Here is a 62,478-nt window from a genome sequence, read left to right on the forward strand (position 1 = left end):
GCATAAATAAGTGGAGGTCCTGAAACATACTAAAACAATTAGAATATCTGCCTAATATAAAACATATGAAGTATAAGCAGAGATTGTTAAAGGTAATATACTACCTATGCAAACTAACAGATAGAGTATTAACTTTACATAACAGCAGGTAAGTTGCAGGTGAATAGCACCTAGTGCTATTTCCCCAGAGAGAGTTCGCCACACCTCTCTGGTCATGGGGCCTTTGGGAGTCATGTTCTTTTGTTATTGTATATTAGTTCTGAAGGAGATGTTTACTGTTTGCCTTTTTTACTGTGTGATATTTTGCACAGTTGTTTGGTCTTTGTTTTTTGTTTTGGTTTATAAGAGGTGCAGAGGAATTTCAACTTAAACTAATATGAATAGGTTAAATTTTGTATCTTATAATGTCCATGGTTTAAATCATCCCATCAAGAGGAAGAAGATACTGAGCCAACTGAAGAAACTACAATGTTCAATTGCTTTATTACAAGAAACACATTTGGTTGAGGGGGAATACAAAAAAATGAAAAGGGAACCAAGTATTTCATACTTCATCTGGCAAGAGAATGGGAGGGGCCATATTAGTTCATGAATAAATAAATCACTGCCATTCTCTGCAGTGAAAGTGATAAAAGATCATATGGGAAGATACGTTATGGTAATTGGCTCCATAGGAGACATGATTATCTCTATACTAAATATCTAGAATGGCAAATAAGACAGGTTACCACTAGAACAGGGACCAATCACAAAAAAATCTAAAGTATTAAATAATGTTATTAAAGTGTTAGGTCTTATGGATTCATGAAGAAACAATAATCGGAGAGGGGAGGACTTTACTTTTTATTCTAACCCACAGGGTAGTTATTCAAGGTTTGACAACATTATTCAAGTATCACAACAACATATACATAAAGTTTCGAAATGTGGCATCGAGTCCATAACTATAAGCGACCACACCCCTATTACATTATATTATTATTATTATTACACTAACTGTGGATTTGGACAAAGAATTTCTTTTCAAATATTGGAGACTTAATGTATCAATCCTATCAGACGAGAAGGTAGTAAAGGAACTAAAACAAAATTTAAGGGAATACATTGAAATAAATGACAATGGCAAGTTATCACCATTGATTTTGTGGGAGGGGTAAAGCAGTTATAAGAGGGAAAATAATAGAAATAACTTCTAGGTTGAGAAAAGCGCATCTAGAACAGCAGAGAGTGCTAGAGAGTACAATTAGAGAATTGGAGTTAGAACATAAGAGGACATCAGACAACTCTATACTCCTTGAACTGAAAACAGTTAGGCAAAGATTAGAAGAACTTCTAACATACAAAGCAGAAGGAGCTCTACGTTTTACAAACCAAAGATATTATGAGATAATAATAGAGCAAGTCGTTTATTAGCATTCCAGCTTCGAAAGGCCCAAACAAATAGGATAATTAAAAAAATAAGACACCCTACCTCCAAACAAATTATGGTAAAGCCATCAGAGAGAGATAGCTTTTGCAGATTATTATAAAAATCTATATAACGACTTGGAGTCCAATTTCACAGAAATCAAAACACAGGCATTCCTTAAAAGATTACATTTGCCATGACTATCAGCAGAGGGTGCATCTAAACAGATACACACAACTTCATTACAAGAAATAGCTGATACTATAAAAACTCTTTAAAATAATTCTACTTTTAAAATATTAGACAGAATCTTATTAAAATTCTTATGGCAAAATAAAAAGGCTAGAATTAAATATAAGACACTTCTTTGCCCGAAAGAGAAGGGAGGGTTGAATCTACCTAATTAAAAAAAATACTATTTGGCAGCACAAATTAGAGCTATAATTATGTGGATAACTAATGAGACGGATGCGGTGTGGGTGGGAATGGAATAAAATGTACCGTTGGAATCACTCCCATTCTTGACTGAAATGGCACAGATGAGGCTCAGGGTGGGTAATGACTGGATCAAGGGGAACGTTGAAACATGGTCAGAAGTACGAAAGAAATTAAAACTGTTGAATTCCATTTGGAGGGCCACTAAAATAGCGATAAACCCAGATTTTTTACCATCTATTATGGATTCAGGGTATAACAATTGGACAAACAAGGGGTTAATATATATCGCACAAGTGTTTAAAGGACAGACCATGAAGTCATTCGAACAACTGCACAGGAATTTAATCTACCAGCTCATGACTTTTATAAATTCCTACAACTACGTCATTACCTTCAGAAACATAAGGAATGGGAGAATATTTGTAAAAAAACATCCAAACTAGAGGAACTGTTAATGTCATCTTCAGAGGAAGAGACAGAAAAAGGAGTCATATCGAAAATTTATAAAATAACACAACATTAATCTAATGATAACAATATGGATGTCAAAGAAAAATGGGAGTTGGAAACAAATATTATAATAACAGATGAAAAATGGGAGGAATCATTCAAAGCAAGACATAAATTAACCAACAAACAGTCCAACATGGAGGGAATTTGATTGGAAGGTGAAAATGTGGTATTTTAACACCCCATCTATCACATCATAATATAGTAACACATCTCAGCTATGTTGGAGGGATGGTGGAATGGGGGGGGGGGGGTAGTTGGGGGATGGTGGGGGATAGTTGGGGGAATGGGGGGGGATAGTTGGGGGGGATGGTGGAATGGTGGGGGATAGTTGGGGGGGATGGTGGAATGGGGGGGGGATGGTGGGGGATAGTTGGGGGGATGGTGGAATGGGGGGGATAGTTGGGGGGATGGTGGAATGGGGGGGATAGTTGGGGGGATGGTGGGGGATAGTTGGGGGGATGGTGGAATGGGGGGATAGTGGGGGATAGTTGGGGGGATGGTGGAATGGGGGGGATAGTTGGGGGATGGTGGAATGGGGGGATAGTGGATAGTTGGGGGGATGGTGGAATGGGGGGGATAGTTGAGGGGACTGTGGAATGGGGGGATAGTTGGGGGGATGGTGGGGGATAGTGGATAGTTGGGGGGATGGTGGGGGATGGATGGTGGAATGGGGGGGATAGTGGATAGTTGGGGGGATGGTGGAATGGGGGGGGATAGTTGGGGGGATGGTGGAATGGGGGGGATAGTTGGGGGGATGGTGGGGGATAGTGGATAGTTGGGGGGATGGTGGAATGGGGGGGATAGTGGATAGTTGGGGGGATGGTGGAATGGGGGGGATAGTGGATAGTTGGGGGGATGGTGGGGGATAGTTGGGGGGATAGTGGAATGGGGGGGGGATAGTAGTGGATAGTTGGGGGGATGGTGGAATGGGGGGGATAGTTGGGGGGATGGTGGAATGGGGGGGGATAGTGGATAGTTGGGGGGATGGTGGAATGGGGGGGATAGTGGATAGTTGGGGGGATGGTGGGGGATAGTTGGGGGGATGGTGGAATGGGGGGGGATAGTAGTGGATAGTTGGGGGGACGGTAGAATGGTGGGGTCTTCACACATATATTATGCGATTGCCCAAAGCTCCTGGATTTCTGGAAGAGTGGTCACAAGGAAATTAAACAGGTGTTGGGCATTAACATTACGTTAGATCCAGCACTCTGTATACTGGATATACTCCCTGGATAACTAATGAGATGGATGCGGTGTGGGTGGGAATGGAATAATATGACAGATGGACAGTTCATTTATCTACTGAGAATTCTACTTTTTGATAGCAAAGAAAAATGATACCAGTTTCCTGGTTGAAGCTACAACCCCCCCCCCCCAGCATAACGCAATGGAGAGGCAGGGTAAAAAATATCTTTATCATGGAGAAAATCACAGCAAAAATATAGTTGAAAACAGCCGGGTTTATTAAAAGATGGTTCCCATTAATACAGAGTTTGCCAGAACTCCAGTCACCTTTTTTTTGGCTTTGTTTATTTATTTACTTTTTCGTATTTATTTTTATTACACCTGTTGATCGTTTGGTTAATATCACAGTTACATAGGTGGTACGAGAAGTATATGATGAGTGATACCCTTGTTTAGGTAATATGTGAATTATTATCACCAATGAGGAAGTAGTTATTAAAACCATGTTCATAACAGACATGAAAAGAAGAGAATATACAGGTGTAACTGAATATGTACCTCCACCATCTTGTATGTATGTGTGTTGAAGACATTTAAAAAAATATTAAAAACAAGGAAAGGTTTCTCCTCATCTTAGTCCTAAATGGTCTCCCCTTTATTCTTAAACTGTGTGGGGCCCCTGGTTCTGGACTCCCCCAACATCGGGAACATTTTTCCTGCATCTAGCTTGTCCAGTCCTTTTATAATTGTATACGTCTCCATAAGATCCCCTCTCATCCTTCTAAACTTCAGTGAATACAAGCCCAGGCTTTCCAATCTTTCAACGTGTGACAGTCCCGACATCCCTGGGATTAACCTTGTGAACCTATGCTGCACTGCCTCAATAGCAAGGACCTCCTTCCTCAAATTAGGAGACCAAAACTGTACACAATACTCCAGATGTGGTCTCACCAGGGCCCAATACAAGTGCAGAAGGACTTCTTTACTCCTATACTCAAATCCTCTCGTTATGAAGGCCAACATGCCATTCGCTTTCTTCTCTGCCTGCTGTACTTACTTTCAGTGACTGGTGTACAAGGACACCCAGGTCTCACTGCATTTTCCCCCGTCCTAATCTGACACCATTGAGATAATAATCTGCCTCCTTGTTTTTGCCACCAAAGTGGATAACCTCACATTTAGAAGGATGAGAGGGGATCTTATAGAGACGTATAGAAGGAAAAATGTTCCCAATGTTGGGGGAGTCCAGAACCAGGGGCCACAGTCCAAGAATAAAGGGGAGGCCATTTAAAATTGATGTGAGATAAAACCTTTTCACCCAGAGAGTTGTGAATCTGTGGAATTCTCTGCCACAGACGGCAGTGGAGACCAAATCACTGGTTGAATTTAAGAGAGTAAGAGAGTAGGGGCTAGTGGAATCAAGGGATATGGGGAGAAGGCAGGCACGGGTTACTGATTGTGGATGATCAGCCGTGATCACAATGAATGGCGGTGCTGGCTCGAAGGGCCAAATTGCCTCCTCCTGCACCTATTTTCTATGTTTCTATGTATATTGTTGTCTAGAAGTTCATTTGTAATATTGTTGTACAGAAGTTCAATGTGATGGTCTGGGCTATGCCAATACAGATGCTATCTATGTATGATGCATCTGCAGAAGCTGCTGAGAGTTGTAGATGGCTCAGCGGTAGAGTTGCTGCCTTACAGCGCCAGACCTGGGTTCGATCCTGACTACGGGTGCTGTCTGAATGGAGTTTGCATGTTCACCCCGTGATCTGCGTGAGTTTTCTCCGGATGTTCCAGGTCCTTCCGCACTCCAAAGACACGCAGATTTGCAGGTTAATTGGCTTTCATAAAATGAGTAAATTGTCCCTAGTGTGTGTAGGATAGTGTTAGTGTGCGGGGATCGCTGGTCGACACAAACTCAGTGGGCTGAAGGGTCTGTTCCGTTCTGTATCTCTAAACTGGGAGCGGATTCTTGATTAGTGTGGGTGTCAGTGGTTATTGGGCGAAGGCAGGAGAATGGTGTTGAGTGGGAAAGACAGATCAGCCATGGTTTAAATGGCAAGTACACCCGATGGGCTGAATGGCCTAATTTTGCTCCTATCTCTTGTGAATATGAATGAAAGTGTTGTGGATAAAATACAGGGGACTTGTCATGCTGCGGATCACCACAGGGTGGGAGGTATCACAAAATGCTGGAGTAACTCAGCGGGTCAGGCAGCATTTTGTGATACCTTAGATTTGTACCAGCATCTGCAGTTATTTTCCGACATCACAGGGTGGGAGTGTTGACCACAAAAATGAACGGTTGTGTAATTGCGGCGGGACGCCACTGGGTGGGAGTGTTGACCACAAAAATGAACGGTTGTGTAATTGCGGCGGGACGCCACTGGGTGGGAGTGTTGACCACAAAAATGAACGGTTGTGTAATTGCGGCGGGACGCCACTGGGTGGGAGTGTTGAGCAGGGAATAACAGGACGTGTAATTGCGGCGTTTAGTTTAGAGATACAGCACGGAAACAGGCCCTTCGGCCCACCGAGTCCATGCCTAACCAGTGATCACCGCACACTAACACTACCCTGTACACACGAGCTGACCTGTCCCTCCCTCCTCCCCTCCTTCCACCCCATCCCTTCCTTTCCTTCCCTTTCTCCCTCTTCCTCATTCCTCCCCTCATTCACTACCCCTGCTCTATCCTTCACTTCCTCCACTCATTCACTCCATCCCTACCCTCTCCCAGTTTCCCTCCCTCCCACTATCCCCCCTCTCCACCCCCTCTCTCCATCCCCACAGTCACTCCACCCCTCCACTAAAGACCAACCATTCCAGAGAAGATCAACGTTGCTGAGCTCGGTGTTGTTCGTTGTTCAAGAACCTGCTTGGTGTTGGGAAGAGGCAGAGAAGTCAAGAGCAGATACCAGAACGGAGCACCTGACAGCGTGACGTCATGGGAATCCCGCGGGCCACCTGACGGCATGACGTGGCACGGACTCGTGGTCTCCCTCACGGCGTGACATAGGACGGGGCTCACGGTCTCCCTGACGGCGTGACGTGGGACGGGGCTCACGGTCTCCCTGACGGCGTGACGTAGAGGGGGGCTCACGGTCTCCCGGGCGTACACCGGCCCCATCCCCGAACTCTACCTCCGCTACATCGACGACTGCATTGGTGCTACCTCTTGTACCCATGCAGAACTCACTGACTTCATACACTTCACTTCCAATTTCCATCCTGCCCTTAAATATACCTGGACTATCTCCGACATCTCCCTCCCGTTTCTGGACCTCACCATCTCCATCACAGGAGACAGACTAGTGACTGACATCTACTATAAACCCACTGACTCGCACAGCTATCTGGACTACACTTCTTCCCACCCGGTCTCCTGCTAAAAGTCTATCCCCTACTCCCAATTCCTCCGTCTACGCCGCATCTGCGCCAGGGATGAGGTGTTTCACACTAGGGCTTCCGAGATGTCCTCATTGGAATCAATGGATATGGGGAGAAGGCAGGCACGGGTTATTGATTGTGGACAATCAGCCGTGATCACAATGAATGGTGGTGCTGGCTCGAAGGGCCGAATGGTCTCCTCCTGCACCTATTTTCTATGTTTCTATGTTTCTAAGATCCTCTCTCATCCTTCTAAACTCCAGTGCATACAAGGCCAGTCTTTCCAATCTTTCCTCATAAGACAGTCCCTCCATCCCTGGGATTAACCTCGTGAACCTACGCTGCACTGCCTCAATAGCAAGAACATAGACATAGGCCTAGAAAATAGGTGCAGGAGGAGGCCATTCGGCCCTTCGAGAGATTTATCAGCCTTCAGTCCCATCAGTCTACCCAATGTCACCCCTCACAAGGGACTGAATTCCATGCCTCACCAACATAGCTGCCCCACCTCCTCTGCCCACCTGCCTATCTATGGGACGTATACCCTGAATATTCAGTTCCCAGTCCTGATCCATCTGCAGCCACGTCTCTGTAATCCCCACAATGTCATATCTACCAATCTTCAACTGAGCCTCAAGCTCATCTACTTTACTTCTTATACTTCGCGCATTCAAAGATAATACTTTTAATCCATAACTCACCTCACCTTTCACATTGTTTCCTATTACACTTGGCCACAATCTCCTATCCCTTTGTGAGCTTCCTTATTAAATCTGGTTCATCCCCTGTGTGGGATCTTAACAAAGGTAATAATAATAATAATAATAATAATACATTTATTTTATATAGCGCTTTTCAAGATACTCAAAGACGCTTTACAAAGCAAACAAGACATAAAAACAAACAAACAAACGAAAGATTTGTCCTGATGCAGAAGCGGCGAACAAACAGCGCCAGCGTCCTCTCACGTCAGGGTCCGGCAGTAAACAAACAGCGCCAGCGTCCTCTCACGTCAGGGTCCAGCAGTAGACAAATATCGCCAGCGTCCTCTCACGTCAGGGTCCGGCATTAAACAAATAGCGCCAGCGTCCTCTCACGTCAGGGTCCGGCAGTAGACAAATAGCGCCAGCGTCCTCTCACGTCAGGGTCCGGCAGTAAACAAATAGCGCCAGCGTCCTCTCACGTCAGGGTCCAGCAGTAAACAATAAAGAACACAAGACACACAATTACAATTTAACACAAACAACCATCACAGTGATTGCTCCAGGCACACCCTCACTGTGATGGAAGGCAAAGAAAAGTCTTATCTCCTCCTCAATCTTCTCCCGTGGTGCCACGAGGCGATCGAGGCTCCCGACTTTTGAAACCCCCGCCGGGCGATGGAAAGTCCCAGGGCCGCGCCGAGCAGGCCGATGAAGATCCTGATCCCCCACCAGGCGAAGGAAAGTGTCGCAGCCGAGCCACGCAGGGCGATGGAGGTCCTGCGAGCGGGTCGATCGAACCTCGCGCTCCGGGGCGGTCGAAGCTGCTACGGCTGGAGCTCCCGAAAGCCGGTCGCCAGCCAGGGACCGGTGAACTCCAGATGTTGCGGTCTGCAGGGCCCACGGCCGAAGCCTCTGAGATGGTAAGTCCAGGCCCTGCGACCGGAGTCTTCAAGGTCGATCCCAGCTGGAGGCCGCCAGCTCCACAGTGTTAGACCGTAGCGCGAACGGAAATACGACACGATAAAGGTCGCATCTCCGTTGAGGAGGAGATTAGAAAAAAAGGTTTCCCCCCCCACCACCCCCCACATATACAGAGCTAAAAATAAATCAAAACATACATTTAAACGATAACAATAGACAAAAACAAAAAAGACAGAGAGACAGCCGGTGAGCCGCAGCTGTAACTGCAGAGTGCAGCCATGCCCCGTATACATTCCTTCTATCCTGAGATGCTGCCTAACAACCCATTCCTTCTCTCCTGAGATGCTGCCTGACCTGCTGAGTTACTCCAGCATTTTGTGAATAAATACCTTCGAAAGGTATACATAAAATGCTGGAGTAACTCAGAGGGTCAGGCAGCATCTCAGGAGAGAAGGAATGGGTGACGTTTTGGGTCTCGACCCGTCCCGTCTTGACCCGAAACGTCACCCATTCCTTCTCTCCCGAGATGCTGCCTGACCCACTGAGTTACTCCAGCATTTTGTTTCTACCTTCAATTTAAAACAGCATCTGTAGTTCTTTCCGACGTACTTAGCAAAGGTATTATATTCTGTATTATATTCTATTTGTCTACTGTTTATCATGATGTTAGCCTTGCTGGCGAAGCCCCAAGGCAAATCCCTTGCATATGTACACCTACTTGGCTAACACCATTCAGTCTATTCAATGCAATTGAAAAGGAGAGCAATGGCGGGCTTATTACCCAGAGTGCCGCGCACGTGGGAAAGCGCCCTATCTGCCGCGCTGCCGTCTGGGAATCCGGGCCCGCAGAGACAAGAGGGCGGCGGCGGCTGAAGCTGAGGTCAGTAGAGGGGAGTTTGCATCTCGTTATGGCGGCTGGGAACCGTGCATTCGTGGACGGGAAGGCCGGCGATGTTGCATTCGTGCAGGGGAAGGCTGGGGAAGTTGCATCCCGTTGTGCAATGTTGTGTCTCTCTGACAGGGGGTTGCAACGTTCTATCTGCAGAGGTCTGCAATGTTGCATCCCGTTTTACACGAGGGTGCAACGTTGCATCCCGTAATGCAGACGTTTACAGCGTTGCATCACGTTGTACAGACGTTTGCACCGTTGTATCCCGTAATGCAGATGTTTGCAGCGTTGCAACCCGTTTTACAATGTTGCAGCGTTGCAACCCGGGATACAGGCGTTTGCAGCGTTGCATCCCGTTATATGGGGCTTGCAACATTGCAACCGGTGATGCAGAGGTTTGCAGCGTTGCATCCCGTTATATGGGGCTTGCAACATTGCAACCGGTGGTGCAGAGGTTTGCATGGTGCTGACGTCTGTGAATGTTGTGGGAAGGCCGGGAACATTGCAGTTTAATGTGGGAAGGTTGGGAATGTTGCAGAGTGTATTGTTTAGTTTGGAGATACAGCGGGGAAACAGGCCCTTCGGCCCACTGAGTCTGTGCCGACCAGCGATCCCTGCACACTAACATTATTCTACACACACACTGGGGACAATTTACAATCTTTACCGATGCCAATTAACCTGTAAACCCGCGCGTCTTTGGAGTGCAGGAGGAAACCGGAGCACCTGGGGAAAACCCACGCAGGTCACGGGGAGAACGTACAAACTCCGTACAGACAGCACCCGTAGTTGGGATCAAACCCGGGCCTCTGGCGCCATGAGGCAGCAACTCAACCGCTGCAACCAGTTAGTGTATTGAGTGTAGAGGTTGGGAGCCACCCGCTTCAATCCACAAGCCTTAATCCTTAATCCCTTTAAGAAAGAGAAAAAATAGGTGCAGGAGTAGACCATTCAGCCCTTCGAGCCAGCACCGCCATCCAATATGATCACGGCTGATCATTCAAAATCAGTACTCCGTTCCTGCCTTCTCCCCATATCCCTTGATTGCGTTAGCCCCAAGAGCTAAATGTAACTCTCTCTTGAATACATCCAGTGAATTGGCCTCCACTGCCTTCTGTGGCAGAGAATCCCACAGATTCACAACTCTCTGGGTGAAAAAGGTTTCTCCTCATCTCAGTCCTAAATGGCCGACGCCTTATTCTTTAACTGTGTGTGACCCTGGTTCTGGACTCCCCAACATCAGGAACATGTTTCCTGCATCCAGCCTGTCCGATCCCTTAAGAATTTTGTATGTTTTTATAAGGTCCCCCTCTCACCCTTCCAAATTCCAATGAATACAAGCCCCGTCGACCCATTCTTTCATTGTGACTGGTTCATAAGTGACAAGTAACGTTAAAGGTGGTCACACCAATGTCTTATGGAACTGCAACATGACTTCCCAACAAAATCATCTGCAAAGCTTCTTGCACACCACTATCGTATGGAAATGCCACTCTTGCCTTCCTTACCACTCTGCATTTTCACTTTCAGGGAGCTGTGGACTTGAAACACAAAAGCAATCTGTACGTCAATGCTGTGAAGAGTCTTGATTGAAGCCGTTCACAAGGTATCTTTCACATTATACACCAGTGGGTGTCCTTGTACACCAGTCACTGAAAGTAAACGTGTAGGTACAGCAGGCAGTGAAGAAAACTAATGGCATGTTGGCCTTCATAGCGAGAGGATTGAGTATAGGAGCAAAGAGGTCCTTCTGCAGTTGTACAGGGCCCTGGTAAGACCACACCTGGAGTATTGTGTATAGTTTTGGTCTCCTAATTTGAGGAGGGACATCCTTGCTATTAAGGCAGTGCAGCGTAGGTTCACTACATTGATCCCCGGGATGGCGGGACTGTCATATGAGGAAAGATTGGAAAGACAGGGCTTGTATTCACTGGAATTTAGGATGAAAGGGGATCTTATAGAAACATGTAACATTGTAAAAGGACTGGACAAGCTAGATGCAGGAAAAATGTTCCCAATGTTGGGGGAGTCCAGAACTAGGGGCCACAGTCTAAGAATAAAGGGGAGGGCATTTAAAACTGAGATGGGAAAAAAAACCTTTTCCACCCAGAGAGTTGTGAATCTGTGGAATTCTCTGCCACAGAAGGCAGTGGAAGCCAAATCACTGGATGAATTTAAAAGAGAGTTAGATAGAGCTCTAGGGGCTAGTGGAATTAAGGGACATGGGTGAAGGCAGGCACGGGTTATTGATTGGGGACGATCAGCCATGATCACAATGGATGACGGTACTCGCTCGAAGGGCCGAATGGCCTCGTGCACCTATTTTTCTATTATTAAACTACCTGTTGTAGTTGTGTAAGATAGGCACAAAGTGCTGGAGTAACTCAGTGGGTCAGGCGGTATCTCTGGAGGGTATGGGTGGGTGACGTTTTGGGTCGAGACCCTTCTTCAAATTGAGTGCCGGGAGGAGAGGGAAACTAGAGGGTGTGAAGTGGTGCAGAACAGGGCAGATCTGGCACCCATGGCCAAGGAGCTCACAATGGTCCATTGTTGGCTGTGGAGAAGATTATAACAAAGGGATACAGAAATTTGGACAGGTACATGGATAGGACAGGTTTGGAGGGATATGGGCCAAACTCGGGCAGGTAGGACGAGTGTAGATGGGGCATATTGGCAGGTGTGGGCAAGTAGGGCCGAAGGGCCTGTTTCCACACTGTATCTCTCTATGACTGTGTGAGAGAGAGAGTGTTTGTGTGTGTGTGAGGGAGAGAGAGAGGGAGAGGAGGGGGAGTGAAACGTGAGAGGAATAGATCGGGTTGACGTACACAGTCTCTTGCCCAGAGTAGGGGAATCGAGGACCAGAGGACATAGATTTAAGGTGAGAGAGGGGAGGAAAGATTTAATAGGAACCTGAGGGGCAACTTTTCCTCACAGAGGGTGGTGGATGTATGGAACGAGCTGCCGAAGGAAATAGTTGAGGCTGGGACTATCACAACACTTGGACAGGTACATGAATAGGACAGGTTTGGAAGGATATGGGCCAAACACGGGCAGGTGGGACTCGTGTAGATGGGGCATGTTGGCTAGTGTGGGCAAGTTGGGCCGAAGGAAAGGCCTGTTTCCACGCTATATCACTCTATGTCTCCATCTGTAAACGAAACCAAAAATGTGGCCACACCGATGTCTTATGCAACTGTAACATGACCCACCCCGCCCAACCCTTCTGAATTTGGCGGAAAGTTTCCACTTTCTTCTTTCATTTCCATCATTCCGATTTCGCCTCACATTTTCCGAAAAAAAGTCAGTAATTGCAATTTGTCAATTCGGCCGCTAGAGGTCGCTAGCTAGGGGTTCCACGAGAAATCCCCGCGTGCCCTGGAAGTTTCCCCGAAAATGTGGTGCCTTGGCTGGGTAAGGCAGCCAATCTCAACCTCATCAGCACTTCCATGGCCGATCGGTGGGTTGAATTTGCAACCTGCGGCCGGGGCTGTGGAACTCCAGCCCAGCTGGAGCCAGCACATCTATCCCCATAGCCGACTTCCTTGGCCGGCTGGATAAACCAGCAAAGCTCTGGAACCAAGAGTGCCAGAAAATCAGTGGTGGAACTGTAATGAGTAAATATCTAATTTAAGTGCAAGATTATATAACAATATTAATTAATTAATTAATTAATTGGGCGGCACGGTAGCGCAGCGGTAGAGTTGCTGCTTTACAGCGAATGCAGCGCCGGAGACTCGGGTTCGATCCTGACTACGGGTGCTGCACTGTAAGGAGTTTGTACGTTCTCCCCGTGACCTGCGTGGGTTTACTCCGAGATCTTCGGTTTCCTCCCACACTCCAAAGACGTACAGGTATGTAGGTTAATTGGCTGGGTAAATGTAAAAAAAATTGTCCCTAGTGGGTGTAGGATAGTGTTAATGTACGGGGATCACTGGGCGGCACGGACTTGGAGGGCCGAAAAGGCCTGTTTCCGGCTGTATATATATGATATGATATGATAATTAAGACGGGGTTAAAATATAAAACACAGCAGAAAGGCCAATTACCACCTTTTTTGGGCTGATTATTAATTAATGTGCGAATTTACTTCAACAAGTACTTCCTTATGCTTAGTCGAGTTTACTTCAACAAGTACTTCCGTTTGCTTAGTCGAGTCGCATATATATCAACTCTTTCTTCATAACTTTTATAAGGCCATTTAAAACTGAGGTGAGAAGGAACTTTTTCACCCAGAGAGTTATGAATTTGTGGAATTCTCTGCCACAGAGGGCAGTGGAGGCCAAATCATTGGATGGATTTAAGAGAAAGAGATAGATAGAGCTCTAGGGGCTAGTGGAATCAAGGGATATGGGGAGAAGACAGGCACGGGTTATTGATTGTGGATGATCAGCCATGATCACAATGAATGGCCTCCTTTCAGGAGGTCCGAAGGGCCGAATGGCCTCCTCCTGCACCTATTTTCTATGTTTCTATGACCTCCCAACAGAAACATCTGCAAACATCTGTAATGGAGAGGGGAGGAGAGGAGGGGGCCGGAGATGTGCGTCTCCAGGAGGTTGACCCAGCGGAGGAGCAGAGAGATGAGCTGCCGGGGAGATTGGAGGAGGAGGAGGAGGAAGGAGAGCCATCCTGGGCACGGCAGCCCAGACGCCCATCGGCAAAGAGAGAAACGACCTCTAGGGGGTTGTGCCAGCGCTCGGCGATCGCCGGTGAACCAGCGGCCCCTCCTGCGGCCGGTGATGGAGGTGCCCACCCTTGCCCCGACTGCCCGTTGTCCTTCCCCACACCGTCCCGCCTCCTGGTGCACCGCGCCACCCATTCTGGTGACCGCCCGTTCCTCTGTGACGTGTGCCAGGAGGCGTTTGCCGAGCCGTCTCGCCTGGCATCTCACCGCCGTGGCCACGCTGGCGACCGACCATATCAGTGCCCGCAGTGCCCGCGGCGTTTCGCCTACGATTCCTCCCTCGCCATGCACAGACGGGCGCACGACGGGGAAACACCGTACCGATGCTCTGCGTGTGCCGAATCCTTCCCCACCTCGTCCAAATTGCTGCAACATCGCCAGCAATCTCACCGCCCGGCGCAAACACCCTCCTCTTCCTCCACCACGCCACCACCCCGATGCCCAGAGGTTTCTGCCAGCCTCGCCAGGCATCGCTGCCCAAAATCGGCACGTCGGTCCTACCAGTGCCCAGTGTGTAACCGGCAGTTTGCCCAGTCGTCGGATGCAGTGAAACACGGGCGCACGCACACTGGGGAACGGCCCTTCTCCTGCCCGCTGTGCCCGCTGTCCTTTACACAGTTGTCCACCCTCCTCAACCACCAGCGCATCCACCTTGGACACAAGCCTCACCGCTGCCACGTCTGCCAGCGGTCCTTCACACAGTTATCCACCCTCCTCAACCACCGCCGGACCCACACTGGGGAGAAGCCCTACCATTGCCCAACTTGCCACAAAGCCTTCGCACAGTCATCCAGCCTCCTCAACCACAAACGCACCCACACCCTCCACACACCTCTCCACTGGCCAGAGGGAGAGGGGGAGAGGGATGGAGACAGGGAGGAAGAGACGGAGAGAGATGGACCATGCTGAACATAGATACAAGCAAGGTGGTCGAAGATACAGAGAGGGAGAGAGAGAGATAGAGAGGGGGAGAGCGGAGGGGGGAGAGAGAGGAGATAGGGGGGTGAAGAGGGAATGGAGAGTGGGGGGTTCCTACACTACCTGCGCTCCTAGATGCCTCTGCTCCATAACGCTCCCCAGAGCCCCACTATTCAATGTGTAGGCCCTGCCCATGTTAGACTTTCCAAAATGCAACAGGTCACATTTCTGTGTTAAACTTCATCTGCCATTTCTGTGGGGGCTCCAGTTTCGTCCCACACTCCAAAGATGTCCAGGTCTGCAGGTTAATTGTCTTTGGTGTGAATGTAAATTGTCCCTAGTATGTGTCGCATAGTTTAGGTTAGTTTAGAGATACAGCACGGCAACAGGCCCTTCGGCCCACCGAGTCCGTGACAACCATCGATCCCCGCACACTAACACTATCCTACACACACGAGCTGACCAGACCCTTCCCTCCCTCTCCCCTCAGTCACACACTTCATTCCTCCACCCTCCCTCCCCCTCCTTCCCTTCTCCACCCTCCCTCCCTCCCCTCACACCCACCATCCCCTCTACCCTCCCTGCACTCATTCACCATCCCTGCACTCATTCCCTTCCCTTCTCCTCCCTCCCTCCCCTCATTCACACCCTCCCCTCCCTCCTCCCCTTATTCTCCCTCCTCCTCTCCCCTCAGTCACACACTTTCTTTCTCCCTCCACCCCGCATCCCCCCTCCCTCTCTCCCTCATTCCCTCCTTCCCCAACATCATTCCCCCTCTCTCTCTCTCTCTCTCTCTATCTCTCCTTTCCTAATTCCCTCTCTTCCACCCCCCCCCCCCCCCCCGCTCCCCCTCCTGGCCAATGGCTGCTCCTCCTCATAGGACTACAACCCCCAGCATGCACCAGGGCCCTGTAGCCCACTACCCCTCTCCTCCCTCACTCACTCATCCCTCCCTCACTCACCCCTCCCTCACTCACCCCTTCCCTCCCTCACTCACCCCTCCCCTCCCTCACTCACCCCTCCCTCCCTCACTCACCCCTCCCTCCCTCACTCACCCCTCCCTCACTCTCCCCTCCCTCACTCACCCCTCCCTCCCTCACTCACCCCTCCCTCACTCTCCCCTCCCTCACTCATCCCTCCCTCACTCTCCCCTCCCTCACTCATCCCTCCCTCACTCACCCCTCCCTCACTCACCCCCTCCCTCCCTCACTCACCCCTCCCTCACTCACCCCCTCCCTCCCTCACTCACCCCTCCCCTCCCCTCATTCCCTCCCAATTCACCCCCTCCCCTCCCCCATTCACCTCCTCCCCTCCCTAATTCACCCCCTCGCCTCATTCACCCCCTCCCCCCTCATCCACTTCTCTCCCCTCCCCTCAATCACCCCTCCCCTCATCCCCTCCTCTCCCCTCTCTCATTCATCCCTCCCTTCCCTCATTCACCCCTCCTTCACTCACCCCTCCCCTCCCTCACTCACCCCCTACACCCTCCCCTCCCTCATCCCCTCTCTGATTCCATCCCTCTCCCTTCAGTCACCCACTTCTTTCCTCCTGCCCTCATTCCCTCCCTCCTCTAATTCACTCCCTCTCTTCCCTCATTCACCCCCTACTTCCCTCTCTCAGATTCCCTCCCTCTCTCTCTCCCCACAGTCACACATTTCTTTCCTCCTACCCTCCCTTCCCTTTCTCCCTCTCCATCATTCTTCCCCTCATTCATGTAAATTGTCCCTAGTGGGTGTAGGATAGTGTTAATGTGCGGGGATCGCTGGGCGGCAAGGACTCGATGGGCCGAATGGCCTGTTTCCACGCTTTATCTGTAAACTGAACTAAAGTAAAGGCATGTAGCTGACAGCTAACAATGGCCAGTTTCCACGCTTTATCTGTAAACTGAACTAAAGTAAAGGCATGTAGCTGACAGCTAACAATGGCCAGTTTCCACGCTTTATCATCGTTACTTTTATGCATCTCTTTCATTTAGTTAGTTTAAATTAAATGCCGACCAGCGATCGGCCGTTCACTCTATTTAGTTTAGAGATACAGCACAGAAACAGGCCCTTCGGCCCACCGATTCCACGCTAACCAGCGATCGCCCGGGTCTCCACCACCGTGCCACCCTTAGTTCTACAACTCTCTATATCGCCCTGACTCAGTCTGAAGGAGGGTCTCGTCACGAAATGTCACCCATTCCTTCTCTCCAGAGATGGTGCCTGACGTGCTGAGTTACTCCAGCACTTTGTGTCTATCTTCGGTTTAAACCGGCATCTGCAGTTCCTTCCTACACAAATGATGCAGGTTTGGAGAATCATTACATAGAATTAGTTTACCACAGAATTTTATTTACCACAGGACTGTTAGTAAATTGGTGATGGTGTGGGGAGAGGGGGCAGGGAGAGGGAGGGGGAAAGAGGGCCTTTATTAACTGACCCTGCATCAATGCATCGAAGACGGTGAATCAGTGAACAGCTCGTGTGTGGAACAGAGTTCCTGAAGTGTGTTAGTTACTGTGAGGGAGGGAGGGAGGGCGAGAGAGAGAGAGAGAGAGAGAGAGAGAGGAAGGGAGGGAGGGAGAGAGGGGGGAGGGAGGGAGAGAGAGGGGGACAGGGGAGCGAGAGGAAGGGAGGGAGAGAGAGGGGGGGAGGAGGGAGAGAGAGGGACGGAGGGAGAGGTAGAAGGGGAGAGAGAGGGAGGGGAGGAGAAAGAGGGTGGTTGGGAAAGAGGGGAGGAGAGGGGAGGGGAGAGAAGGGGAGAGGGGAGAGTAGAGGGAGGGGAGTGGGGAGGGGAGGAGAGGGAGGGAGGGAGAGGGTGGAAGAGAGAGGGAGGTAGAGCGAGCGGGAGCGAGGGAAGGGGAGGGAGGGAGAGAGGGAAGAGTGAGAGAGGGGGGGTGGGAGAGTGAGGGGTGTATTAGTGTATAAGGAGAGTTTGCGCACCTCCCCGTGTTACATCAGTTCGGTGCACTGGACACTGGTTAGGAGGCTGTGAACACAAATGTGGCTTTTGGGCGGTGTAAACTAGTTGGGGCCCTCTCAGCCACGCTGCGAGAGTTAGAGGACTCTGGACCCATCCCCGGGGACATTAGAAGCCTCGAAACCTGTTGGGAATATCTGACCGTCTCATGGCGCTCTGGGACTCAGATCGCTTCCCACGGGCGTTCAGACGTTCCCAGAGGCGTTTGGCCTGTCCCAACTGAACCCAGCAGGGGTTTGCAGCCTCTAAATGCAAACCAGCTGGCCTTGCGAGCCTCTAAATGCACCCAACGGCGTTTGTACCCTCTAAATGTGAACCTGCGGGGGGTTGGACCCTCAACGGGCATCCCATGGGCGGCTGGAGCCTCTAAACGTGCCCCAGCTGGCATCTCTATCCTCTAAACACACCCTCTAAATGTGGACCCTCTAAATGTGGACCCTCTAAACGCATCCCAGCGCACACCGTGATCCTCCAAACGCAACCAGTGGTCGCTGAATCCTCTAAACCACCACCACCATTTTAACCCTTTTTACACTTGCCGAGCCCTTGAAATAATTTTCATTTCTCAGGGAACCCCGACATAAAAATCATTATATATCTTTATTAATCTCTTTCCTTCTCATTCATAAACTTAAAGTTCATAAGGCAAATAAAGGCAAACAGAACTGACCTTGGAGGAGAGAGAGAAAACAACACACAAACTTTTTATAAACTAACAAAAATAAACATAAACATACTTAAAAGTTTAAAGTTCATTTTACATCCCTAAATGTTGGGCAAAAATGACTAAATGAGGTGGTGAATGAGGGGCTGTACCCGCACCAGGAAGCTCCGACAGGGCTGATGGAGGTGGTGAATGAGGGGCTGTACCCACACACCAGGAAGCTCCGACAGGGCTGATGGAGGCCTCACGGTGGTGAATGATGGGCTGTACCCGCACCAGGAAGCTCCGACAGGGCTGATGGAGGTGGTGAATGAGGGGCTGTACCCACACACCAGGAAGCTCCGACAGGGCTGATGGAGGCCGTGAGGTGGTGAATGATGGGCTGTACCCTCACCAGGAAGCTCCGACAGGGCTGATGGAGGCCGTGATGGGCTGTACCCACACACCAGGAAGCTCCGACAGGGCTGATGGAGGTGGTGAATGAGGGGCTGTACCCACACACCAGGAAGCTCAGACAGGGCTGATGGAGGCCGTGAATGATGGGCTGTACCCACACACCAGGAAGCTCAGACAGGGCTGATGGAGGCTGTGAGGTGGTGAATGATGGGCTGTACCCACACACCAGGAAGCTCAGACAGGGCTGATGGAGGCTGTGAGGTGGTGAATGATGGGCTGTACCCACACACCATGAAGCTCAGACAGGGCTGATGGAGGCTGTGAGGTGGTGAATGATGGGCTGTACCCACACACCAGGAAGCTCAGACAGGGCTGATGGAGGCTGTGAGGTGGTGAATGATGGGCTGTACCCACACACCATGAAGCTCAGACAGGGCTGATGGAGGCTGTGAGGTGGTGAATGATGGGCTGTACCCACACACCAGGAAGCTCAGACAGGGCTGATGGAGGCCCTGCTCGCAGTGAGGCACTGGATGATACACAGCTCTGTCACATACAGTCCTGCCACTGACCACTAACGGCCGATACACTGCCGCCAACACATGTCGCTACATATATTCCCCATCATTATTATACTTTTAAATGGTATAACAGGTTGAAGACTTACAATACCCAAGAATCTTCCAATAATATGCCGTACGTGTGTAATAAAATTACAAATATGAAATTAAACACAAATATGACTCAGAAATGCATTTACAGATGATTAGCCTATTGATCACTATTTCTCTCGGAACCCCAGGTGAGAAACGCCTCGCTAAGAGCAGAGGGTGAATGGGGGAGAGGGCCTTTTCAACACTCTGAACCCTCCATCCCTCCCTCTTCCTCTCTCCCTCCTTTCATCTCCTTCCCCCTCCCTCTCTCCCCCACCCGCGCTCCCTCTCCCTTCCTCCGTCTCTTCCAACCCCTCTCTCTACCTCCCTCCCACCCTCCTTCCCCCTCTCTGTCCCCCCTCTCCCTTTCTCTCCCTCCCTCCCTGCACCATATTACAATTATCTTTGGTGCTGGATTCAAGGGGAGGGGAGAGACGGATGAGGGTTGGAGAGGAGGGGTGAGGAGTGGGAAAGGGAGTGGTGGAGAGAGGAGGGAAGTGGGAAAAAGAGGGATGCAGAAGGGATGTGTGGAGAAGTGAGGATGGAGGAGGAGAGGATGGGAGAGTGGAGGATGGTAGGGGAGAAGAGGAAAGGGGGGGCACAGGGAAGGGGAGGGGACGTGGGGAGAGGTTGAACCGGTACTTTGGATCTGTCTTCACTAAGGAAGATACAAGCAATCTCCCAGATGTTCTCGTGGGCAGAGATCCTAGGGTGACGGAGGAAATCCACATTAGGCAGGAAATGGTGTTGGGTAGACTGATGGGACTGAAGGTTGATAAATCCCCATGCCCCGATGGTCTGCATCCCAGAGTACTTAAAGAGGTGGCGCTAGAAATTGTGGACGCATTGGTGATCATTTTCCAATGTTCTATAGATTCAGGATCAATTTCTGTGGATTGGAGGGTAGCTAATGTTGTCCCACATTTTAAGAAAGGAGGGAGAGAGAAAACGGGAAATTATAGATCAGTTAGTCTGACATCAGTGGTGGGGAAGATGCTGGAGTCAATTATAAAAGACGAAATTGCGGAGCATTTGGATAGTAGTAACAGGATTGTTCCGAGTCAGCATGGATTTACGAAGGGGAAATCATGCTTGACAAATCTTCTGGAATTCTTTGAGGATGTAACTATGAAAATTGACAGGGGAGAGCCGGTGGATGTGGTGTACCTCGACTTTCAGAAAGCCTTCGACAAGGTTCCACATAGGAGATTAGTGGGCAAAATTAGGAAGGTATTGGAGGTAGGGTACTGACATGGATAGAAAATTGGTTGACAGACAGAAAGCAAAGATGGGGATAAATGGGTCCCTTTCAGAATGGCAGGCAGTAACTAGTGGGGTACCGCAAGGCTCGGTGCTGGGACTGCAGCTATTTACAATATACATTAATGACTTGGATGAAGGGATTAAAAGTACCATTAGTAAATTTGCAGATGATACAAAGCTGGGTGGTAGGGTGAACTGAGGAAGATGCTATGAGGTTGCAGGGTGACTTGGACAGGTTGTGTGAGTGGGCGGATGCATGGCAGATGCAGTTTAATATGGGTAAGTGTGAGGTTATCCACTTTGGTGGTAAGAATAGGAAGGCAGAGTATTATCTGAATGGTGTCAAGTTAGGAAAAGGGGACGTACAACGAGTTCTGGGTGTCCTAGTGCATCAGTCACTGAAAGGAAGCATGCAGGTACAGCAGGCAGTGAAGAAAGCCAATGAAATGTTGGCCTTCATAACAAGAGGAGTTGAGTATAGGAGAAAATAGGTCTTTCTGCAGTTGTACAGGGCCCTAGTGAGACCGCACCTGGAGTACTGTGTTGAGGAAGGATATTCTTGCTATTGAGGGTGTGCAGCGTAGGTTTACTAGGTTAATTCCTGGAATGGCGGGACTCTCATATGTTGAAAGACTGGAGCGACTAGGCTTGTATACACTGGAATTTAGAAGGATGAGCGGAGATCTTATTGAAACATATAAGATTATTAAAGGGTTGGACACGTTAGAGGCAGGAAACAAGTTCCCAATGTTTGGGGAGTCCAGAACAAGGGGACACAGTTTAAGAATAAGGGGTAGGCTATTTAGAACTGAGATGAGGAAAAACTTTTTCAGTCAGAGAGTTGTGAATCTGTGGAATTCCACGTCATCAGTGACACCACAGTTGGTGTATTGGCAGCAACACTTCCTCCTCATGAGGTCATAAGTGATAGGAGCAGAATTAGGCCATTTGGCCCATCAAGTCTACTCCATTCAATCATGGCTGATATATCTTCCCCTCTCAATCCCATTCTCCTGCATCCTCCCCATAACCCCCGACACCTGTACTAAACTAGAATCTATCAATCTCTGCCTTAAACATATTCACTGACGTTCTCCACAACCTTCTGTGGCAATGAATTCCACAGATTCACCACCCTCTGACTAAAGGAATTCCTCCTTATCTCCTCCAGTGGAATTCTCTGCCTCAGAAGGCAGTGGAGGCCAATTCTCTGAATGCATTCAAGAGAGAGCTAGATAGAGCTCTTAAGGATAGCGGAGTCAGGGGGTATGGGGAGAAGGCAGGAACGGGGGTACTGATTGAGAATGATCAGCCATGATCACATTGAATGGTGGTGCTGGCTCGAAGAGCCGAATGGCCTACTCATGCACGTATTTTTCTATGTTTTTATGTTTCAGTTCTAGCAATATAAGCAGGTTTGATTGAAAGGAATAATCCAATCAACTCAAAACTCTTAATTTTTTCACAATATTCAGACGTTAAATGACCTCCTGCACCTATTGTCTATAGTTGAGAGGACAGGAGAGGGGACCATCACCTCTACCATATTACAATAATCTTTGGTGTTGGGGGGGGGGGGGGTAGGAGAGATTAGGAGAGGAGAGGGTGAGAGGAGGAGAGGTAAGAATCTCCACCATATTACAAATATATTTGGTGCTGGATTTTAGGGGAGGGGAGAGGTGAGGAGAGGAGGGGGGGGCAGGGGATGCAGGGGAGGGGAGTAAAGGGGAGGTGAGGACATGAGAGTTGAGAGGGGAGGAGAGAAGTAAGAAGGGGGAGCAGGGGTGAGGAGGGGAGGGGAGGAGAGGAGATGAGACGAGATAGCGGAGGAGGAGAGAGGAGAGGAGACAATCTCACCATATTACAATAATCTTTGGTGTTGGATTTGAGGGGAGGGAAGAGATGGGGAGGAGACGAGACAAGAGGAGATAGTAGAGGAGATGTGGGGAGGAGATAGCAGAGGAGGAGATAGCGGAGGAGGGGACAATCAACTCTACCAGATTACATTCATCTTTGGTGCTGGACTTTAGGGGTGAAGGAGGGGAGGAGTGAAGAGGGGAGGAGGGGGGGGAGGGAGGGGAGGGGGAGGACAAGGGAGTAAAGGAGGGGAGGGAAGAGGGCAGGAGAGGAGAGAGGGGTGGTCAGGAGAGGAGGGGAGTAGAAGGGAGGATATGAGGGGAGGAGAGGAGGTGAATGGAGAGCGGAAGAGGAGAGGGGTGGAGGGAAGGGGAGACGAGAGGGGTGGAGAGGGAGGAGAGGAGTGACAAGGTGAGAGGAGGGGAGGGGCTAGAGGGGAGGGGCTAGAGGGGAGGGGCTAGAGGAGAGTGGAGATGACAATCTCCCACCTCCGCCAAATTGCAATTATCTTTGGTGCTGCATTTGAGTGGAGGGGAGGAGAGAAGAGGAGATGAGTGGAGAGGAGAGGAGAGGAGAGGAGACGCGAGGAGTAGATGAGGGGAGAGGAGGAGACAGAAGTGGAGAGGAGAGTTGAGGAAGGGAGGAGGAGGGGAGGAGAAGGGAGCAGAGAGGAGGTGAGGGGAGGGGATAGGAGAGGAGAGAAGAAGAGAGGGGAGGAGGGGAGCGTTGAGGAGGGGAGGGGAGGAGAGGAGAGTTGAGGAAGGGTGGGGAGAGGAGAGGAGCAAAGACAATCTCACCACCATATCACAATTATCTTTGGTGCTAGATTTGAGGGGAGAGGAGAGAGGGAGTGGAGGGGAGGGGAGGGGAGAGAAGAGGGGGGAGAGAAGGGGAGGAGAGGAGGGGGCAGGAGGGGAGGGGAGGAGAGGAGGGGGCAGGAGGGAAGGGGAGGGGAGGAGGGGGCAGGAGGGAAGGAGAGGAGGGGGCAGGAGGGAAGGGGAGGAGAGGAGACAATCTCTCATCTCCACCACATTACATTTATCTTTGGTGAGGGATTTGAGGGGAGGGAGAGATGGAGAGGGGAGGAGGATAGGAGAGGGAGGAGGGGAGAGATGATGGGAAGAGAGGAGGAAGGGAGAGGATAGGATAGGATAGGGGGAGTGAGAAGAGGCAAAGAGTGGAGGGGCAGGAAGAGGAGAGGAGGCAATCTCTCACATCCACATTACAATTATATTTGGTGCTGGATTTGAGGGGAGGGGAGTGGAGAGAAGAGGGGAGGGGATGAGGGAGAGAAGAGGAGCAGGGAGGGAGGGAGAGGATAGGGGAGAGGGATGGAGGGAGATAGAGGGGAGTGGGACAGCGAGAGGGGGAGAGGGGGGAGGGGGGAGGGAGAGGTGAGGGTGTGGGGGGAGGAAGAGAGGGAGAGGTGAGGGGGGAGGGAGAGGTGAGGGTGAGGGGGGAGGAAGAGAGGGAGAGGTGAGGGTGAGGGGGAGGGAGGGAGAGAGGTGAGGGGGGAGGGAGAGGTGAGGGTGAGGGGGGGAGGGAGGGAGAGGTGAGGGTGAGGGGGGAGGGAGAGGTGAGGGGGGGAGGGAGGGAGAGGTGAGGGGGGAGGGAGGGAGAGGGAGAGGTGAGGGTGAGGGGGGGAGGGAGGGAGAGGTGAGGGGGGAGGGAGTGAGGGTGAGGGGGAGAGTGAGGAGAGCAGGTGAGGGGAGAGGGAGAGGGACAGAGAGGGGAAGAGAGAGAGGGGTTGAGAGGTTTAGTTTAGATTATTGTCACGTGGTGTAGTGAAAAGCTTTTATGTTTCACGCTCTCCAGTCAGCGGAAAGACTACATGTTTACAATCGAGCCGTCGACAGTATACAGATACAGGGTACAGGGAATAATGTTTAGTGCAAGATAAAGCCCGATTAAAGATAGTCCGAGGGTCTCCAATGAGGTAGATGGGAGGTCAGGACCGCTCTCTAGTTGGTGAGAGGACGGTTCAGTTGCCCGATAACAGCCGGGAAGAAACTGTCCCTGAATCTGGAGGTGTGTGTTTTCACACTTAGACAATAGACAATAGGTGCAGGAGGAGGCCATTCGGCCCTTCGAGCCAGCACCACCATTCATGGCTGATCATTCTCAATCAGTACCCCGTTCCTGCCTTCTCCCCATACCCCCTGACTCCGCTATCCTTAAGAGTTCTATCTAGCTCTCTCTTGAATGCATTCAGAGAATTGGCCTCCACTGCCTTCTGAGGCAGAGAATTCCACAGATTCACAACTCTGACTGAAAAAGTTTTTTCTCATCTCCGTTCTAAATGGCCGACCCCTTATTCTTAAACTGTGCCACCTGGTTCTGGATACCCCCAACATTGGGAAGATGTTTCTTGCCTCTACCATGTCCAATCCTTTAATAATCTTATCTGTTTCAGTAAGATCCCCTCTCATCCTTCTAAATTCCAGTGTACACTTCTGTACCTCTTGCCCGATGGGAGAAGGGAGGAGGGAGTGACCGGAGGGTGATGGGAGAAGGGAGGAGGGTGAGACTGGTCTTTGATTATGCTGCTGGCCTTGCCGAGGCAACGTGAAGTAAAGATGGAGTCGATGGTTTGCGTGATGGTCTGAGCTGCGATTTCTTGCAGGTCTTGGATGGAGCTGTTCCCAAACCATGCTGTGATGCGTGCCGATACAGATGCTTTGTATGGCCCATCTGCAGAAGCTGCTGAGAGTTGTAGGGACAGGCAGTTCGATCCTGACTACAGGTGCTGTCTGTACGGAGTTTGCACGTTCTCCCCGTGACCACAAAAACGAAAGGACGTGTAATTGCGGTGGGACGCCACTGGGTGGGAGTGTTGAGCAGGGACTTGTCATCCTGCAGCTTGTGGCAAGACCCTGAACAGCATCGATGTCCAGAGGGATCTTGGTGTCTTTGTGCAGAACTCCCTGAAAGCAACAACACAAGATGCTCTTGCTCTGTTGGTGATCTTGATGATCTTGGTGTCTTTGTGCAGAACTCCCTGGAAGCAACAACACAAGATGCTCTTGCCCTGTTGCATATGCTCTGAATAAACTTTTGCTTAATATGTTGAATATGGAAAGACCTTTTGTTAAGTTATTTATTAGATTAATCAGCTTACTTTGACAATTGTGGTAACATAGGTTTATCAACGTTTATGGTTTTTAAAACTCCATATGGTTGGTGAGTGTTTTGATTTGTGTTAATATTCAAGTTTAATCCCTCCACTATGACAGTGGCACCGAGACATTTATAAGTTTATAACTTTATAAGTTCATTAATTTCTGGGAACATAAGTTCATTAAGTTCTGAGAACTCCCTCCCTCCCTCTCTCTCTCCCTCCCTCCCTCCCTCCCTCCCCTTCTCCCACTTTCCCTTTCTATCCCCTTCTCTCTTCCCGCTCTTCCCCGCCCCTGCTCTCCCCCTCTCTATCTCTCTCTCCCCCTTCTCTCTCTCTCTCTCTCTCTCTCTCTCCTATTTAATGGTGCACTTTTCATGTTCTTGTTCTATGTCTGTATAAAACTTGAGAGTCTTCAAGGTACAACAGAGGCCTTTATTACATTAACTCAATGCTGGCAGCAAGACAACTTAAATGGCTGCAACCACACGATCTGACTGAACATCACACACTGTGTACAGCCAAGATAACTATGTACAAAACATCTCCCTTTGTCCTCTGCAGTGCCACTTGCTGCACAGGAGGAGCAACGGGTCCTCCCACCCCACACGGTCCATCAAACATCACACTCCCCCTTTCCAGTTTGAACGTTTCTATTCCTGAATGAGTCGCCTTGGGGTATTGTCAAACTGTAATGCATTTTTGCTCAATCTAGCATCGCCATTCTGAAACCAGTTATCAGTCTTTCTGTAAGACATAATCTGTACTCCGCTTGCAGTGGTTCTATAATGCACTGTTTTCGTAACTACGATTTTCTTGTTATATCCAGAGCATGATTTCCATCTCGAGCCATTGAACCCCGCTTTTGCTTCTGAAGAGTATTATTAGTTTGCTTTTCTTTGGAAGCGTTGAGTCTATTGAACTCATCAATAAATCACAGTGAAGAAGGTGATGCTCTGGTTCCCAAGTGTCTTCATTACTTCCATAGCCTTTCCATCGTATAAGGTACTCCCACCTCCCCTTTTTATTTTTCCTTTTGTCAACAATCTTCTCCACCTTGTATAGATCTCCTGAAGCCATAGCCGCTTCCAGAGGCGGTTGCTGCTTGCTTGCTGGTGTTGCTGCTGTTGTTTCGGTGGCCGTATTACCCGAGTGCTCCTTTGCAGACTGACAGCTGAGTTCCTTGTCGACGGCATCCATCTGACTGAATGGATCTGGTCTTGGTTTGAAAAACTCAGGGCCGGCATCGTCTTTGAGTATGAGCCATGCCTTCATCTTTGTGCAATGCCCGAGTCCAGGTGCGAAAACGGCTAGAAACTGGTCAAGAACCTTCTGCAGGTTGTTCTGGCACTTGCTGACCATGTTGCATGGTAGATGACAATGACATAGTTGATCCATCGTAGATCAAGGCGTTTATGTCAAGCTTGAAAGCACGGATCCAGTCGATGGCGCACAGGGATGTACCTTCTTTGCCAACGACGATCTGCGGCAACATCTGTGTCAGACCATTACAGGAAACGGCGACAGTGCATTTGCCTTTTGTGGGAATGGCCTGTCGTCCGTATCTGAAAAGGCAGATTTTGGTCAGTTTCAGTTTCGGCGATCCGATCCTCTCCCAGATGTCCTGACCCACCAGCGATACAGCCGCACCAGTGTCCACCTGGAACTGTAGATCAACGTTCGAGACCCGCAGCGAAATCCTCGGCTTGTCGGTGATCGTGGACACTACGAGCACTACAATAGAAATGGTCTCTGTGATTTGGTTGACTGTGTTTTGCGCTTTCTTGCCCTTTCTCCGCTTTCCTACGGATTGACACACTGCCTGGAGATGACCTTTTCGATTACAGACGTAACAAACGGACTGGATATACGGGCACTCACGGTGATGATGAGCAGTCGAGCCGCACCGGTAGCAGGGTTTCCATCCTCCCTCCACAGGGGAGCGGCTCTTCTGAAACTGTCCGTCCTTCTCCGGATTTGCTCTGGGTCGATCAAATGGTTTCTGGCGTTGCAGACGAGTCTGACGAACTGTATGCACACGTTGCGGACAAGTCTGATGAACTGTATGCACCTCTTGAGGGAGCTTTGACCCTGTATCGCCGGCCATTGTGTGCAGTTCTTTACTTAGCAGCTCGGCCATCTTGGCACACTGCAGCACATTCTTCAATGAAGCGTCCGATTCCTTGAGAATCGCCTGCTGGATGAATGCGTGCCTGCTGCCCATGACCAGTCTATCCCACAACGCATTGTCTTGGCACTTTTCACAGCATTGAGCTTTAAAATCACTTGCCTTTGCCTCGGTGCGAAGTTCGGCAAGAAATTCAGTGATAGATTGCCCTTCCTGTTGCACCGACCGGTAGAAATGAGGCGAGCTGCAAGGAAATCTCGACTTTCTTCGTAATGCAGCTGCAAAGCCGTTGTGATTTCAGCATATGAAACTTCAGTTACTTCTTCTGTAAGTTAATTTTGAAGTAGTGCAAAAGTTTCTGGAGACTTTGATGAACACAAGACAGCCTTCTTCCTCAGGTCAGTCGTAATTCCCATACTTTCAAAATAAAACAGAGCCCGCATTAAATACACCGACAACCTTTCTCACTCGGGATCAAAACTATCAAATTGTCGAGACATGGGTTTTTTTTAATCGAAAAATAGGCCCTTATCTGGGTCTTTGGACACAATCCGAAGTCTCCCGTTCCTGACATCACTTTTGTGTTCTTGTTCTATGTCTGTATAAAACTTGAGTCTTCAAGGTGCAACAGAGGTCTTTATTACATTAACTCAATGCTGGCAGCAAGACAACTAAAAAGACTGCAACCACACGATCTGATTGCACACTCACACACTGTGTACAGCCAAGATAACTATGTACAAAACATCTCCCTTTGTCCTGTGCAGTGCCACCTGCTGCACGGGAGGAGCAACGGGTTTATCAAACATCACAGCACAAACATACATGGTCCATCAAACATCACAGCACTCCTTTAAATATTTAATGGTGCCCCCCTTAATTATTTTGTGGTCAACACTCCCACCCAGTGGTGTTCTGCTGGAATGACAGGTCCCCTGAATTTTATCCACAACACTAATTCATGTTCGGAAGAGATCGGAGCAATATTAGGCCATTCAGCCCATCGAGTCCACTCTGCCATTCAATCGTGGCTGACCTATCTTTCCCTCTCAACCCCATTCTCCTGTCAAGGGTATCACGACAATTCTGGATTAGTCAGGTCATGAACAATTATAACACCGTGTGTCTCACAAAATGCTGGAGTAACTCAGTGGGTCAGGCAGCATCTCAGGACAGGAGGAATGGGTGACGTTTCAGGTGATGTCAAGGGAGGGGGCGGGACAAAGAAAGGATGTAGTTAGAGAGAGGAAGACAGTGGGAGAACTGGGAAGGGGAGGGGAAAGAGAGGGACAGAGGAGCTATCTGAAGTTAGAGAAATCAATGTCTCTCCCTCCCTCGTCTCTCTCTCTCCGTCTCTCTCTCCCCCGTCTCTCTCTCCCCCGTCTCTCCCTCCCCCGTCTCTCTCCCCGTCTCTCTCTCTCCTCCGTCTCTCTCTCTCTCCCCGTCTCTCTCTCTCCCCACAGTTGCTACTGGAACACACACGGTGTTATGGGGCAAAAAGAAGATGGAGGCGCAGGCAAGTCCCGAGAAAACAGATGTGGCTGTGGCGAAGATGGAGGCGCAGAAGGGTCTGAAGAAAGGTCTCGACCAGAAACGTCACCCATTCCTTCTCTCCTAGATGCAGCCTGACCTGCTGAGTTACTCCAGCATTTTATGATACACACGGTGTAATAATTGTTTATGACGTGACTAATCCAGAATTATTCGTGAATGTAAAACGCTGGATTCATGAGATCAGCCAGAACTGTGATACAGTCTCAAAGGTGTTGGGTAGGTATAAGGGGGGAGAGAGAGATGGGAGGGAGAGGGAGAGAGAGGGGGTGAGAGAGAGGGGAGAGAGAGAGGGGGAGAGAGAGGGGAGAGAGAGGGGGAGAGAGGGTGAAAGAGGGGGAGGGAGAGGGGGAGAAAGTGGAGGGGAGAGGGAGAGGGGAGGGGAGAGGGTGAAAGAGGGGGAGGGAGAGGAGGAGAGAGAGGGGAGGGAGAGAAGGGAGAACTGAACTGAACGCAATACTCTAAATGCGGCCTCACCAACGTCTTGTACAACTGTAACGTGACCTCCCAACTTCTATACGCTAACTGATGAAAGCCTTCTAGACCACCCTGTTTACCTGTGAGACCACTTTGATGGAACAGTGTATCTGCACCCCTAGATCCCTCTGCTCTATAACACTCCCTGTCTACCTGTGACGCCACTTTCAGGGATGAAAGAGAGAGAGGGGGGAAGAGAGAGCAAACAGAACGGTAAACTAGGTGGAAAGAATGCTTGATGAAAAGACAGGGAGGTGATGACTCCATCGAAAGAATTACCCACAGAAGATTAAATTATTAAATAGAAACATGCTGCCTGGTTTTTGAGGAGTTTTGATCGTACTGCTAAATTGCTGGGGCACAATTGCAAAATCTGATTTAAAATTCATGCACATCACAGGGAGGACCATCTGCAGCAGATGGTTAAGAATCATAAATGTTTTCTATTCATACATCAAAGAAGGCATGAGTCGTTTTGTGTGAACTGAAGAAGGGTCATGTCATAACATCATACTGTTACACAGTGTAAGTTAGACACAAAATGCTGTGGTAACTCAGCCTGTGGGACAGGCAGCATCTCTGGATGCTGAAGAAAGAATTCCTTCTCTCCAGAGATGCTGCCTCACCCACTGAGTTACTCCAGCATTTTAGAAACATAGAAAATAGGTGCAGGAGGAGGCAATTTGGCCCTTCGAGCCAGCACAGCCATTCATTGTGATCATGGCTGACCATCCACAATCAGTAACTCGTGCCAGCCTTCTCCCCATATCATATATAACATATAACATATAACAACTACAGCATGGAAACAGGCCTGTCCGGCCCTACCAGTCCACGCCGACCATTCTCCCTGACCTAGTCTCATCTACCTGCACTCAGACCATAACCCTCCAATCCCCTCCTATCCATATACCTATCCAATTTACTCTTAAATAATAAAATCGAGCCAGCCTCCACCACTTCCACCGGAAGCCCATTCCATACAGCCACAACCCTCTGAGTAAAGAAGTTCCCCCTCATGTTACCCCTAAACCTTTGTCCCTCAATTCTGAAGCTATGTCCCCTTGTTGGAATCTTCCCCACTCTCAAAGGGAAAAGCCTACCCACGTCAACTCTGTCTGTCCCTCTCAAAATTTTAAAAACCTCTATCAAGTCCCCCCTCAACCTTCTACGCTCCAAAGAATAAAGACCCAACCTGTTCAACCTCTCTCTGTAGCCTAAGTGCTGAAACCCAGGCAACATTCTAGTAAATCTCCTCTGTACCCTCTCCATTTTGTCGACATCCTTCCTATAATTTGGCGACCAGAACTGCACACCATACTCCAGATTTGGCCTCACCAATGCCCTGTACAATTTCAACATTACATCCCAACTTCTATACTCGATGCTCTGATTTATAAAGGCAAGCATACCAAACGCCTTCTTCACCACCCTATCCACATGAGATTCCACCTTCAGGGAACAATGCACAGTTATTCCCAGATCCCTCTGTTCCACTGCATTCCTCAATTCCTTACCATTTACCCTGTACGTCCTATTTTGATTTGTCCTACCAAAATGCAGCACCTCACACTTATCAGCATTAAACTCCATCTGCCATCTTTCAGCCCACCCTTCCAAAAGGCCCAAGTCTCTCTGTAGACTTTGAAAATCTACCTCACTATCAACTACTCCACCTATCTTAGTATCATCTGCATATTTACTAATCCAATTTGCCACACCATCATCCAGATCATTAATGTAAATGACAAACAACAGTGGACCCAACACAGATCCCTGGGGCACTCCACTAGACACTGGCCTCCAACCTGACATACAATTGTCAACCGTTACTCTCTGGTATCTCCCATTCAGCCATTGTTGAATCCATCTTGCAACCTCACTATTAATACCCAACGATTTAACCTTCTTAATCAACCTTCCATGTGGAACCTTGTCAAATGCCTTACTGAAGTCCATATAGACAACATCCACAGCCTTGCCCTTATCAATTTCCCTGGTAACCTCTTCAAAAAATTCAAGAAGATTAGTCAAACATGACCTTCCAGGCACAAATCCATGTTGACTGTTTCTAATCAGGCCTTGATTATCCAAATAATTATATATATTGTCCCTAAGTATCTTTTCCATTAATTTTCCCACCACAGACGTCAAACTAATAGGTCTATAATTGCTAGGTTTACTTTTAGAACCTTTTTTAAACAAAGGCACAACATGCGCAATGCGCCAATCTTCCGGCACCATCCCCGTTTCTAATGACGTTTGAAATATTTCCGTCATAGCCCCTGCTATTTCTGCACTAACTTCCCTCAGTATCCTAGGGAATATCCTATCAGGACCTGGAGACTTATCCACTTTTATATTTTTCAAAAGTGTCCGTACCTCCTCTTCTTTAATCCTCCTAATTTCCATCACTACTCTACTTGTTTCGCTTACCTCACATAATTCAATATCCTTCTCCTCGGTAAATACCGAAGAAAAGAAATTGTTTAATATCTCCCCCATTTCTTCCGGCTCAGCACATAGCTGTCCACTCTGACTCTCTAATGGACCAATTTTATCCCTCACTATCCTTTTGCTATTGACATATCTGTAGAACCCCTTGGGGTTTACTTTTACATTACTTGCCAAAGCAGCCTCATATCTTTTTTTCGCTTTTCTAATTTCCTTCTTAAGATTCCTTTTACATTCTTTATATTCCTCAAGAACCTCATTTACTTCCTGCCGCTTATATTTATTGTATATCTCCCTTGATTCCACCACCCCCAAGAGCTCTATCTAACTCTCTTTTGAATTCATCCAGTGAATTGGCCTCCAATGCCCTCTGTGGCAGAGAATTCCACAAATTCACAACTCTGGGTGAAAACGTTTCTTCTCACCTCAGTTTTAAATGGCCTCCCCTTTATTCTTAGACTGTGTCCCCTGGTTCTGGACTCCCCCAAAATTGGGAACATTTTTCCTGCATCTTGCTTGTCTAGTCCCTTTATAATTTTATACGTCTCTATAAGGTCCCCTCTCATCCTTTTAAACTCCAGTGAATACAAGCCTGGTCTTTCCAATCTTTCCTCATATAACAGTCCCTCCATCCCAGGGATTAACCTCGTGAACCTATGCTGCACTGCCTCAATAGCAAGGACATCCTTGCTCAAATTAGGAGACCAAAACTGCACACAATACTCCAGATGTGGTCTCACCTGTACAACTGCAGAAGGACCTCCTTGCTCCTGTACTCAAATCCCCTCGTTATGAAGGCCGACATGCCATTAGCTTTCTTCACTGCCTGCACGCTTACTTTCAGTGACTGGTATACAAGGAAACCCAGGTCTTGTTGCAATTGTTTTTTTAACTTCTTCCGAAATATCCAAGACAGAAATGAACAAATATTGAGGTAAATGCCATGTTCTTCAAAAGTTATTTTCTGTATAAAATCGACACCAGATTGAATGAAATATCATTGTTACTAAAGCACATTTAATTGAAGATCCTACATCATCTTAGTCTCAATGTAACTGCTGATAAAATTCTTTCTGAAGAGCCACTGGCAATTTTCCATCGATTGCACAAATTGCAATCACATCCCTTGCAATGGTTCTTCATTAATATCAACAGAGCCACAGCACATGGGTCCATAGCACATGGGTCCATAGCACATGGGTCCACAGCACATGGGTCCATAGCACATGGGTCCATAGCACATGGGTCCACAGCACATGGGTCCATAGCACATGGGTCCATAGCACATGGGTCCATAGCACATGGGTCCATAGCACATGGGTCCATATCACAGAGCACATGGGTCCATAGCACATGGGTCCACAGCACATGGGTCCACAGCACATGGGTCCACAGCACATGGGTCCACAGCACATGGGTCCATAGCACATGGGTCCACAGCACATGGGTCCACAGCACATGGGTCCACAGCACATGGGTCCACAGCACATGGGTCCATAGCACATGGGTCCATAGCACATGGGTCCATATCACAGAGCACATGGGTCTGAAGCAATGCCAACTCACAATTCATAATGCCATTCAATTCATAAAACCCTGCTTCCAAGTCATATGACCTCACAAATTTCAACTCAAACATCACATCCATGTGCAAAAATCCAGTGTTTTATGTGATACTAGACCAAGTGGACCCGTTGGCCCCACAACTCATTGTGTTGCCATTGTGATGGGGGGGGGGGGGGGGGGGAAATCACACTTTTTTCTTTAAAATAAATGGCTTAAAATAAATAAATAAATAAATAAAGCTAATTGAAAATCGCGATTTTTCTTTGAAATTGTGTTTTTTCTGCATTGGTCTAACACCCTCCCCTCCCTCACTCCATCCTCTCAACCCCTCTTCTTCCCCACCCACTCCCCCCCTTCCCCTCCCACCCCCCAGTCCACCCCCCCTCCATTCTTAAGGGCTCTCCGGCGGCGCCGCCATTCCCGCCCGTCGGGTTTCCATGGTGACGTGGAACATGGAGGTATTACTGCGCATGGGCGGCTGACGGGCACAGCAAGTGGGAAAGGGATTTATTAAAGTTTAAAATGTGAATAATAAAATATAACAATTGGAACGTTAATAGGATTTCTTGATGCAGGAGTTTTCAACATCAGCATCATTTCCCCTTTTCACAACAGGAAGGAGTTGGCGAAAATCGCCACAACAAATGGTAAGAATGCCGCCAAAAGGCTCATCGTTCTTTTTGCATAGATCTCAAAGAGTTCTGTCCACCGCTTCAAAGCTCTCCCTCCTAATCATCGGGCACTCATTCCAAACAATCAGTCTCACACTCCTGATCAAATGAACCATGTTGGAGTTCTTCTCAATGTTGCACATTGTATTATCGGTCACTTCGATGGGTATGTTGAATCGAGAATGTGCAGTTCTTCCACCAGGCATCAATGTAGCTGCTATACCAGAGGATGCTACAGCAAAAGCAACATCAACTTGACCTCGAACTTTGGAGAGGATCAAATTGGTGAGAATTGTTTTGCCCATTCCTGCTGGTGTATCAATGAAAAACATTGAAGGAACATTCCTTTCCAAGCAGCTGCACACATGGTCATACACTGCTCTTTGCTCAGCATTCAGCAGAGGATCCTTCTCTTCAACAAATCACTGTTGTTCAGGTCTATTGTACTGCAGTTCACTCAGCAATTCTGGATTGTCACCATCAAGGTTCATCCTTCCATGTCTTGGTAGTGGCACATGAAAGTATCCCCTTGTCTTGTCTTGAATATACAACAGAACCTGATCATGATGCCTGTCATCTATCATGATATTTGGATCATCAATTGTTCTCCATTCTCTTTGAAGGTAATCTTCAGACATTGAAGTCTTGAAGCGATCCCATATTTGTCGAGAAGAGTTGATCTCAGCAATCGTCAGCAAAACAAACAAATGAATGAATAAGTTTATTAGCCAAGTATGTGCATATACAAGGAATGTGCCTTGGTGCTCTGCTCACAAATGACAACACAAACACAGTTAACAATTAAGAATAAAGCATAAACACATCAAAACAATAAGGATACAACATTATGGTCTAAACATGTGGGTGAAAATAAACCAGAGCAAAAAAGAGACTACAGATTTTGGTTATTGAGTAGAACTGTCACTCGTGGAAAAAAGTTGTTTTTACGTCTGGCTGTGGCTGCTTTGACAGTCCGGAGTCGCCTTCCAGAGGGAAGTGTTTCAAAGAGTTTGTGGCCAGGGTGAGAGGGGTCAGAGATGATCTTGCCCGCTCGCTTCCTGGCCCTTGCAGTGTACAGTTCGTCAATGGGGGGAAGGTTGCAGCCAACAACCTTCTCAGCTGTGCGAACGATCCGTTGCAGCCTCCGGATGTCGTGCTTGGTGGCTGAGCCAAACCAGACCATGATGGAGAAGGTGAGGACGGACTCAATGATAGCAGTATAGAATTGGACCATCATTGCCTGAGGCAGATTGTGTTTCCTCAGTTGCCGCAGGAAGTACATCCTCTGTTGGGCCTTTTCGACTGTGGAGTCGAGGGTGGCCCCCATTTAAGGTCCCTGGAGATGATGGTTCCAAGGAACTTAAATGACTCCACAGATGTGGCTGTGGTGTTGTTGATGGTGAGTGGGGGGGGGGGTCTTTTCGAGTCTACAATTAGTTCCACTGTCTTAAGAGCATTGAGCTCCAGGTTGTTGCGATGGCACCAGGACGCCAGCTGTGTCACTTCCCATCTGTAGGCAGATTCCTCCCCATCCTGGATCAGTCCAATCAGGGTTGTGTCATCCGCAAACTTGAGGAGCTTGACAGAGGAGTCTGTGGAGGTGCAGTCGTTAGTGAAGAGAGAGTAAAGGAGAGGGGAGAGTACGCAGCCTTGCGGTGCTCCTATGCTGAGGGTCTGTGGGTCCGAGATGTGCTTTCCCAGCCTCACATGCTACTTCCTGTCTGTCAGGTAGTTGATGATCCACTGACAGAGGTGTTCAGGCACAGACAGCTGTGAGAGTTTGTAGTGTAGTAGCTCTGGCACAATGGTGTTAAACGCAGAGCTAAAGTCCACAAACAGAATCCTGGCATAGGTCACCTTGTGGTCTAGGTGCTGGAGGATGAAGTGCAGGCCTAGATTGACTGCGTCGTCCACTGATCTATTGGCCCTGGATGCAAACTGCAGGGGGTCCAGCAGGGGGTTTGTGATGTTTTTCAGCTGGGCCAGCACGTCTTTCAAAGATCTTCATGACTACAGAGGTCAGTGCGAGAGGCCTGTAGTCATTAAGACCAGTGATCTGGTGTTAATGACTAGAAATCTCTCATTGCTTCGGGGAGTCTTGTCCGCTCAGCATCTTCGGACGATGGTCTGTTGTCAATGGTCGTCAGTTTGCAACAAACCTTTTTCTATGCAGACGTCTTTGAAAGAAGGAAGAATATGTCTGTCATGTGTCCTCGATGAATGGAAGGATACTGGTCCTTTTACGTGATGGAGAAGCAGTCTCAAGTAGTAGAGGTCACATCTTGGAGAAACAGTATACACTTGTCCCAGAACGCTGGCTTCAAAAATACCTGGAAGATCTTCCTCTATCTTCACAAACTTCCTTCTTTGCCATTTCTCATTGTTCCATGTGTAAAATCGGGGTACATCAGCGTAGTACAGTGTTCTTGCAAATTGATCTTGAAAACACAATTCCATGAATTCAGTTAAAGTTGTTCTTGTGATATCCTCATTTCTCACCAGCCGACCAGCATCGACTCTGATAACAACTTGTTGTTCTTGTGGTAGATGTACCTGGAGACGAATGACAGCGGGGTGTCTCTCATGATTTGGAAATCAAATAATTTTAATTCCACTGCTTCCGATGGACCAATGTATCTGCCAGTAAAGTACTGTGCAATTTCATCATCCCTGTTAACTCCAAAAACTGCTTGATCACTCCCCTTCAATCTGCGCCCGGGATGAGGTGTTTCACACTAGGGCATCAGAGATGTCCTCATTCTTCAGGAAACGGGACTTCCCCTCTTCCATTATAGATGAGGTTCTCACTAGGGTCTCTTCTACATCCCGCAGCTCCGCTCTTGCTCCCCCTCCCCCCATTCGTAACAAGGACAGAATCCCCCTCGTTCTCACCTTCCACCCCACCAGCCAGCGGATCCAACAAATCATCCGCCAACATTTCCGTCACCTACAACGGGACCCCACCACTGGCCACATCTTCCTATCCCCTCCCCTCTCTGCGTTCCGCAGAGACCGCTCCCTCCGTAACTCCCTGGTCCACTCGTCCCTTCCTACCCAAACCACCCCAACCCCGGGCACTTTCCCCTGCAACCGCACGAGCTGCAACACCTGTCCCTTTACCTCCCCCCTCAACTCCATCCAAGGACCCAAACAGTCTTTCCAGGTGAGACAGAGGTTCACCTGCACCTCCTCCAACCTCATCTATTGCATCCGCTGCACTAGATGTCAACTTATTTACATCGGCGAAACCAAGCGCAGGCTCGGCGATCGCTTCGCTCAACATCTGCGCTCGGTCTGCACTAACCAAACTGATCTCCCGGTGGCTGAGCACTTCAACTCCCCCTCCCATTCCCAGTCTGACCTTTCTGTCATGGGCCTCCTCCAGTGCCATAGTGAGGCCCATCGGAAATTGGAGGAACAGCACCTTGTATTTCGCCTGGGCAGCTTGCAGCCCGGCGGTATGAACATCGACTTCTCCAACTTTAGATAGTTCCTCTGTCCCTCTCTTCCCCTCCCCCTTCCCAGATCTCCCTCTCTCTTCCTGTCTCCACCTATATCCTTCCTTTGTCGCGCCCCCCTGACATCAGTCTGAAGAAGGGTCTCGACCCGAAACGTCACCCATTCCTTCTCTCCAGAGATGCTGCCTGACCTGCTGAGTTACTCCAGCATTTTGTGAATAAATACCTTCGATTTGTACCAGCATCTGCAGTTATTTTCTTATACTCCCCTTCAAGGTGTACTTGAACATGTATTTGACCGACTTTACAGAGGAGAATATCTCAACGTTGATGTGACATTTGAACAACTTCAAGAGTTGAACATTACAGGGCACCACCCATTCAGAAGTCCTTCTTGATGTCCCTGAAATCCTCCCACATCCGGAGATTGTCTCCTGTAAAGAGGATGTCACTCATCTCCACACCTTGTGCTTTCGATAAAGGGCTTCGGGAATCTCTTTCTGCATCTTCCATTCTTCCAACATGGAGAGGTGAGGTCACAGTACGGTTCATGAACAAACCTCCCAATATTTGGGTTTGCAAATTCATCATTTTGATGTCCAAAATTCAGAATTTTACATCAAATTCATAATATGGCACGTAATGGCCCAGCGAGAGGCGAGGCCCAGCGAAGCAGAGGCCCGGCGAGTAGCGAGGCGAGGCGAGGCGAGTCCCGGCGAGCAGTGAGGCCTAGCGAGTGGCGAGGCCCGGTGAGCGGTGAGGCGAGGCAAGGCGAGGCAAGGCGAGGCCCGGCAAGCGGCGAGGCAAGGCAAGGCGAGGCCCGGTGAGCGGTGAGGCAAGGCAAGGCGAGGCCCGGCAAGCGGCGAGGCGAGGTGAGGCCCGGCAAGTGGTGAGGCCCGGCAAGTGGCGAGCCGAGGTCAGGCCAGCTGAGCAGCGAGGCCTGGCGCATGGCGAGGCGAGGCGAGGCCCGGCGGACGGCAAGGCCCGGCGGACGGCAAGGCCCGGCGGGCAGCAAGTCAAGGCCCGGCGAGCGGCCAGGCGAGGCCCAGTGAACGGCGAGGTGAGTTGATGTCCGGCCAGCATCAAGGCCGGGGTTTGCAGCGGCAGTGGCGCATCGCAGCGATGATTCAGTGGCGGCTCCGGGTCCATCAATGAAGGAGACGGCAGCGGCGGCAGCGGTGATGGCGGGGGCTCCGAAGCTCAGCGACGGCGGCCATGATGGAGACACCCGGGGTTTGGAGCGGCGGCGATGACGCTCCCCCCACTTGGGCCATGGAATCAAATGGGCGTCTGGCGGGAAGTGGGAGCTGAACGAAAATGATGACCCTCCCCCCAACTGCGCACGCGCAGTCACCTTGCGGCCATCTTATGTAAGTGTAGGTGCTGGTCTGGCGGCCATCTTACGTAAGGACCGGCCCCAACTGCGCATGTGCTGGATTTTTAAAACTTTAAAATATGAATAACTTTAAAAATATAACACCAATTTCAATAAAACTACAATTTTTGCCATTAAAGCGACGACGGTGAATAAGGTGGGCCTAAAAATGTCGCGCAGTCTTGTACAGTTTTGACTGACGTTCAGTCACAAACAAACAAACAAACGAGAGTTTTAGTATATAGATTAGACTCAGAATATTGCTTACGTTATTTGAGCAGAGGTCCATCACAACCATACTCAATTAGGGCTCATACAACATTTCCCTGTTGGCACATGAGGAAAGAATGAGCTGACTGTACTTGTATTCACTGGAATTTAGAAGGACGAGAGGGGATCTTTAAAGAAACAAAAAAATTCTTAATGGATTGTCATTTAGGACTGAGATGAGGAAAAACGTTTTCACCCAGAGAGTTATGAATCTGTGGAATTCTCTGCCGCAGAAGGCAGTGGAGGCCAATTCAGTGGATGAATTTAAGAGAGAGTAAGATTTAGTTTCTATTCATTCTATTGCCTCTTCCACTTTTTGTTTTAGTTTAGCTGGAATTGGTTGGATCATTAATAACCTGGCTGTCATTATGTGTCATTAATAAATCAGCAGACGTCAGAGCGGACTTCTGAGTCTGCATCATCCAGAAGCACCAAAGAAAGAGATAAATAGAATTTAAACTGTTAATGTTATTTAACGTCTGAATATTGTGAAAAAATTAAGAGAGTTTTGAGTTGATTGGATTATTCTCTTTCAATCAAACCTGCTTATATTGCTAGAACTGAAACATAAAAACATAGAAAAATACGTGCATGAGTGGGCCATTCGGCCCTTCGAGCCTGCACCACCATTCAATATGAGCATGGCTGATCATCTAAAATCATTACTCCGTTCCTTTTTTTCCCCATATCCCTTGATTCCATTAGCCCCAAGAGGTAAATCTAACTCTCTCTTGAAATCATCCAGTGAATTGCCCTCCACTGCCTTCTGTGGCAAAGAATTCCACAGATTCACAACTCTCTGGGTGAAAATGTTTCTCCTCATCTCAGTCCTAAATGGCCTACCCCTTATTCTTAAATTGTGTGACCCCTGGTTCTGGTCTCCCCCAACATAGGGAACATTTTTCCTGCATCTAGCCTGTCCAATCCCTGAAGAATTTTCTATGTTTCAATAAGATCTCCTCTCATCCTTCCAAATTCGAATGAATACAAGCCCAATCGACCCATTCTTTCATCATATGTCAGTCCTGCCATCCCAAGAATTAACCTGGTGAATCTATGCTGCACGCCCTCAATAGCAATAATGCCCTTCCTCAAATTAGGAGACCAAAATGGCACACAGTACTCCAGGTCAGGGCCGTCTTAATGCATGGGCCTGATGGGCACTTGCCCGGGGCCCCACGAGCATAGGGACCCCATGCTGATCTGTGTATGTTAAGTGACTTGCAATAAATAAATACTACTTTAAAAATGTAGGTTCAATAAGTGCTTTTTTCGCAACATTTTCGGTCCCTAAGTGTTTTTTTCGCAACATTTTCCATCCCTAAGTGCTTCTCACAGCGATCTGTTTCGCAACAATTCAAGCCTCGTGTATTGTTCAAATGTTTATCATGTTGATTAGTTGTTGCTGTACAGCATGTTTTTAATGTTTCAACACCGATTTTGTTGGAAGTGCCAATAAAATAAATATATGTTTAATTTTATCGACCATTTACATTTTTATTCCTGTGAGTAGTTGTCGTAGGGGCCCCAGTACACCGCTTTGCCTGGGGCCCATAATGCTGTAAAGACGGCCCTGCTCCAGGTGTGGTCTCACCAGGGCCCTGTACAACTGCAGAGGACCTCTTTGCTCCTAAACTCAAATCCTCAAAATGTGTTCAGGACTAACATTTAGTTGGAACTCTCTTGCACTTTGTTTCATTTACTGGAATGTTAACCCTGCTTTTATTGAGAGAATTAGAAGTTTTACCTCAGTTAAAAAATACACAAAAATCAATCGACATAACTCCATAATATTGTAATGAATGGCATCGAAAGACTGATAAGAAAGAACAAGTACTAAAAGCGGGAGAGGGCTAAATCGTTCTGCCGTTTGTGGGAATGAACAATTGTATTTACATTGGACTTTTGAATGTAATGATATTATGGGCCCTTGTTCATATGTGGGGATGTTCATAGCCTGTGCTCTCGTAACCCAGACACCGCCTGTAAATTCACTTTATTTGTTGTGCCGTTAATTGTTTGCTTTGAGATCTGCTTCCAGCAGATTGGAACACACAACAGAGACAAACATTCAAAAATGCCATGCAGGTGTTACAGTTTATGGATTGCATCGAGATAACATGTGTTGATGTAAAACATTTATTGATTTCTGTGGGGAAAGAAAATCTGATCTCCTTATCTGGTCTGCGATATCTATGTACTAAAACTCTCGTTTGTTTGTTTGTTTGTTCCTGAACTACAGCCAAAACGGTCCACGATAGCGCGACAATTTTAGGCCCACCTTACTCACCGTCGTCGCTTTGGTGCTAATGGAAGAAGTTTCATTGAAATAGGTGTTATATTTTAAAAGTTATTCACATTTTTAAGTTTCTTTTAAACCGCGCATGCGTTAAGACTTACTAGACCCAAGTGGACCCGTTGGGCCCAAACCTCTCCTGCATTCGTGCAGCACCCTATTCCCTCCCCAACCCCCTCCTCCACCCCTCTCCCCTCGCCCTCCCCACTCCCCTCCATCTCCTCCCCTCCCCCCTCTCCACCCCCCCCCCCCCCCACCTGTCGAGGATCAAGGAGAAAGAACACAAAGGAGAAGGGAAGAAGAGACACAACTGGAAAGAACTGAATGTTTCGAGGATCAACGAGGAAGAACGCAAAACGGAAGGAATGAAGCAAGGCAACAAGAAAGAACTGAACATCTTTTTTTTTTTTTTTTTAATATTTTATTTAATTTTTAACAGAACCCATACGTTATACATTATACATTTCATAGTAAACAATAGTAAACAATAGTCACTAACCTATAACTTCGATTATACACGTATTGTTCTGTATTTTCTCCCCTCCCCCCACCCCCCCGCCCCCCCCACCCCTCAGTTGAAAAGAAAGAAAAAGAAAAAGCAGAAGAAAGAAAGAAAGAAAGAAAGAAAGAAAGAAAGAAAGAAAGAAAGAAAGAAAGAAAGAAAGAAACCTGGAGTCCCGAGGGGGTCACTTCCGAGTAATTTCTTTTTAAATTCTTGCTAGGTAACAAGGCAATCCTGAATTTAAGTACTTCCTATTCTTAATCCTAACTTTGCCATGAATGGGTTCCACACCTTCAAAAAGAAGTCGTATCCATTTCTCAGATTATACGTTGCTTTTTCTAATGGGATACAACTCCGCATTTCTGCATGCCATCTTTCGAATCTTATTTCATTTTGTTCTTTCCATGTAACCGCAACACATTTTTTGGCTACTGCTAATGATATTTTGAGAAATCTTTCCTGATGTTTATCGAGACTTAGCTTTGGTGTTATTCCTTTTGTATCTCCTAGCAAAAACAACCTTGGATCCATTGGTATAATCTTATTCATCAATTGCTCTAAAAACTTTTTTAGGTCTTGCCAAAAAGGAGTTACCTTCTGACATGCCCAAGTAGAGTGTATAAAAGTGCCCACGTCTTGGTTGCATCTAAAACACCTTTCAGTTGAATTTAGTTTAAATTTATTTAATTTTTCCGGGGTTAAATATAGTTGCTGCAAAAAATTATACTGCACTAAGTTATACCTCACATTAATAGTATTTTTCATAATATCTAGACACAGTCTTTCCCAACTTGGTTCATCAATAATAATATTAAGATCTGTTTCCCATCTTTGTCTTGCTTTATTAATTCCTATCTTTGGACTAGCTATCTGTAGTAGTTTATACATTGATGATATAAATTTTTTAATTCCCTTACCCTGAATCAAGGATTCGATTCCTTTAATCTGAAATAGAGACATTGAATTTCCTAACTTTTCCCTTAAAAAATATTGTAATTGATAATAGAAAAAAATACTATTCCCTGGAATTTGATATTTATTTCTCAATTGAGAAAATGTCAAAAAGATATTCCCTTCATAGCAATCTCCTATATTTTTAATACCCTTCTGTTCCCAGAGTTGTAGTATTTGATTATTCCAAGCAAACGGCAATAATCCATTTTTTACTAATGGAGTTTTAGCTGTTAAAAAAAATCTTTTATCCTTAACTTTAACTGTTTTCAACCATGTATTAATTAAATGTTTTAGCAAAGGTGACTCTTTATCCTTAACTAATATCTTCGCTTCCCATTTATATATAAATTCTTCTGGACAAGACTCTTTTATTTTATCCATTTCAATTTTAACCCATGTTGTTTTTCCACCCTCTTGATAAAAGGATGAAATAAAACTCATTTGCGCTGCCAGGTAGTAATTTTTAAAATTTGGTAATTGCAGTCCACCTAATTCAAATTTCCATGTTAATTTTTCCAGAGACACTCTTGGCATTTTACCTTTCCAAAGAAAATTCCTCACAGTTTTGTTCAATTCTTGGAAAAATTTATTTGGCAAAGGTATAGGCAGTGTTGAAAATAAATACTGTATCCTCGGAAAAATATTCATCTTAATACAGTTAACTCTCCCTAGCAATGTAATTGGAAGATTCATCCATTTCTTCAGGTCCTCATCTATTTTTTTTATTAGTGGTTTATAATTTAATTTATACAAATTATTTAACTTATTATCTACTTTAACTCCTAAAAACTTAATGCCTTCTTTTTGCCATTTAAACTGACTTTCTCTTTTACATTGATCATAATTGCCTTCAACAAGAGGCATTATTTCAGTTTTATCTTTATTAATTTTATATCCTGATACTTTCCCATATTCTTCCAGTCTAGAATATAGTTTTCTTAAGGATTCCAATGGTCTAGTAAGACAAATTAAGACATCATCTGCAAATAAAGTAATCTTGTGATCTTCCTGGTTAACTTTAAATCCTTTAATGTCTAAATCTGATCTTATTAGCTCTGCCAGAGGTTCAATGGCCAATACAAATAAAGCCGGTGACAAGGGACATCCCTGTCTACTAGATAATAATAATAATAATAATAATATTCATTTATTGTCATTGCAACGAGTACAACGAAATTAAAAAATAGCCAATCCTGACGGTGCGTACAAACATATATGCAATAAATGCAAAAACAAATAAATACATAAATACAATTAAATACAATTATATTAAGTACAAGATTTTTTAACGGTGTTGCCTAGTGCAAAGGTAGTGTTCAGTTCTCGTATGGCCCTGGGGTAAAAACTGTTCTTAAGTCTGTTTGTTCGGGATTTGATCGACCTGAAACGTCGACCAGAGGGCAGATGAACAAACAGACGGTGGCCGGGGTGGGATGGATCTTTTATTATTTTGCCTGCTCTACTGAGGCAGCGTAGTCTGAACAGGTGCTCCAGGGAGGGCAGTGAGCAGCCGATGATCTTCTGGGCCGTCATGATGACCCTCTGAAGGGCCTTCCTGTCCTTTTCTGAGCAGCTGGCATACCATGTGGTTATACAGTATGCCAGCACACTCTCGATGGAGCAGCGATAGAAGGACAACATGAGCTTCTCCTGCAGGTTGGTTTTCCTGAGGATCCTCAGGAAGTGGAGTCTCTGCTGTGCCTTCTTTACTGTGGTGATGGTGTTGGTAGACCAGGTAAGATCCTCTGCGATGTGCGTACCCAGGAACCTGAAAGCTGGTACCCTTTCCACACAGACCCCATTGATGTAGAGTGGGTCGTAATCTCCACTGGTTTTTCTAAAGTCAATTATAAGTTCCTTTGTTTTGGAGGAGTTCAGGACCAGATTGTTCACTGAACACCATGCTGCCAGCCTTTGGATTTCATCCCTATAGGCTGTCTCATCTCCTTCTGAGATGAGTCCAACCACAGTCGTGTCATCCGCGAACTTGATGATGGTGTTGGTGGGATGGGTGGGGGCGCAGTCGTGAGTGTAGAGGGAGTAAAGGATGGGGCTCAACACACAGCCCTGTGGTGAGCCGGTGCTCAGTGTAATGGTGGAGGAGAGGTGAGGGTATATTTTGACGGTCTGGGGGCGGTTGGTCAGGAAGTCCTTGATCCATTGGCAGATGGTTTGGGAAAATCCAAGGTCGGAAAGTTTGGTGACCAGTCTGCTCGGGATGACCGTGTTAAAGGCAGAGCTGAAGTCGAGGAAGAGCATCCTCACATAGCTCCCCTGGTGTTCAAGGTGGGTCAGTGCAGTGTGAAGAGCAGTGGCGATGGCATCCCCTGTAGACCTATTTGCTCTGTAGGCAAACTGGTGTGGGTCGAAGGTGGGTGGGAGGCTGGCTTTGATGTGCTGCAGGACCAGCCTCTCGAAGCACTTTGTGATGACCGGAGTGAGTGCTACCGGACGGTAGTCGTTAAGGCCGCTGATGACAGACTTTTTCGGCAGTGGGATGATTGTAGCGGACTTCAGGCAGGGAGGGATGGTGGATTTTAGTTCTGGGGGCGTGTCCAATGTCTGGCGTGTCCAATGTCAATCCTTTTCAGATTCAGAATGGTACAGATTAGTGTAGAATTGCTTAAATACCTCATTGATTTCTCTAGGTTTATAAGTAATAATGTTCTGATCTGTTCTAATTGAATTTATTGTTCTTGATATTTGTTCTTCTTTCAGTTGCCATGCCAATACCTTGTGGGCTCTTTCTCCTAATTCATAATATCTTTGGTTAGTTCGTAATATTAGTTTTTCAGTTCTGTGAGTGTGTAATGTATTGTATTGAAATTTTTTATTTGCAAGTTGTGTTTTTTTTGTATCTGAAGAAGTTTTCTGTAAGTCTTTTTCTAATAGTGATTTCTTTTTCTAATCTTTCAGATTCCTTCCTATAGTCTTTCTTTATCTTAGATGAGTAGCTTATAATTTGGCCTCTCAAATAAGCCTTCATTGCATCCCATACAATAAATTTATCATCCACTGAATTTAAATTTGTCTCCAAATATAATTCAATTTGTCCTCGAATAAAATCACAAAAGTCTTGCCTTTTCAATAGTAAAGAGTTGAGTCTCCATCTATACACTGACTGTTCTTTATCTGGCATCGTAATTTTCATTAATAATGGTGAGTGATCCGATAACAATCTAGCCTTGTAATCTATTTGTATTATTCTACCGCTTAATTGAGCTGAAATCAAAAATAGATCTATTCTAGAATATGTATCATGTCTATTGGAATAAAAAGAGTAATCTCTTTCCTTGGGATGGCTTTTCCTCCAAACATCTATTAAATTTAAATTTTCCATTAAATTCAAGGTTGTCTTCGCTGCTCTTGTCCTTGTCGTTGTCCTTGATGATCTATCCATTACTGGATCAAAACAAAAATTGAAATCTCCCCCTATCAATATATTTTCATGTGCTTCCGCCAGATTTAGAAAAGTATCCTGCACAAACTTCTCATCATCTGTATTCGGTGCATATATATTCATTAAAGTCAACAATTCTGAGAAAATTTGACAATGTACGATTATAAATCTACCTACTGGGTCACTTACAATATTTTGTATCTTAATTGGTAGCGTTTTCTTAAATAGGATCGCAACCCCTCTTGCTTTTGAATTAAAAGAAGATGCTACCAAACTTCCTACCCAATCCCTCTTTAACTTTTGATGTTCTTTTTCCGTTAGATGTGTTTCTTGTAAGAAAGCTATATCCACTTCCAATTTTTTCATCTGTGTTAAAATTCTCTTCCTTTTTGTCGGTCCATTTAACCCATTCACATTATAACTTAAAAAATTTAATTTATTCTCCATTCAATCTTTTTTTTTTTTCCCCTTCCTCCTTACCTTGTTACCTCTTCGAATATTTACGTTGTGCCGTATTTCAGTGTACTCCCTTCCATCGTCCAGGTACAAAAACAGAAAAGAAAAAAGAAAGAAAGAAAAGTAAACCCTCCCTCTAATGTTGTTAATAAATAGATTAACAACATTACCCCCCTCTATTATACGAGGTGTGGTCCACACCACACTTGTGCCCATGATTATGGTAGAGCATGCATATTCTCCAACCCCCCCGATATTTCAAGTACTTCTAAAAATTAACTATCCTTAATACAATTGATCCCCTCTATAGTATACAAATCTTGTTAATAATCATTCATTCACGGAACTTCTTCACCAATTCTCGATGGCAATTCTTCAGCAAATTCTTGTGCTCTGACAAAGACTTTGAAAATTTTATTTTCTCCAATGTTGATCATGATCTTCAAAGTAGCAGGATGCAGTAAAATGAACTTATATCCTTTCTTCCATAAAATATTTTTTGCCTTATTAAATTCTTTTTTCCTGCTCAACAAGACATTACTAATATCTGGGTAAAAAATTATTTTGGTACCTTCATACTCTATTGGTTTTCCCTGTCTCATATTCATTCCGACTGATTTGAGGACCAATTCTCTATCTCGGTATCTTAAGAATTTAATCAACACAGATCTTGGCTTTTGATTATTCGTAGGTTTCGGTCTTAGAGCCCTATGTGCTCTTTCTATTTCCATCGGTCCTTGTTTATCTATTCCAAGACTAGTCACTATCCAATCTTGAAAAAAATTGATTGGGTCTTCCCCCTCAACTCCCTCTGGCAAGCCAACAATTTTAACATTATTTCTCCTGCTGTAGTTTTCCAAGGCATCCAACTTTTCCACGATCTTTTTGCTTTCAATTGTTGCAGCAGTAATACTATCTTCATTTCTTTCCACTCTGGATTTTAACAATTCGTTCTTCATTTCTATATTATCCACTCTGTTTATCACTGTTTGAAAGTCCCCCTCCATTTTTTTCAAAGTCTTATATATTTCGATATTGTCCTTATGAAGCTCCTTATTATCGTTATGCAGTTCCTTATTATCTATCCTCAATGCTTTCACTTCCTTTTCCATCACTTTGTGAGCTCCTTCCATTTTCTTGAGCCTTTTAATAATTTCTTCAAACATCGCTTTAATTTTAATCTCTGAATCTTCTTGATCCCGTTCTTGCTTGTTTCCACTTTCACTGCTGGTTCCCTCATCTTCACTCGATTCCGAAACTTGAGCCTCTCGGCCACCAGAGGGCCATGCCTCTGCGCCTGCTGAGAGCTCCTCAAATCCAGGCCCCTGCTCCGTCGGGGCTGTAGGCCTACCTTCGATTTTCTTTCTTGATTCCCTCGGTGGATTTCTTGGCTTCAGTGGCAGCTGTGCTCCCTTCCTTTCTTTCTTGGGGTTCATCAGTACGTTCTTTATACTTTTAACTTTAAATTAAAGTACTTGAATTCTTTTAGTGCGTCTTTTTTTGGTAGTTTAGGGCTTTGTTCTCGGGAGTGCTGAAAAGTTATGTCTACTCAGCCAGACATTGGACACGCCCCCAGAACTAAAATCCACCATCCCTCCCTGCCTGAAGTCCGCCACAATCATCCCACTGCCGAAAAAGTCTGTCATCAGCGGCCTTAACGACTACCGTCCGGTAGCACTCACACCGGTCATCACAAAGTGCTTCGAGAGACTGGTCCTGCAGCACATCAAAGCCAGCCTCCCACCCACCTTCGACCCACACCAGTTTGCCTAGAGCAAATAGGTCTACAGGGGATGCCATCGCCACTGCTCTTCACACTGCACTGACCCACCTTGAACACCAGGGGAGCTATGTGAGGATGCTTTTCCTAGACTTCAGCTCTGCCTTTAACACGGTCATCCCGAGCAGACTGGTCACCAAACTTTCTGACCTTGGATTTTCCCAAACCATCTGCCAATGGATCAAGGACTTCCTGACCAACCGCCCCCAGACCGTCAAAATATACCCTCACCTCTCCTCCACCATTACACTGAGCACCGGCTCACCACAGGGCTGTGTGTTGAGCCCCATCCTTTACTCCCTCTACACTCACGACTGCGCCCCCACCCATCCCACCAACACCATCATCAAGTTCGCGGATGACACGACTGTGGTTGGACTCATCTCAGAAGGAGATGAGACAGCCTATAGGGATGAAATCCAAAGGCTGGCAGCATGGTGTTCAGTGAACAATCTGGTCCTGAACTCCTCCAAAACAAAGGAACTTATAATTGACTTTAGAAAAACCAGTGGAGATTACGACCCACTCTACATCAATGGGGTCTGTGTGGAAAGGGTACCAGCTTTCAGGTTCCTGGGTACGCACATCGCAGAGGATCTTACCTGGTCTACCAACACCATCACCACAGTAAAGAAGGCACAGCAGAGACTCCACTTCCTGAGGATCCTCAGGAAAACCAACCTGCAGGAGAAGCTCATGTTGTCCTTCTATCGCTGCTCCATCGAGAGTGTGCTGGCATACTGTATAACCACATGGTATGCCAGCTGCTCAGAAAAGGACAGGAAGGCCCTTCAGAGGGTCATCACGACGGCCCAGAAGATCATCGGCTGCTCACTGCCCTCCCTGGAGCACCTGTTCAGACTACGCTGCCTCAGTAGAGCAGGCAAAATAATAAAAGATCCATCCCACCCCGGCCACCGTCTGTTTGTTCATCTGCCCTCTGGTCGACGTTTCAGGTCGATCAAATCCCGAACAAACAGACTTAAGAACAGTTTTTACCCCAGGGCCATACGAGAACTGAACACTACCTTTGCACTAGGCAACACCGTTAAAAAATCTTGTACTTAATATAATTGTATTTAATTGTATTTATGTATTTATTTGTTTTTGCATTTATTGCATATATGTTTGTACGCACCGTCAGGATTGGCTATTTTTTTATTTCGTTGTACTCGTTGCAATGACAATAAATGAATATTATTATTATTATTATTATTATTATGAACGAGAAAGAAGGCAAAACAGAAGGGATGAAGAGGTGGGACATGAAAGAACTAGAAGACTGCGTGACCAGAGATACAACGAGAGGAAATGCACAACTCATAAGGAGAAATCTTTCTGGTGATGTTGGTGAAATGACCAAGGTTTGCCCTCAGTGTCGAGCGTACCGTTTCTCCAGAGAAACTGCCAACTTTGCTGCATGAAGGGTAAGGTCAACATTGTTCCTCTCCTGGCACTACCTGATGAACTGATGAGATTGTACACACCACAAGTGACACACCACAAGCAAATGAGTTCAGAAAGAATATTAGACAATACAGCTGCTCTTTCAAATGACATAATTCGTTGCCAAGGAAGTGGTGCCACCAAGGCCTGGATGGGGTCCTTCAGTCATCATTCAAGGGCAGATTCATCATTACTTTGGTCCATTGATGGCTGACCAAGACCAGCGAGTCAATTCTTGCAGATCTATTTCATGGACCCCCAAGATAGCATTGAATTGTGAATGGGTATACTACGAGATGCTGGTATTCAAAGGGAAATTGTTGAGATGCAAGAAACTTGATAAGACGAAACGACCCTTACATTTCTTCTCTTCAAATGGCAATGGAAAGAATGAGAGATTTACCAGAGGCATCAATCATCATTGATCCAGATCGCCGGCCAGCTTTTGAACATGAAAGGCGGTTTAACACATAAATTGCCGATGAAGTTGCCTTCATAATACCAAACAATGTTGAAGCCGAGGCGAGATCACGACACGTTGTCTTGAATGAAAGAGGAGGCCTGTGGATCATTTCAGAGTCTCATAGGTCGTGTGATAGTTTTCAATACATCCTTTTCTTTCCGCATGGAGATGATGGATGGCATCACCAACTCCAAATGAGTAACAGCAAGAAATTGGCAGCAAGGCAATATTATGCCTATAGGATCATGAAACGTGATAATGAATTAAACCACCTTTTGAGAGGAGGACGACTCTTTCAACAATATGTTGTTGATATGACAGCTAAGATTGATAGTGATTGGCTCAATTATATTCGCATGAATCAAGCATCGTTGAGATTGACAACTTACAGAGGCCTGACGGACGCATTAAATGATAATAATGATTTGGAAAACGTCAGGAAGTGCATCATCCTCTCCTCGACAGTTGTCGGTGGACTGAGATACATGATGGAACCATGCCAGGATGCCATGATGTACATTCGGAAGTACAGCAATGCTTCGTTCTTCATTACGATGACATGCAATCCAAAGTGGGGCGAGATCCACCTCTTTTATGAATCAGCAGCCATGTGATAGACCAGACTTGATTGCGAGAGTATTAGATTGGAAAAGAAAACTATTCATCAAGTACCTCACTGGACCAGATGATCTCTTTGGAAACTATATAGCTATTGTCTCGACTGTGGAATATTAGAAGAGAGGACTGCCTCATTTGTACTGTCTGCTGTGGCTTGACGAAGTGACTAAGCCACGGCTACGAGATGTTGACAGATTTGTACCTGAAATACCAGACCCACAAGTAGATCCTGAGCTGCATGGATTGCTGTATGAATTGCAGTGAATTGCAGTGATTTGTTGAAGAGAAGGAGCCTCTGCTGAATGCTGAGCAAAGGGCAGTGTATGACCATGTGTGCAGCTGCTTGGAAAGGAATCTTCCTTCAATGTTTTTCATTGATACACCAGCAGGAATGGGCAAGACATTTCTCACCAATTTGATCCTCTCCAAAGTTTGAGGTCAAGTTGATGTTGCTTTTGCTGTAGCATCCTCTGGTATAGCAGCTACATTGATGCCTGGTGGAAGAACTGCACATTCTCGATTCAAGATACCCATCAAATTGACCGATAATACAATGTGCAACATTGAGAAGAACTCCAACACAGCAGATTTGATCAGGAGAGTGGATGATTAGGAGGGAGAGCTTTCACGCGGTGGACAGAGGTCGTTGAGATTTATGCAAAAAGACTGATGAGCCTTTTCGCGGCATTCTTACCATTTGTTGTGGCGATTTTCAACAACTCCTTCCTATTGTGAAAAGGGGAAATGATGCTGATGTTGAAACTTCCTGCATCAAGAAATCCTACTTGTGGAGAACTTTCACCATGTTTCAATTTAAAAGGAATATGCGATTGAGAGACGGAGAAGACAACTTTTCTCGATTTTTGCTGAAAGTTGGAGAAGACAGGATTTCAAAAAATGATGATGATGAAATTGAAATCGCAGAAGACTTGGTTCTATCAGCAAGATCACTGGAGGATTGCATTCGTTTTATATATCCCACCTTCCACAATCCTGCCGAATTATTCTCCGACAATTGTATCTTGGTTCCGCTCAACGATATGATGAGGAGCATCAATTCTAGATGTATCAGACGCTTCCCTGGAATCATGAAGGAGTACTTATCTTTCAATGCTGTGACCGAGGGAACTAATGTTACTCACTTCCCAACAGAATTCCTCGATTCACTCGAGATCTCTGGATTACCACCACACAAACTGGAGTTGAAAAAAGGATCTCCGATCATTTTAATGAGAAACTTGGAACGCCCAAGGCTGTGCAATGGAACGTGGATGATAGTGGAACAGCTACACGATAATCTGATCATTGCAAAAATCAGCATTGGAGCCTTCTAAGATGACATTGTAATGATTCCTAGAATAACGCTCACTTTGACAGAAGGTGATGACATTCCCCTTAAGCGGAGACAATTCCCAATTCATTCAAGTTTTGCTGTGATGATCCATAAAGCGCAAGGACAAACCATGGAGAATGTGTTGATATACCTTGAGACCTTGAGTATTTCAGCATGGACAACTTTATGTGGCTCCTAGCCGAGGAAAGGTTAAGGAAAATGTCAAAGTATTCCTGGGGGATGGGAGATCGACCAAGAATGTTGTCATTAGAAGTATGCTTCGTTTAGCTATGACTCCTGAGGTAAATGCTCACATTTCTTTCAAGTTAAAGTTTGATCAGTCAATAATATCTCTATATTAAAATTATGTGTCTTTTTTGTCATCAACGGCAAAGAGACATCGAGAGGCAGTGAGGAGCAGAAGGGAACCAGAGAAGCGATGAGAAATAACTGAATGTCGGGGATAGACGAGAAAGAAACGCAGAACAGAAACAGACAGGTTAATAAAGAAGCATTTTGATTGAGATTTATTTATTTCAAACAGAAAATGGCATTTTGACCTAATGCTTCCGTGTTGATTAATAAATGGTATTTTATTTAGAAGTTCATAAATATATGCATCCTTATGAATATCTATCTCTTTTTTACATCATGACACCAGGACGGAGCAAACGAGTCGCAGCATGGTCAAAGAAGCAATGCCGCAAAGAGACATCAAGAAGCACAGAGGAGCAGAAGGGAACAAGAGAGGTGACAAGAAATAACTGAACGTGTCGAGAATCAACGAGAAAGAACGCAAAACATAAACTGACAAGTTATTAAAATAAATCTCATCTTTAACGTTCAAATTGTTGTTATATTTTGTTATTCACATTTAAACTTTAATAAATCCCTTTTCCACTTCCTGTGCCCGTCAGCCGCCCATGTGCAGTAATACCTCCGTGTTCCACATCACACTGGAAACCCAACAGGCGGGAATGGCGGCACCGCCGGAGAGCCCCTAAGAATAGAGTGGCGGATGGAGTGGGTGAGTGGGGGGGGAAAGGGGGGAGTGGGTGGGGAAGGAGGGGGGGTTGAGGGGGGATGGAGTGGGGGGGTTGAGGGGATGGAGTGGGGGAGGGGAAGGTGCTAGACCAATGCAGAAAAAACACAATTTTCAAGTAAAATTACGATTTTCATTGAGATTTATTTAATTGTTTTAATAAAGCCATTTTTTTAAAAACCGCGATTTTCCCACGTCACAATGGCAACCTAACGAGTTGTGGGCCCAATGGGTCCACTTGGTCTAGTAAGTAACTAAACTGTGAGCAATGTTGTTGATATTTAACTGCCCAGTGAACTGGCTCAGTCTGCCGCTCAGTTTAAGAGTAACCAGGCAGACAACAGATGTTCCATTAATCCTATAGATGTTAGAAAATAATGCACCCATTTCAAACTGAACAACAGCTGAACAACAATTTTAATATCTGTTTTCCAACAACAGTCATTATTATGGTGTCATATGCCATGATTAACTATTTAACAACAATTTGCAAGTCATATAATACAATGACTTATGGTTAATAATTGTAATGTTAATTGCAGTTTTCTTTTTACATTCTAACATTTGTAATATTACATCTGAACCATTAGCTCATTAGGGAAATATGTTCCAATATTTAGTTGTTGTAATAATATTTTAGCTTTGCATTTTGGCAACATCTTTTCCTTTTTTTCCTACTGTTTTATTCTCAGAGGAAGTTCCCATTCGGATCTGGAGGATTGGAATATTTAAATGAAAGATTAAAAGAGTATATTGAATAAGTTGTATTCAGCTGGAGTGTTACCTTCTGTCTGGTCACTGTGTAGCAGAATAGAACCAGGGGGTGCCTCGCCTACAGTCTGACTGGCCCTTTCAAACTCTTTTTGTTGTTTCGGGAAGATTTTAAAAGTTTGTGTTAATGCTCTCTGGTTTGTTTTATGTGGGGGGTGGGGGGAGGGGGAAACTTTGTTTCAATCTCTTACCTTGCCGGAGATGCGATTGTTTTCCGGATCGTATCTCCGGTCGCTCTGCGGTCTAACATCATGGAGCTGGCGGCCTTGCTCGAGACTGACTTTGAGCCCCACCGCGGGGCGTGGACTTACAATGTTATAGCAATGTAATCAGGTTTAATTGAAAGATAAATAATCCAACAACTCAAAACTGTCTTAATTTTTTTCACAATATTCAGACATTAAATAACATTATCGGTTTAGATTCTATTTATCTATTTCTTTGGTGCTTGTGGATGATACAGACTCAGAAGTGAGTTAAACACAAAAAGCTGGACTAACTCAACGGGTCAGGCAGCACCTCTGGAGAGAAGGAATGGGTCATGTTTCGGGTCGAGACCCTTCTTCAGACTGGGGACAAGGGGAAACGAGAAATATAGACGGTGATGTGGAGAGATAAAGAACAATGAATGAAATATATGCAAAAAGGTAACGATGATAAAGGAACCAGCTGTTTGTTGGGTGAAAATGAGAAGCTGGTGCGACTTGGGTGGGGGATGGATAGAGAGAGAGGGCTACCTTAGTGAGAGAAATCAATATTCATACACTGGGCTGTAAGCTGCCCAAGCAAAATATGAGATGCTGTTCCTCCAATTTGCGTTTAGCCTCACTCTGACAATGGAGGAGACCTAGGACAGAAAGGTCAGTGTGTGAATGGAAGCAGAATTAATGTGTTTGGCAACCGGGAGATCAGGTTGGTCCAGGCGGACTGAGCCAAGGTGTTCAGCGAAACAATCGCCCAGTCTACTGATGTATAAGAGTCCACATCTTGAACAACGGATACAGTAGATGAGGTTAGAGGAGGTGCACGTGAACATCTGCATCACCTGAAAGGACTGTCCCTGGACAGAGTTGAGGGAGGAGGTGCAGGGGACAGGTGTTGAATCTTCTGCGGTTGTAGGGGAAGGTACCTGGAGAGGGGGTGGTTTGGGTGGGAAGGGATGAGTTAACCAGGGAGTTGTGCAGGTCTCTGCAAATTAGGAGACCAAAACTGCACACAATAAGACAAAAAGATGGAGTAACAGCTTTCGAAGAAGGTACTCGACCCGAAACATCACCCTTTCCTTCTCTCCGGAGATGCTGCCTGAGTTACTCCAGCACTCTGTGATCAATTGACACCGTTCTTTTTGGTCAACTTGAAGACTCTGATCTCCTTGGTCTTTATCTCCTCCAAGATCTCGGAATTGAAGTACTGGGGGACAATTTCCTGGTGAAAGGCCAGGCCGCCCATGTTGACACTGACGTTGGAACTGAAGTAGATGATGGTGTGTGGACCGCTGAGGTGAAGTAAGGTGTCGATGAGGCATTGGAAGTATCTCGGGTGGTAGATGAGATCAGATCCCAGCACCACGTCATAATCAGACGGGAAGCTCCCCTCATCTCTGCCCCACTCTAGAGCGCACACATGCGCTCGCTGGCCGAGAGCCGAGGGGACGTTCTTCAACACATTGTCCTCCACTTGGTGGAGAACCTCAGGCAGGTCTGTCAGCGTCACTTCACCTCCTGAATAAACAACATCACAAAGCAACCATGAGGCATAGTCACAGAGTCACAGAGACACAGAGACACAGAGACACAGAGACACAGGGACACAGGGACACTGAGACACAGAGACACAGAGATGGAGTCACAGAGACACAGAGACACACAGAGACACTGAGACACAGAGACACAGAGTCACAGAGACACAGAGACACAGAGACACAGAGACACACAGAGACACAGAGACACTGAGACACTGAGACACAGAGACACAGAGACACAGAGACACTGAGACACAGAGACACAGAGACACAGAGTCACAGAGACACAGAGACACAGAGTCACAGAGACACAGAGACACAGAGACACAGAGACACAGAGACGGAGTCACAGAGACACAGAGACACAGACACAGAGACACTGAGACACAGAGACACAGAGACATAGAGACACAGAGACACAGAGACACAGAGACACAGAGACACAGAGACACAGAGACACAGAGACGGAGTCACAGAGACACAGAGTCACAGAGACACAGAGACACAGGGACACAGAGACACAGAGACACAGAGACACAGAGACGGAGTCACAGAGACACAGAGACACAGAGACACAGGGACACAGAGACACAGAGACACAGGGACACAGAGACACAGAGACACAGAGACACAGAGACACAGAGACACAGAGACACAGGGACACAGGGACACAGAGACACAGGGACACAGAGACACAGAGACACAGAGACACAGGGACACAGAGTCACAGAGACACTGAGACACTGAGACACAGAGACACAGAGACACAGGGACACAGGGACACAGAGACACAGAGACACAGAGACACAGAGACACAGAGACACAGAGTCACAGAGACACAGAGTCACAGAGACACAGAGACACAGAGACACAGAGACGGAGTCACAGAGACACAGAGACACAGAGACACAGGGACACAGGGACACAGGGACACAGAGACACAGAGACACAGAGACACAGAGACACAGGGACACAGAGACACAGAGTCACAGAGACACAGAGACACAGAGACACAGAGACGGAGTCACAGAGACACAGAGACACAGAGACACAGAGACACAGAGACGGAGTCACAGAGACACAGAGACACAGAGACACAGAGACGGAGTCACAGAGACACAGAGACACAGAGACACAGAGACACAGAGACACAGAGACACAGAGACACAGAGACACAGAGACGGAGTCACAGAGACACAGAGACACAGAGACACAGAGACACAGAGACGGAGTCACAGAGACACAGAGACACTGAGACACTGAGACACTGAGACACAGAGACACAGAGACACAGAGACACAGAGACACAGAGACACAGAGTCACAGAGACACAGAGACACAGAGTCACAGAGACACAGAGACACAGAGACACAGAGACACAGAGTCACAGAGACACAGAGACACAGAGACACAGAGACACAGAGACGGAGTCACAGAGACACAGAGACACAGAGACACAGGGACACAGAGACACAGAGACACAGACACAGAGTCACAGAGACACAGAGACACAGACACAGAGACACTGAGACACAGAGACACAGAGACATAGAGACACAGAGACACAGAGTCACAGAGACACAGAGACACAGAGACACAGAGACACAGAGACACAGAGACACAGAGACACAGAGACACTGAGACACAGAGCCACAGACACAGAGTCACAGAGACACAGAGACACAGACACAGAGACACTGAGACACAGAGACACAGAGTCACAGAGACACAGAGACACAGACACAGAGTCACAGAGACACAGACACAGAGACACTGAGACACAGAGACACAGAGACACAGAGACACAGAGACACAGAGACACAGACACAGAGACACTGAGACACAGAGACACAGAGACATAGAGACACAGAGACACAGAGACACAGAGACACTGAGACACAGAGACACAGAGACACAGAGACACAGAGACACAGAGACACAGACACAGAGACACTGAGACACAGAGACACAGAGACACAGAGTCACAGAGACACAGAGACACAGAGACACAGAGACACAGAGACACAGAGACACAGAGACACAGAGACACAGAGACATAGAGACACAGAGACGGAGTCACAGAGACACAGAGACACAGAGACACAGAGACACAGAGACACAGAGACACAGAGACACAGAGACACAGAGACACAGAGACATAGAGACATAGAGACACAGAGACGGAGTCACAGAGACACTGAGACACTGAGACACAGAGACACAGAGACACAGAGACACAGAGACACAGAGACACAGAGACACAGAGTCACAGAGACACAGAGACACAGAGTCACAGAGTCATAGAGACAGAGTCAAAGTCTCAGAGTCACTCACACTCTCACATACATAGAGTCTCAGAGACACAGTCACAGAGTCACAGAGACACAGAGACACAGAGACGGAGTCACAGGCACAGAGTCACATGTGAGAGAGAGAGAGTGCAGAGTGTGTGTACACTCTGCACTGTCTCTCTCTCACACACACACCCTGCACTCTCTCACACACACCCTGCACTCTCTCTCACACACTCTGCAATCTCTCTCACACACACACCCTGCACTCTCTCACACACACCCTGCACTTTCTCTCTCACACACCCTGCACTCTCTCTCACACACACTCTGCACTCTCACACACACACACCCTGCACTCTCTCACACACACACCCTGCACTCTCTCACACACACTCTGCACTCTCTCACACACACTCTGCACTCTCTCACACACCCTGCGCTCTCTCTCACACACACTCTGCACTCTCACACACACACACCCTGCACTCTCTCACACACACACCCTGCACTCTCTCACACACACTCTGCACTCTCTCACACACACTCTGCACTCTCTCTCACACACTCTGCACTCTCTCTCTCACACACACCCTGCACTCTCTCTCACACACACCCTGCACTCTCTCTCACACACACTCTGCACTCTCTCTCACACACTCTGCACTCTCTCTCTCACACACACCCTGCACTCTCTCTCACACACACCCTGCACTCTCTCTCACACACACCCTGCACTCTCTCTCACACACACCCTGCACTCTCTCTCTCACACACTCTGCAATCTCTCACACACACCTTGCACTCTCTCTCACACACTCTGCACTCTCTCTCTCACACACACCCTGCACTCTCTCTCACACACACCCTGCACTCTCTCTCACACACACCCTGCACTCTCTCTCTCACACACTCTGCAATCTCTCACACACACCTTGCACTCTCTCTCACACACTCTGCACTCTCTCACACACTCTGCACTCTCTCACACACACCCTGCACTCTCTCTCTCACACACTCTGCACTCTCTCACACACTCTGCACTCTCTCACACACACCCTGCACTCTCTCTCACACACACTCTGCACTCTCTCTCTCACACACACTCTGCACTCTCACACACACTCTGCACTCTCTCTCACACACACACTCTGCACTCTCTCACACACACACACTCTGCACTCTCTCACACACTCTGCACTCTCTCACACACTCTGCACTCTCACACACTCTGCACTCTCTCACACACTCTGCACTCTCTCACACACACCCTGCACTCTCTCTCACACACACTCTGCACTCTCACACACACTCTGCACTCTCTCTCACACACACTCTGCACTCTCTCACACACACACACTCTGCACTCTCTCTCTCACACACACTCTGCACTCTCTCTCTCACACACATGGCACTGACGATGGCTGCCACAGTGTACTGCTCCTTGCTGTTTTGTATGTATTTGTATGTTTGTGAGAGAGGTGCTCCTTAACATCAGACATACGGTACCTTCAAACATCGTTCCGGATTTCTCTTACTCACTGGATTATTTGGACATACTCGTTGGTGGGGCTGTGGCTGCGTTCAAGGTCTTGAAATGGAGGAGGACCCTTGGGAATCGCTCTGGAGCACTCACCCGACTCCAGCGACGAGGATTACACACATCGCTCCCGAGTATATTCATCGCAAATCTACGTTCCCTCAACAACAAAGTGGACAAGCAGCAACTCCTGCACACTAACAAGGACTTCTCTCGAGCCGCTGCCCTATGCTTCTGGCTGTGTGAATCGACCCCGGTCAGCGCGCTGCAACTGGCTGGCTTTCAACTACACAGAGCGGACCGCCACGCAGAGGCAGCGGGGAAATCAAGAGGAGGTGTAGTATGCTTCTACACTAACTAGCACTGGTGCAGCCACATCACGGTACAGTGTAACTTCTGTTCCCCCAATCTAGAATCGTTCTTTATCACCTGCAAACCCTTTTACTCTCCGTACTCTCCGAGGGAATTTACCTCTTTTATTCTCGCTGGAGTTTACATGCCCCCCCCCCCAAGCCTGCGTACGTGAGGTGCAAACGCAACTCACTGACCAGGTATTGAGGGGAGAGAGTGACTTCCCGGATTCCATGGTCATTGTTTTGGGGGACTTTAACAAGGCCAACCTCAGTCGTGAGCTCCCAAATACAGACTTCATGTTACCTGCCCCACCAGAGGGGAGAGGACATTTGATCACTGCTACACTTCAATCAAGAACGCATATCGCTCTGTTCCTCGGGGGGCTCTGGGTCTCTCCGATCATTGTTTAGTTCACCTTATTCCGACCTACAGGCAGAAACTAAAATCTGCTAAACCTGTGGTCAGAACAACGAAAAGGTGGACAAGCGAGGGCATTGAAAAGCTACAGTCCTGCTTTGATTGCACCGATTGGAATGTGTTCAGGGAAGCAACCACGAGCCTCGATGAGTACACAGACACTGTGACATCCTATGTCAGCTTTTGTGAGTACAGTTGCATTCCCACGAAGACCCGGATCTGGTTCAACAACAACAAGCCCTGGTTCACAGCAGAACTCAGACAGCTCTGCCAGTCAAACGATGAGGCCTACAGGAGCGGGGATACAGACCTCTACAGGCAGGCCAAGTACAAGCTGAGAGGAGGAATCAGAACTGCCAAGGAAAGGTACTCTCAGAAGCTGAGGAGCAAGTTCTCAGCTAATGACTCTTCTTCAGTTTGGAAGGGTTTGCAAGAAATCTCCAGCTGCAAGAGGAACTTTGGTCCTTGGACAGTCATCAACTGACCAATGACATGAATGGGCTTTACTGCAGGTTCGAGAAATAGAAACACAATCCTGGGATACCCTCCCCCCGGAGGTGGAGAGGCTATTCAGGAAACAGAAAAGCCGGAAATCCCCAGGACCGGACAATGTTTCCCCCTTTACCCTCAAGCTCTGTGCCGAACAACTGGCACACAGACATTTTCAACCAGTCCCTGCAAACCTGCCCTGTCCCTGCCTGCCTCAAGGGCTCCACTATTGTCCCTGTACCCAAAAAGACAAGGATCACTGGTCTTAATGACTACAGGCCTGTCGCACTGACCTCTGTGTGATGTTTGATGGACCATGTGGGGTGGGAGGACCCATGCAGCAGGTGGCACTGCACTGGACAAAGTTTCATACAGGCATAGAACAAGAACACGAAAGTGGTGTCAGGAACGGGAGACTTCGGATTGTGTCCAAAGATTTAGATAAGAACCTATTTTTCGATTTAAAAAAAAACATGTCTCGGCAATTCGATCGATTCGATCCCGAGCGAGAAAGGTTATTTAATGCGGGCTCTGTTTTATTTTGAAAGTATGGGAATTACGACTGACCTGAGGAAGAAGGCTGTCTTGTGTTCATCAAAGTCTCCAGAAACTTTTGCACTACTTCAAAATTAACTTACAGAAGAAGTAACTGAAGTTTCATATGCTGAAATCACA

The 62,478-nt window shown here is 47.0% G+C and overlaps 1 protein-coding gene across 3 annotated transcripts; it reads left to right on the forward strand.

The window, feature by feature from the left end:
• Nucleotides 1–9,380: 9,380 nt before the first annotated feature.
• On the forward strand, nt 9,381–29,856 carry LOC144595614 (uncharacterized). 3 transcript variants are annotated; one of them, XR_013547514.1, is made up of 4 exons: nt 9,381–9,440; nt 10,980–11,055; nt 13,936–14,194; nt 29,552–29,856. XR_013547514.1 is itself a non-coding variant. In XM_078403197.1 (3 exons), the coding sequence occupies exon 3, from the start codon at nt 13,957–13,959 to the stop codon at nt 15,040–15,042; it is 1,086 nt and encodes a 361-aa protein (XP_078259323.1). In that variant the 5' UTR covers nt 9,381–9,440; nt 10,980–11,055; nt 13,936–13,956; the 3' UTR covers nt 15,043–15,077. The 3 variants fall into 3 exon arrangements, 1 of the variants encoding a protein (XP_078259323.1); XR_013547513.1 differs by lacking the exon at nt 29,552–29,856 and adding an exon at nt 25,469–25,888; XM_078403197.1 differs by lacking the exon at nt 29,552–29,856 and having other exon boundaries at nt 13,936–15,077.
• The last annotated feature ends 32,622 nt before the right edge of the window (nt 29,857–62,478 follow it).

This window comes from Rhinoraja longicauda, chromosome 7 (assembly GCF_053455715.1).
Source record: "Rhinoraja longicauda isolate Sanriku21f chromosome 7, sRhiLon1.1, whole genome shotgun sequence".
Lineage (NCBI taxonomy): Eukaryota > Metazoa > Chordata > Chondrichthyes > Rajiformes > Arhynchobatidae > Rhinoraja > Rhinoraja longicauda.

Coding starts and splice junctions, on each gene's coding strand:
- LOC144595614 (XM_078403197.1), top strand. CDS start 13,957: ATGGAGAGGGGAGGAGAGGAGGGGGCCGGAGATGTGCGTCTCCAGGAG.